The sequence below is a fragment of the Indicator indicator genome, chromosome 1, assembly GCF_027791375.1.
Source record: "Indicator indicator isolate 239-I01 chromosome 1, UM_Iind_1.1, whole genome shotgun sequence".
NCBI classification, from domain to species: domain Eukaryota; kingdom Metazoa; phylum Chordata; class Aves; order Piciformes; family Indicatoridae; genus Indicator; species Indicator indicator.
In genome coordinates this window covers 31,866,078-31,938,166 of record NC_072010.1, presented here as the reverse complement: position 1 = coordinate 31,938,166, position 72,089 = coordinate 31,866,078, and the positions used below count along the sequence as shown (strand labels likewise).

Genomic DNA, 72,089 nt, shown 5'->3' with positions numbered 1-72,089 from the left:
AGAAGTTTTAATCTCTCAGCTCTTTTATTAAACTTAGTGTCTTAGAAAATGTGACTCCATTTGGACAGTTGCAGGCATGAAGGCTCCAAGGAGACCTTACTGTGGCCTTCCAGTATCTTAAGGGGGCCTATAAGAAAAGTAGTGAGGGACTCTTAAGGATGTCGGGTAGTGATAAGACTAGGAGGAATGGAGCAAAGCTAGAAGTGGGTAGATTCAGATAGGATGTTAGGAAGTAATTCTTCATCATGAGGATGGTGAGACACTGGAACAGGTTGCCCAAGGAGGTGGTAGAAGCCCCATCCTTGGAGGTTTTTAAGGCCAGGTTGGATGTGGCTCTGAGCAACCTGATGGAGTGTGAGGTGTCTCTGCCCCTGCCCTTGGCAGGGGGGTTGGAACTGCATGATCCTTGAGGTCCCTTCCAATCCTAACAATTCTATGATTCTATGAAGAATGCATCATTTGTTCAAAAAATACTCATATCCACCCTGAATCCACCATTGTTTTGCTTGTAGCTCTGGGAAAACCAGGTCTTTTTTTTTTTTTTTTTCCAGATGTCTGCAGCCTTCTGTATTACCCTGTCACTTCCAGAAAATAGGATTTCTCACCTACAGATGGTGAGGAGGGAGGAGGATAGCCGTGAACATTAGGTTGAAATTACTTGTCAAGTTTGATCAATTCACAGAAAGACAAAAATCCCTTTTGAAAAGGCACTGTTGATTTTTGAAGATTAGTAGCGATGTCCCCGCAACTCCATTGTTTGAGTAAATTATACAAGAGTGCAGTTTATTACCTAAATGAAAGATACATTTGCATGTAGATGGTACATAAATTATTTCATTCTGCACTGGTTGGTGCAATAAACAACCCCTCTCTTATACACACACGGACACAAATACATGCACGCATGCACCTACCCAGCACTGATGACACAGGGGGTGGTTCTTTTCTTTGTGTTTTCCTTTTCCTTTTTATTGCCTTGTAAGTATTATTATTTGACAAAGCGCTAGGGAAAGAGTGCGTGAATCTATTAAAGATAACAAAGCTCCATTGTGACCCGGAACTCAGGAAAGTAGACAAATAAATCTTTCATAATATGGAATAGCTGGTCCCTAGCTCTTCAAGCAAAGAAAAGGAGTTGGTCTCTAAATGGAACACTAATATGATTCCTCCTGCTCTTGTAGTGACTTCTGTTTGCAGAAATTTCTTCTTACAGTTTAGTCATCTCATGATGCATTAATTACCATCTGTGTGGCTCTGTTTAATGGGAGCATTAAGAGACAATACCTGTTTTGTTCGCTCCCAGAGTAGTATTTATAGGAGACAAGTGTGTGTGTGTGCCAGAAAACACCTCCTGATCTGATGCATGCTTTATGGCCCACCGATGTAGGCTGCTAAGAGGCAGGCAGTTGGCTGTCTCTGGCAAGAAAAAAATATATGTTTCATAAACACTTCTAGCTTTCAGCTCTGATTTTCAGCTTGATTTCCTTCAGAGGTATGGTCTACGCAGACCTACATCATGCAATGCCCTTATTCATGTCTGAACCATGGAGCAATTTTTTCTGGGTGCACCAGAGCTAGGAGTGGTTCAGCCTCACCCCTAGAAGCCGCTGGATTTCAGTTCTGCTATGTTCATGCTGGTCACAGAGGAGAGAAAATCCTTCCCTCTGCCCCTTCTCTCTCCAGAGTGGTGGGATGTCTCATCCCCATAGAAAGTCCATGTATGTGCTATATGGGCAGCCAGAGAATTGGGTGTCCCATGAAAGCATGTGTCCAGGGATAACCTGGAGCTGACAACTAGGTTTCTGTAGGAGAGATGACCAAGCCAAAGACAGATTGCTCCCAGTGGTACCTGCAGCGGAGAAGAAGCTGCATAATGCGTACCCGCCCAGGGGACAGTATAGAGACTGGGAAAAGACTGTGAGGCTGCAGAAATGTTCCACTCTTGTGGAAAAGTCCAGCTAGAGCTCACAGTCCATCTCTTGCACAAGCTACAAATCTAAGCTTTGGGCTGAAATAAAAAAAGTGTGGACACGTCAGCCCCCAGCAGCTACTACCTTGGGAAAATCAAAGCTTTTCTGTGTAAAAGCAATATCCTGATCCTCCATCTTGGACTGCAAGGAAATCCATCTGAAATATTATGAAAGCCTTCTCTGACCCACTTTGTTTGCTGATCACGTGCAAGCAGCCTCAAGAAAAAACAACTCTCACTTCTAGTGGTTTTCTCCTTTGATGATTAACATTTCATATTCCTAAGATTAAGGAGCAAAAATCGAAGACCCAAGCAGCCTCATGTTTCTGAACTCTTTACAGGAGCAGAAAGAAATGAAATTAAATAAGCCCTTAAAATATTGCATTTTCAAAAAGAATCATCATCTTGTTGTACAAACTGTGTGCGCCAGGCCCTCATTAGCATCCAGGTCTATTTTTAGCCCCTGTAGCAGATGAAATTTGGCTGTATTAAAAGAACTACACACTGCCTTCTTCAAACATAATTTTTGTCCACAAAAATCACTGTGTCTGTTCCTGCTTTGGGTTTTAAGGTACAACAGTCTTCTCTGCAACCACCAGTATATTTGTTTATAGGGAAGCAGAAGAAAATCACCTGCCAGATCCCTCTTCTCCATAGTCAGCTCTTTTTTCTGAGCCTGCCCTGAAGAAAGTTGTTAATTCTGAAAGAGTTGAAGTCCTCCTCTTCAGAATTTGTTGAAACAGAGACTAGGATTGTGCTGGCCAGCCAGAGAAAAAAAGAGGACACAAGAAATTGAATTCTCTGTTTGCTGCTGAACTGGAGAGTGATGCTAATCCACAAACCAGGATGATTCTTTGGTAACCTTTTGTTATTGCCCGCTGGTAAATGAATACCCTGGGGAGTTTTAGCATATGGCAGGACTGCAAGCACAGGACAGCCTTTGCTTCTGCCTGTAGTGTATGGGGTAAGTTTCAATCTGATTTTTCTGAAGACCTGAGCCCCCAGCAAAAAGCAGAGGTTGATGTGAGCAATGTAAAGACTTTATTCCTTTCCTCCCAAAGCAGAAGATCTACATAGCTGAAATGAGTCACACCCTCAAAGTGTCCTACTTCAACCTTCTACAAGGGAAACTATTGGTGACCTGTGCAGAGGCAGGCGCTTATCTTTCAGATGTCTAAAACTGAAGAGAAAAACATCCATGCTTCATGTCCAAGGGGAGAAGCTGGTTCCTTTAGTCCCTTCAAGTCCACTTTCATTTGCGTGTACGGCAGGGAATTTCACATACCTTCACTCTGGATCAGATACAGTTTTCTTTCACTGTTTTGCTGAATTGTTTGACATGAGCTCAATGTCCCTTGCAGCTAGGTTTCAAAGGAATGAATGGTAATGAGGCAGTAATTTGTATGAGAGACAACAGGTCAGCTGAAGGTACCCTGCTCTGAGAAAAGGGTGGAGGTTGCTCCAGTAAACCATGAATATTCATCTTGCATGTCTGGTCAGTTTTGATCACTCAGCTCTTTTCAAGGCAATTTCTATCAAGCTTCATGAGTACCTGAAACAGGTTTTGGCAATAAGAAAGCAGGGAAAAGATTGATGTTAAAAGAAATCGACAGGCAATAAGATTAGAGATCCTGCCAAATTCTGATCTTGCAAATAAACCAACCTGAAATTAAAGAAATAATCTGTGAAGGTCCTTGACCACTTATGAGAGATCTCTAAAGTATATTCCTCATTAATCATCAAAAAACCACAAACAGAAATCAACCTCCAAAAGCCTGCAAGAAATGAGGAGCAGAAGTAAGTTGTTTCCATTTAGTGAAATGACAGAAAGATTAGAAAATATCCGTTCTCTATTTCCCCACAGTACCAGCTTTGGGCTAGACACAGGACCAAAGCTCTGATTCCCTCCTAGGTTTTCAAGCACCTGTCACCAAGCACAGGTGGTGGCTGAATAGAGCTCAAAAGGGCAACTTGGGACAGCCCATGCTAGAAGTCCTGGGATCTGTGTTTTGCCTTTGGTGGTGGTGAGACTTTTCAAAATGGTTGTGAGTGTAGAAGATTAAAGGTAGACAATAACAAATTCTAAGGCACATTTTAGTAGGCAGTGCACTTTGGCAATTATTCTTTTTTATCCTAATATTTCATTTCTACCCCCTCGTGATACACTACCTTCTTTATAAAAGTAGTCTTCCAATGCAAGCAGGTGACACAAGCTGAGAATGCCAAATATGATTTAATGATATTTTTCATGGCAGAAATTGTGAAATGTGTTACAGGTAGCAGTAGAAAGGTTTATTGGTGCTCTTTCATGTAATACATCATCTTAAGTGTTTCCAGAAAACTGTATACATTAGTTCAGATTAAGAAATTCTTTTTAAGGTATCACTGTGTGTTAAAGAACTTCATGCAATTTAATGTAAGTTGATGCCAAATAATTTTGGAGGACAGTGGAATGTGAGCACTAAAAAGTACAAGCATGTGACAAAAACTTTAAAAAATAGAAGAATATATAGAAGAATGAAAATATGGAAGAAAACATTGCTTAGGATTTGTCCTACTCCTGTGTTACTTTACTTAAATTCCAATCTGCCACATCTCACCTGGGTTCAGGCTGGTTATTTATGCTTTTCTTTAAGTCTGTGCTTAGTCCTTCCCTGTCCATTGAAATACTGAAGCATATGCAAAGATTTCCTGACTAAAGTCCTAGAAAAAAAATTGCTATGCATTGGTCCTTAAATGAAGCAGCTGCTCTAGGAGCTTTGCATTCGTGAGGATCTCAAGTGGTACATCCTTGTACTGCCCATGCAAAAAAGAAACGATTCTAGTTTCTCACAGGATTAATTTTCTTGAGACGTTAGCAGAGAGATACTGCTTGCATTTTAAAAGAAAAAAAATGGATATTTGAAGATACTGGCATTGATACTCACAGATGAACACACCTCAGCATCTTGGAGATTAAGCTAAGCATTTGAATTAAATTACATGAATTGTAATCAAATCATGGAGTAGTCATGTTCCAGGAACCCCTTTTCTCCACAGTCCTCTGCTGAGCTTTAGGAATGTCCATCTTGCCAGCCTAGCTCCAAGCTTATTGCACTCCTTGATGCTTCTTTCTGATTAACCGAAATTGGAAGCCAGTCACAAAACCTCATGCTGGTTTTCTGCCTCCTGTGCACTTTGCAATGCCTTGTATTAATTTGCCTTAGGGTTGAATGTGTCTATCCAGGGAAATGACACTGTGTTATAACATGTGGCATCTAACACAGGGCTGAAGAGATAGCTAGGATCCTCTAACCCTCTGGGAATATGAAGTCTTGTGCAATTATATTGACATAACATAGAGGTGGTTTGGGTTCACTTTTTAATCTGGAAAGTTTTCAGAAGCATAGAAGTGAGGACCCATAAGCACTGGAAGGGGTTGGGATTGCTACTTGTAGAGGAACAAGGATATTTTTGTGGCATATTTGGGCTGGAGGTGAGGCTTCTTGCCGGGGAAGGAGACTGCTCTGGATTGAAGTGGTGAAGGGACAGATAGCTCTTCTGCCTTGGGAGTGGTGACTCCATACTCCAAGAATGTGAGCTAGAGTTGCAGCCTGAAGGTTGTGGTTCAGGGGACTGAGGACCATTCTCAGGGTCATGCATCAGTGTGATTATAATCAAAATCTTTCCTAGATAAAGTGATCTGAATGTGATTGTCTCATCCCACTGAATGAGAAGAAAGCAGTAAGCTGTAGATATTTTAGTGACAATGAAAATGCTTCCCAGCATCACCACTGTTGTTTCTTCCTTTTCCTAGAGAACCTGAGACCAAGCATCCCTGTTGCTGAAGAGTCAGGAGGATCTCCCCATATCACAGCCTTGTGTGGGAGCTAAGGCCTCTAACTACAGAGTATTTTCTGACACACTCCCACTTGACAACAAGTAAGTCCCCGAGACAGTTCAGTTATCGCTTCTCTGATCAGACGACTGCCATGGAGTCTTTCAACATGCAATTATACCTTGAAAGGTCATTCTGTGAAAATGGTGTCATGAGGCTCCATGTTTATTGACTCCCTTCCTTGGGCAATTTGCTCAGTTTACTTGTAATAAATAAATGCTGTTCTTGGCTGCTGCCCAGCCCAACAGGTCTGAATGCTGAGCTGTGTTGGCTTTGTGCCATGGCATTGTCACCAAAACTAAAGACTGGTCCAGAAAAACCTCTTAACCTATAGCCTAGGAGTGTCTTGTATTTGTGACATTTGCATTTTGTCAGATTGCTGTAATTTTCCTTATTAACATCCTCCATTTCTTCTTGTTTCCAGCTGCTGCTGAGCTCCATCACTCCTTGTATCCAAGTTAGATTTTGGTGCTGTTTTGTTCCACTATCAATTTTCACAGGCAGTATGGTTTCTAACTTAGCTGTGATGGTTCAGACCTGTCTCTAGACCTCACCTTCTTGGCTGCTCAAGGCAACCAGGAGAGGAAAATGGGATTTCTTATGTTAGACAGTATGTCAGCCTTACAGATGGTTACAATCTGTAGAGTTAATTTAGCTCCAGAATGGGTAGCCGACCCATCATGGGCTGAGCAAGTGACTTAATCTGGTAAAGTGGTAGGAGTATTGTGGTTTCTGATACTTGTGCTGGCTCACCTGTAGCATGGCCACAGACCCTGCAGCAATGCAGTGTGAATGCAGCTGCTTTACAAATCTAAGGCTGGAAAGAATCCTTCTGATCATCTGGCTGAATGGTGAAGATAGGATTTCTGCAGCAAGCCTGCACCCGCATATTATCATTAGTTGTGGAAAAGAGCAGTACTGTAGCTACACAAAAGAAGCAATCATGCCAGTTACTGAGGGACTGAGAGCCTCAAGTGTGGCCCATAGCCACTGAGTCTGAATGGGAAGTACAACAACCACTGCACAGGGAAACTTAACGAGTCGTGGTAGGGCTTTTACTTAGGTTGCAACTTGAGAGAAGGCAAGTGTGTTTTGCAGAAAGAATCCTCTGTTTCTCTGTGGATGGAATGATCTCTGATGTTAAGTCTTTTATTCCAAGACTTAGTATTTGAATTTGTGCAGGTTCCTCCAGGTTTCCAGAAGAGGGAAGAAGAGCAACTAAGAGGCATGGATGAGGTGCAGTCCAGCACAGACAGTATAATTAAGTGCTTGCCTTCAGTACACTAAGGACATATTTCATGCAGACTTTTTTTTTCAGCATGACTTCTCATATGACCACTAGTCAACATATGTCAGTCTTGCACAACAGTTTATAGGGCCAGTGAGTTTACCACAACCCCCAACCTGGTTGTCAGCATCAGCTAGTACAGACATACACTGCTGGAGGGCCCAAGTTTAATCTCCACTGGTTCTCAACACAGACCAGTCACTGTAAAACAGTAACAATTTGCAGGCTGTCAGGAGTGTAGCCAGTCCTCCTCAGGCCTGGGGCTGTTCTTGCCTTCTGCTAATCCAGCAGAGGAACCGATTGGAGGCTTGCACAGAGGAGGCTGGATAAATCTCTTTGGCAGCTCTCACACGAGTCACACTATTTAGTGGGTATTTATGCTCATTCTTTGCAGTCCTGGTTAAGTATTTCTTTCTGAAAACTCTGGAAGTGACAGAGAAGAGGCTGTGCCATGTCGAAGTTCAACCCCTTCCACCTACTGGAAATCCTTTTCCAAGGACATACGTCACAAGCAACTGCTGCCCAGAGGCAACAGCAATATATTTCTGTTTCACTCAGGACTCCTCTAGCTAATTATTTTTAGTTCAGCACTTCTTTAAGCAGTCAGGGTAGCCCTGAGACTGTCGCTCTGCTGGATATCTTCGATATCTCAATAAGGAAAAAGTACAGGCATAATTTGAAACTCATTTTGAGTAATGATCCCTTTCATTATCAGCTGATATTTTAAAAGGTGTTACCAAGCTCTAAAAGGCCTCATTGCATTATTATTTTATGTTAGTATATTATTTGATTATTCATTTTTTATTGCGGTGGTTCCCAGAGACCTTTCTGTGGATCAGAACCCTAGTGTAGAAGGTGTGGTGGCATTAGGCCATGTTTGTAGCGTACTGTCATAGCCAGAAGCCAGAGAGGAACTTGTATCCAGAAATAAGAGCTACCTGACAGAGATAATAATGAGCCTAATGTTTCTGTGAAAGATTTAATTCTCAAAGCTGAGGGAGGGACTCGCATCAGGGTCCCCTAGCCCTACCTCTAACCCTTACTCTAGTCCTGACCCTGAAACTCTCTAGAACTGGAGGTATCCAATTCTGTGGTATAGTTATTGGCAGAGACCCAGACTGATCCCTGTGAGTGTATCTAGTGTTCCTGCTGTGAAAAGAAGGTCCCACCAAGAGGAAGGAGTCAGGCTCTTCTTGATGATGCCCAATGACAGGACAAAGGGCAGCGGGTGAAAGTTGAGGCATAGGAAGTTCTATGTAAACCTAAGGAAAATTTTTTTCACTGTGAGGGTGACAGAATGCTGGAACAGGCTGCCCAGGGGGGTTGTGAGTTCTCCTCTGGAGATATTAAAAACCCACTTGCATGTGTTCCTGTGTGATCTACTCCAGGTGATTCTGCTCTGGCAGGGGGGTTAGACTGGATTATCTTCGTGAGGGTAGGGAGGCTCTACAGAGGGACTTGGATAAATTGGATCAATGGGCCAACATTAATGGGATGAGCTTCAACAAGGCTGAATGCCAGGTCCTGCACATGGGTCACAACAACCCCAAGCAATGCTACAAGACCTGGGGGCAGTGTAGCTGGAGAGCTGTCTGGCAGAAAGGGACCTGGGGGTTCTAATTGACAAGCAACTGAATATGAGCAAGCAGTGTGCCCAGGTGGTCAAGAAAGCCAATGGCATCCTGGCCGGTATTAGAAATGGTGTGTCCAGCAGGAGTAGGGAGGTGATTGTCCCCTTGTACTCAGCTCTGGTGAGGCCACACCATGAGTATTGTGTCCAGTTTTGGGCACCTCAATAGAAGAGAGATGTGGAGGTGCTGGAGAGTGCAGAGGAGGGCAATGAAGCTGGGGAAGGGCCTGGAGAATAAATCTTATGAGGAATGACTGAAGGAGCTGGGGCTGTTCAGTTTGGAAAAGAGGAGGCTGAGGGGAGACCTCATTGCTCTCTACAACTACCTGAAAGGACATTGTGGAGAGGCTGGTGCTGGTCTCTTCTCACAGGTAATTAATGATAGAACAAGAGGGAATGACCTCAAGCTACGACTGGGTAGGTTTAGACTGGACGTTAGGAACAATTTTCACAGCAAGAGTGGTCAGGCATTGGAATGTGCTGCCCAGGGAGGTGGTTGAGTCACCAACCCTGGATGTGTTTAAAGGTCATTTGGATGTGGTGCTTGGGGATATGGTTTAGTGGTGAACTTTGTAGAGTAGGGTTATTGGTTGGACTTGGTGATCCTGAGCATCTCTTCCAACCTGATTGTTTCTGTGATTCTGTGATCTTGTGAGGTCCCTTCCAGGCCCTAGCATTCTGTGATTCTGTGGAAAGCAGAGGCAATGACATAGGGCTTGCCTGCATCCCTCCCATGCACTGGCTCTGGTGAGCCTCACAGACCCTCAGTGGAGCCTCACTGTTTCACACCCAAACAGATCCTAGCCTAAAAGTCAGTGTTAGTAGACTTTTAGAGAAGAGTCTTAAAGTCATCAAAGGCTTCAAGCCAGTTGCCTGACAGCTGTTTTCTTCAATAGTTGGAGCTGGGATTGTAACACAAAGAAAGTATCTGCATAGGTGGTGCTCATGACTCTGGATTCACCCTGAACAGGTAGGAGGTGTAGCTTCTCCCTATAGTCTGCTGGCCAGGCAGTCCAGTCTGAGAAGCAATATTCTTTCCATATTTGTTTTGTATGTGGCAGTGTTTGCTTTACTTTTTAAAGTGGTTTCCCTTAGTAGAGGAACGAACTCAAGCCAATAAGTCCTGACTGGCAAAGAAATGACTCTTGCTAGGCAGACATGCAGTCTACAGCGGTAAGGAAAATGTTTTTAAGATCACCTGAAAACTCTGCCTCAAATCCCGCGTTTGCATTTGAATAAGTTTATTTCTTTGTCTAAAATTGCTGAATTTTCTGCCTGCACCACATGGATGTTGAAGCAGTTCATCACTGTTGCTGTGAAAGTTCAAAGCCATTTATCTTCAATAAGGTTACTTGATGCAATTTCTAACAGCAAGAACCTCTCAGTCCTGGAGCTTTCTACAAGATTAAGTGATATATTCAGATAGGTAATGTCTCTGGAGGATATTCAGTACCTGGAAGATATGAAGCTCATTTTAGTTGAAGGACAGGAGGCTTTGCAATTGGTATTTCCTATTTATTTCCCACTATGGTTTGTTAGGCCCATTTTTTGGAGCCTGGCACCCATTTGTGAAATCTTTTCAATGCATGTTAGTCCTCATTCTTCTCTTGAAGATGATCACTGCCTGCTAATCCTTCACATGCATATTCTGGAGAGGTGGAGTCCAAAAGGGGATAAAAAAAACTTTGTGCAGAGAGAAAGAATGTATTATCGTAGTTCTAACCAAGGATATGAGATATAGGTTTAATCTGATGTTCTGCCAAAGACTTTTTTTGGGTGGTTTTCAGCAAACATTTTCCTGCCTTGGCAGGAACTATGCAAAAGAAAGACGACAAAACTTTCAGGTTCTATGGCTTGAAGGAACCACTAGTAGCTGCTGCTATCTGAGTAGCCACCAAAGCCAGAGAAGCTGTGGGACAGGACTGGGGTTGGGTGTCTGCAGTTACTATGCAGCATCAGGGCCATCAACACACAGATCCACAGAGCCAAAGTCTGATCCTCTCATCTACACTGCTCCTAAGACAAGGGTCTGAGCAGACGAGAGACCCTTTTGCTGGTTGGAAGGCGTTGATATGAAGAAACAGATCTCTTACAGACCCTCAGCTCCCCATTGGTTTAATGCTCTCAGAAAGTTCAATCATTCTCCTGACAACCCTGGTGTGACCTCTCTCTGACTGTTTTTTGTTGAATAATGTTTCTGTCCAGAGGTTGAGCTGTACCCTCAGTAGGATATGTACATCTTTGGAGCCTGCAGGCACTGCCCTGCAGTGAAACCCTCGTTTTCTGTAGGGTCATCTCTGCAGAAGATAAATCATTTTTGTATGTGAATGGTTCTGATGATGATACATGTGGCAATCTTTGTTTTCCGCCCTTCACTCAGACAGTGTGAGCGTGCAGAGTTAATTGGATGAAAAAAAAAAAAAGGATTAAAACCCATGCTTGTCTCATGCTGAACTCATGCTTGCTCAGAAGCAGCTCCTCCATGTGAGAAGATGCTTCTGATTCAGCAAGAGCAGAAGTGCATCTCTGAGTCTGTTCTGATGGACTCTTCTCTGATCAAAGTGTTTTTCAGATGTGTTATGGTTTATAAAAGCAGATAAATCCCCTATACTCCATCACTATCACCTGGGTTTCATCCCTCAGATGCCCAAAAGAGAGAATCATGCATCAGTGTCTGGCAATTTATTGTAAACCATTCATTTTGTTGTAACTCTTTTACTGCCCAGAGTTTACCACCCCACCTTTTATCAGTAGCTTACTGGCCTGTGTTCATAAAGGATGGTATGAAATGGAGGATGCAATATCAGAGTCCAGTGGGAAGAGGACTACTGCTCTACTTCTCAGCAAGCACTCTGGCACAGCAAGATCCTTTATCATCTTCAAAATGGTGAGACTTGGGATGCTTCAGCTGATTTATAAGGAGTCATGGATATATGATGTGAGCTTAATTCATAATGGGATTGAGCAGCAAGCACTAATGCTGTTTTACTGAAGATCTGACATTAACATTCACACTGTGTCTGATGGATAGTGCAGAAGAACCAAAGTAGGTTTTCTAGTGAGTCTGGTAGCAATCCATCTGGCTCAGCCTGATGAAATTGTTGTTGCAGTTTACTAATCTAGGCACAAGAAAATCCATCCATGAACAGAGATGTGTAAAAAGTGGAAAAAACCCACTAAAACCCCACCATTTTTTCTATGTAGGTATTTATATATATTTAGTAAGAACTACTCTCAGGTGGGTATCACAGTATATCAGAGGTTGGAAGGGACTTCAAGAGATCATCAGGTCCAACCCCCCTGACAGAGCAGGATCACTTAGGGTAGCCTGTACAGGAATGCATCCGGGTGGGTTTTGAAAGTCTCCAGAGAAGGAGACTCCACAACCCCTCTGGACAGCCTGTTCCAGTGCTCTGTCACCCTCACTGTAAAGAAGTTTCTCCTCATGTTGAGCTGAAATTTTCTATGTTCTAGTTTGAACCCATTGTTCCTTATCTTATCAGTGTGAACCATCGAAAAGAGCCTGGCCCCCTCCACTTGACACCCACCCCTCAGATATTTATAGACATTGATCAGATCCCCTCTCAGTCTTCTCTTCTCAAGAGAGAAGCCCTAGGGATCTCAGTCTCTCTTCATAGGGGAGATGCTCAAGTCCCCTAATCATCCTTGTGGCTCTCCGTCAGATTCTCTCCAGCAGGTCTCTGTCTCTCTTGAACTGGGGAGCCCAAAACTGGACACAGTATTCCAGGTGTGGTCTCACCAGGGCAGAGTAGAGAGGTAGAAGAACTGCCCTAGACCTGCAGGACACACCTTTCTTGATCCCATTGGCTCTCTTGGCCACAAGAGCACATTGTTGTTCCTGCAGAACTTGCTGTCCACCAGCACTCCAAGGTCTTTCTCTGTGGAGCTGCTTTCCAGCAGGGCAGCCCCTAACCTCTACTGGTGCCTGTTGTTATTTCTCCCCAGATGCAGGACCCTGCACTTGTCCTTATTAAACTTCATGAGGTTTGCCTGCACCCAGCTCTCCAGCCTGTCCAGGTCACGTTGGATGGCTGCACAGCCTGACAGGTGTCAGCCAACCCCCCCAGTTTTGTATCATCAGTGAACTTTCTGGAAAGAGAAAAGGAAAAGAGATCTTTGCAACAGCTGTGTGGTAATTTTGCAAGACCTCATTTTCTCCTGCACCAAATAAATGGTACTTCCTTACTTCAAAGGAATGTAAGGCTTTCGTTATGTTTTTGAAGCCATTTAGAACAACTTGGTATAAAATGCTGTAAAGATGCAAAATACTAGAGTGGGAAATGGATTTTAGAATCCCAAATTGCATCCCAAATTTTGGAAGACAAGCTACAGCTGCTTTCAAATATAAGTAGAGAGCTGTAAAAAGTGCTATGTTAAGAAAAGAGTAGTTCAGTAAACTGAATTTCATTGCTGAATATGCTTGCCAACATTTTAGGATTTATGTCCCACCATGCAGAATATTTACTTCACCTTTGCTTTATGGAAGTGAAGGGTTGCTCATAGGCTTTGAATTATGATGGAATTAGAATGTCTTCTGTGGTAGCATGTCCTTAAACATACCCTTAAATATTTGAGTTTTATGTTGAGATACTTATGAAGGCTGGATTTAGGCACCCATATCTCCTTTCTCCCCAAAACATGTTCTTTTCTGTACTGGGAGTCTTTCTGGACAGATTTTCATTAGTATTCCAATATATCTGGATTTCTGATATCCCTGACAGAGTTGAGGCACTGCAGCTGTGGAGAAACAGGGCAAGGAGTTGGTTGTCTGCAAAAAGCAGCAATAATAATTTAAGAAAAGGCATTGAAAGGTCAAGAGTGGGGGAATGAAAGAAGTGCCATGCAAGCCAAAGGGTGAAACACTGGCTGAGAGCTTGAGAGCAGGTTGAGAAGTGTAGTCCCCAGACAAGGGATGGCACTGGGAAAGAAATGGAAAGACTAAACTGTTGGTGTGGTTGTGAGAAAGCTCTGGGAGAAGTTCAGATGGGTTGTGAGGAGGTCACATGTCAAGGAGGTCACATTTGCACTGTGCCTCCTGCTCCATTGAAACCAAATAACCAGAATGCTGGAAAGAGATGAAGATGCCCATCCCAGAAAGCTCTTGCTGTCACACTCATCCTGCCAGAAATACACTGGTGCTTTGGCAAGGGGCATGCCCCAAAATACCAACAGTGCATTCTTCATTCCAGTTGATATTTCAAGGAAAAAAGGTGCCAGCTAGGAAGACGTAAATATCCTGGAACCCGTGAATATCCGAGGACTATCCCTCCCCCTGGACCTGATTATGATCAGGTGACAAAAGCAGCATTGCACTAGATCTTTACTGTGGTGTACAAAGACCTCAGGAATATTAAGCTGGAAGAACTGTTTTTATTGGGGCTTTATTGCTTTTGCTTTGTTTTAATTCATCAGCAGAATATTTCCTGGAAGAGCTGGAGAAGCCAGTTTCAGTTAACAAAAATGCCAATGATTTATTTATTGCCATCGTTCAGGGAAAGGGCAGCAGTCTCTGGTTCTGAATATTTAACATTGAAGCAAGCCACTCTGGAGCCTGCATGTTCCAGTGAAACACTGCAAGCCAGCAAGCTCCCCATGTCTTCCCAATCAGAGTTGGGATTGCTGCGAAGATAGGCCCTTGCACACTCCTACAGGGACTGAGTCTTCTTCAGACCTCAGCTTTGTGTGGTCATGAGCAGCCTGTTGAAGAGACCTTAGCTTCTGTCTGAGCGGTGACCTGTTACGAAAGCCCAGGTAAGGAGGCATGAGGTGCATCTGCAGCTCAGAGGGCATTACCTCTGTAGCATTCATCTCAGGAAAATTGTAATTTGTTTTCCTTCATGCATCATTTATAATAACTCCCAGGAGAGCAGCAGGTGGGAGAGGTGGGCATCAGTGCTTTTCTCTACCCAAACCTACCTACAGTGAGATGCCTTTTGAAACACTGAAAGGCTGTTATTAGCTTACTTCCCTCATTCCTTGGTTTTCTGAGGGACTTAAGCAATGATCCTCAGTCTATCTAGCTGCTAAATGACCCAACTGCCCAGATGTTTCTTGAAAAAAAGGTTCAAAAGCAGCTGGGCTGCAACCATAGACAGGTAGAAGGGAAAACAGGTAAAGACAATTTCCCATGCTTCTTGTGTGTCACACTGCAGAGCCCCCTTCCTCCAACACATCATCTGCTGTGGTTGGATTTCACTGCTATTATTGGCTATGGAGGAAATATGCCTGACTGTAGATGAGCCTGTCAGGAGATGGCCTGCACCTGCCTCTGACTCTCCCCAAGGAGTCATCCAAGAGAAATTCTTTGAAAAGCCTGTGCCTTCTTGTGACCATTGTCATCTGTAAAACATCCTCAGCAGAAGAAAAATTCCATCACCATCCTCCAAGCATATGGAAGAGGGAAAATTAAGGGTATTTTTAAAGGAGACCATTTCAAATCTCATAGCCAGTTTGCAAACATATTCTGGCTGCATTGTGAGAGACCAGGATCCCTGGGGCTGTTCACTCTTGAGAAGACTGAGGGGGGATCTCATCTATGCCTGAGGGGTGGGTGTCAAGTGGATGGGGCCAGGCTCATTTCGGTGGTTCACAGTAGTAAGACAAGGAACAATGGCTTCAAACTTGAACATGGAAGATTTCAGCTCAACATGAGGAGAAACTTCTTTATAGTGAGGGTGACAGAGCACTGGAACAGGCTGCCCAGGGGGGTTGTGGAATCCCCTTCTCTGGAGACTTTCAAAACCCACCTGGATGCATTCCTGTGTGGACTACCCTAAGTGATCCTGCTCTGGCAGGGGGGTTCGACCTGATGATCTCTTGAAGTCCCTTCCAACCTCTGATATACTGTGATACTGCGAAAATCAATATTTAGCAGCACACACTGTGGGTCTAAGTGCCACAGAATTCAATACTAAGATCGGTACACAACTTAGGACTGTCATGATACTTCATTTTCTGAAAATCTCTTTTTGAATGCTTAAGGAAATCGCAACTAGACAGTTGAATGTACTGATGACTGGCTATGGTTATATCCATCCTAGAGCCAAACCATCTAGCAAGCCTCCTGCTGCCCTTCATGATAAAAGACCGAGATTTAACCATGCTTACACTGACCACCCACTAGTTGTCATCCTCAGTTTAATGTAGGATGAGGCTTTTCAGGACCCAGCTCAGCAGAGACAGTGACTTTTTCTTCTGAAGCTGTAGCATTGTCTAGGTGGTGAAGGTTGCTTTCTCAGAAGCTGAAGGGAGATCTGAAACTGCAGTCTCCCTGAGGGTTGGTTGTAACCACGATGTAAGAGTTAAATCACTATTGCTAATATGGAAAACAGGGTATTCTTGTCTCTTACTGGAATACTTTACCTTTTATCAGGCATGGGGTTCTTCTTAATACCAGGCAATTAGTCAGCCAGTGAAGGAAAAAGACTTGCACAGCATGCTCAGATCAAAAGTTTCTGTGAATCACCCTGGATGCACTTTCCAGGAGAGAATGTTGTTTCCACTGTTGTTGGAGGGCGAGTAATAAATCGATTAGCCTCTTTAAAATTTCTCATAAAATTGTATTAACAAAACAGTAAATACATTACACAGAGACTGTAACCACAGGATGTTTACATAATGCCCACTGTGGACGAGTACTAAATACCATAAAAGACCTGAGACCCCCCCAAAAAGTCCACAAGTTTTGGCTCTCACAAGGCAGCTAGAGCACCATTTTTGTTCCCCCTCTTTCCCCTCACATTTCAGCTTCTGCACTGTGAACTTTGCTGGTGGTTATTGCAATTCCTATCGCTAGGCTTCCGTTGTCAGAAAAGAGCTGAGCCAGGGAAGTGTTCAGCACAAGGCAATCCCCATCTGAAATGACAGAGTCAACGCACTCCAGCACCGACCTGGGGGTCGCCTCCCACTTAAGGCGCCTCTGGTTCCTGTTGAGCTCGAGCCGGTAGGTGAAGTTGTCAGCTTGGGTTGGTGTGCCGATCAGCATCATCGTGGCGAAGAACTGGGGGTGGCCTTCATACTTCTCCTGCTTCCTGAGAACCAGCAAAAACTGGTGGCCAAGGCAGGAGTGCATGATGATCCAGTCTGTGGGTGCGGGTAGGTGCATGTCCGTAGCCAGGAAGACAATCTCTGCTCCCTGAAGTATGTTGATGCGGTGGGTCTGTCTCAGGTGGGACACCACCACTTCCAGGTGCCCTTCCCATGGGCAGGAAAAGAGTGGGCATGTGCAGGGAACAAGCTGGGGGTCATGTACTGTTTCATGGTGATGGCAGGGAGGAAGGATGCCTTGCTCTGTGGAAGTCTGGGCAGCTGCACAACGGGTCGGTGCATACTAAAAGAAGAGAGAAATTGCATGTAATAGCAGGTAAACCAGGAGCTCATGCAGGTGTGCAAGTTGCAAACTCCACAGACATCAGTCACCTAATTCCCCACCTAAAATAACATGAGTGGGAATGCCAGGAATGCAGCACACTGGAGATCAGGGCAATCCAGACCTGGATCTGCATAGCAAAAGGTGGTGGCAGTTACCTCCTTCTTCTTCAGAAGAAAGAAACCAGTTGAGCCATGGTAAGTCACTTCAAATGAAAGTGATGTATGTGCTTAAAGAGCAATTTCATTAGTTTAGCAGGGAAAATATGATTAAAAAGAAAAAAAAAAAACCTAACAAAGCAAGGACAGCATGGGGCATTTTATATAGTTAAGGCTCTTGCAGCTCAGAACAAGGAAATGAAATATGTATGGCTTTATTATTCTTTAATGAAACACACTGGCAAATACAAGCGTTCCTCCTGAAACAATGTGCTTTATAACACCCATAAGTTGTGAAATAAAAGTCACTTTTTATTGTATACGATGCGTTCTTGTGTGTGTGTATGTGTTTGTCAATGTATTTTTGCTTAATTGATGTGCTTACCTCCATAAATCTTAAAATTAGTCTCAAAGGTGGATGGATGGTGAATTTAGGGCATTTTTACACTAAAGTAAATTTGAATTGAAGTAGGGCAGCTGGTTAAAAAAGCAGCAGCTCTTGCAGAAGGATTCCACATGAGGACTAGGAAGCAAACCACTCTGCCTCTGTCAAGTAGATGTTTTTGAAGAGAAATGAGTCTTATTCAACCAAAAGTATATTTACATGCAATACTGTTCAGGAAGAGCAATGGCTCTCCACAATAACTCTGTGCACAGGCAAACCCTAAGGCACAGGCATGCTGGTCATGATTCATCCTATCCAATTTTAAGTACTTGCTTCAACCATTGAGATGGAAACCTGGTTATCTTGGGCTGCCCCTGCAGTTGATGAAGGCAGGCAGACCTTCCTAGTGGAAGATTCAGATCTTAGCTGGAGTAATTAATCTCCTAGAGGTGGCACTGGCTGCCACCAGAGTGACAAAGGCGGAGATGTAGTCTGGCTACCTGAACTTCAGATGCTCAAATGTAGAGCAACATTGTTTCTGAACTCATTTGGAGAGGCTTATAGGGAGTATAAGAACTAAGGCTACCTACATCTTTGTATACCTACATACATTTTGCTTTAACATATGTTTTAGGAAAATGCATGTAATTCCCCTAATACTGCCTGTCATGGATTGAGTTGAACCTGCTGCTGTTATTCATACTGTGCTGCAGTCACACCAGCTTCAAAAAAATGAAAGTGCTAGCTGGAGCAAAGCATTATGGGGCTTGAAGTTCAGATTGCAACATGGGAGGCTTCGTGCTCTGGTTGCTGCTTATGGGTTCTGGCTTCTTGGGTGTAGGCTCTCTTTTTCTGCAGGCATGGTGGCAGAACAAGTGGCAGTCAGGTAGCTGCTGGGTTTTATGCTGGGTTTGGCTTTTCTGTTTTATGCTGGGTTTTTCCTGTATTTCACTCTGCTTCTTCTGCAAATAGGTTAAGATGAGGTATTCATGCATTGTATTACAGATTATTAGATTAATTAGATTATTAGCTAATCTAATTAAGCATGGTGCTCATGATATCTCATGCTATATTAAACTCTTATCTCTTTATCTCAACCCTGAGTTGTGTGTGTTACTCTTCCCCTCACTTTTGTGTTGGGGGAGCAGGCAGGTTAGCCCTCACACTAGACCATTACACTGCCCCATATCTGCTCATTTTAATGTATGTACTCAAAATTACAGGAACAGTATAGTTCTAACAGTTGTTCTTCTCCATGCCACATTCATGGATTGGGCAGATTGGGCCTTTATTCAGCTGGGTTTTAAGCAGACATTTTTTGTAACCAGGCACAAGCATAATTCTGTATAGCAGGTGCCAGACAGGTTGTCCCATCTCTCTGTGGACACTGTAATGCCTTTCAATACAGCCTTGACATAAAAGTAAATGTTCTTACTATAACTAGTTTTTCTCACTAGATCTTGCACTATTGCTTTCCAGCATGTTTTGGAAGGCAGCCTTTGGAAGGTCACCTGTCCTGATCAGAACTTCCTTGCCAACCAGAATGAAAAGGTCCTGGATGTCTGTTCTCATTTTGTCAATAGCTGCTAAGGGATGTGATAGGCAGAGCAGGGTCGTGATTTGGGCTGCTGTGAAATTCATGATTCTTCCCAAAGCACTGGGTTTCAGAAGAAGCTGTTTCTTCTTCCTCTGACATTTAACATGAAGAATAATTGACTATTTAAGCCCTGTTATTGAACCTTGCAGATTATTCTTTGGAGAATTATTACTTCAATAGTACTGTGCTACTTCTCCTTTCCTCATTATTTTGTTTGTTTTGTTGTGGGAAATTCAAGAATATAAACTCTCCAAGAAGATAATGAATTGAGAACAGATAAATGGCTATCATTGTCTGGGAAATAAAGCAAGTCATTATAAACTAATCGAGGTTTGTGGCTTTAGCTACCTTCTTATCATGATGGGATTGCTGGTTCACACTTAATTCTACATTAATTTTTGCATCCCATTAGGATGAAAGTTATGGTTAATTTAAACTCTTTTTGGTGAAGGAGGATACTGCAATGGCAGATTGTAAAAGCCTTTTAAAAAATCCCTGAAATGCTAATTGCCTCATAAAATGAATTTTAATCTCCCAATCTAATACAGTGGGTGTGAGCAATTACTTTTTTCTCACCAAACTGTTAATGCAACATTAGTGATTATACTAATTAAAACTAATGAACTCATACTCACATGCTGATAAACCTCTCAACCACTTGACAAGTTCCAGCCTTCTATCACTTTTATTTAACTCCTCTAGGAAGATGAATCTTAAATTAACCTCTTGAATAACATTCAAAATCAGGTTTTGAAATGGGAAGCTTTATAGACTGTGTGTAATTCTTCTCCAAAGATTACGAAAGTCAGAGAAACCACTTCCAGTGAGGATGTAATTGAATTTATAAATTCATTCTCCTAATTTGATAAGGATTGAGAGCAATGGTAGATCATCCATCTAAACTGTATCTAAGGTAAGAAAAGGTAAGTATCTCAAAAAATCACTTTATGACAAACATATTTCTATGTCTGAGGAACTGGAAAAATAAATTACAACAAGCAAACTATTTGGTGTATCTTTCTTCTTTCCTTCATTTGTAACTCTGTGTGTGCTAATAATTGAGAATTCTCTTTCACATCTCACATTTTCAAAACATTTCCATGAATCACTTAAAAATATTTTTGATCTGACTTTGTTCAGTTCAAGTTTACTGAAAATTCTGGGAATCCAGCACAAACCATGTGATCTATTTTTATTCTCTCTCTAGGTGAGAATCATCTTTAAAGTCTGGATTTTTTAAAATTACTGGTCATTTATTTTTTCTTAAATTCTAAATTTTGCAATATTATGAAAGAATAGTTTTTAAATTCCCCCTCTCTGTGAGAAAATGTCTCACTGAAAGCTACCTTTTGACTTTAACTTTTGAGGTGTGAGTGTAAGTATTGGTACTCCTGTGCACTTCTTGGTCTTTCATGTGGCTGTGAATAGAACTTCTAAATTTAAAATGCAAAATGGGAATAAAATGCTCACCTTGAGTGTATTTAAATACTTGGATAAATATTTATGAACATTTTTTTTCCCCATGTTTAATCTGCTCTGGTATTTACTTTCCATCATTTATTGTCTGTTTATCTAATAAAATTAGATTTATTATATTGTTGAGTCAGTCCAGTGTTATTCTCAATTATCCTTTAGCCTGTTGGCCATTTTCAGTTAAATTGAACTGTATGGTAGAAGTCTCAAAGGCTTTAATGTTCAACTGGTTTTGTGAGAAGAGGAACCAGGGTAGAATATGACCCTTCGGTGTCTCCAGAGAGGATCAGCTTGCCACGTGGGCAGATTGGAGGGAATATAAACACCACCAGTTTGATCCCAAATGTATTATACACACCAGAGAACCCACATGAGACAGAATCCTTATGAATAGGAGAAAAGGCTTCAGCCAGAGTGCTCCTCATTAGATGTGAGATAATCCCACTGCAAGACACCAAACCGCAGGAAACCAGGTTCTGCAGCTCTCAGAAATATTTCTTTTTAATGATGTAGCTTATTACAGTGTAAGTCTTTTGAAGAACAAGTCATTTGGCAAAGAGCAATTTATAAACACATGGTGCTTTTCTTATGAATAGAAAAAAAAAAAAAAAAGGAATAGAAAAGAAAAGGTTACATTTGGACACAGGGATTCTGAATCCTGCTCCAGGCTTTCTACAGACTTTCTGCTGAAAATGCAACAAACCTGTCTAGGTGTGATTAATCTGTTCTAACTTTCACACCTGAAGAGTAGGTGGCTAACTCTGAAGAACATCAGCTGCTTTCACAGCCTTTGCAGGGCCCCAAGTGCAATTCACTTCATCCCATGAGATGGGTTGAAGGATGATCTCTCCAGACACTGCTCTCTATACAAATCCAATGCCAAAGCCATCCTTGATTCAGACCCACAGAACTAGTTTCTAGACAAGGAGCAGAAGGGCGCCTCTATGTCAGTTAGGAAACATTTGTATCACTATGGGCTTCTTCTGCTGCTCTGGAGACACCATGGTAGGTAGAGAGACAAATGGATATCTGTTCACATGAGGATGTAAATCCATGACTCCCTACCACCATTACACCTCCAATCACCAGAGAATTGGCAGAAAAAACCAGGGAAAGGTCGAAGGGTAGATCCAAGATGTAGAGATCTCTATGATCTCCAAGAAGTACAAGCATATCTCTTATTCTGCAGCACCAAGCTGAGGCACCAGTCCAGGAGAGGGCTTTGGAATTGCTCCTCATGCTTTAAGGGATCCTTGTATTTTAAACATCAAAGACTTTAGATAAGTTATGGTAAAAATAGCTGAAACAAAGGCAGCATGCACACTGTATCTGTCCCTCCTTCTTGAGGACCTGGTTCTGTGGAGTGGAGGCACACATTACACTACAGACCTTCAAACCCTGCTTCTCTGCTGCTCATTGGCATAGCTTCAAATGGGGCAGCAAAGGTGGCTTCTGCCCTGAGCAACTAAATGCTTTGCAATTAAAGTCTTAACTTGCAAATGGAGAATTTGCTCACCACAAACTCTCTCCCACGCTGTGGGATAGGACCCAGGCCCTGATGACCTGCAATAACAGAAGGATGAGCAACACCACCACATTGTAGAATGATAAAAGAGTGAAGGTTAAATGCCACCGTTTGGCACTTTGCAGTTTCCCCCAGTTTTATACTGGAAGTCTGGATGCTTCATTCATACTTTTACTTGCAGTAATGCATCCAACATGCAAAAAAAACAATCAGCCTTTACATGCCTGTGAACACTGCCAGTGTGTGCTGAGAACCATCCAAGGGGTGGGGACAAGGACTCCTTCACTGCCCAGTCAATAAGAGTTTCTGACAGCAGAGCAGGTGCTGTGAATTATCACCCTTTTCCAGACACTTCACACCTGTGCATTTTCTGCAGTGATCACATACAACTTTGCAGGCATTCATTAATTTGCTCTTGGGCTGGGCTATTTGCTTGGGGAACTCAGTGGTCTAGTCTGAAGGCCATCACAGTGGGGCTTCTGTGGAGTGTCATGCAGAGTACAGCAGAGATGAAAAAAAGCTGCTGGGCAAGTCAGCCAACCCAAACCAGCAGACAGTGGTCCCTCTCTACCCCTGTCCAGCTTCAGCACACCTTGAGATGTTGCAACTTAACCATCCTTCCATGAAGGAGTCCATATCTGCTTCTTCTGTGAATCCAAACTCTTTCCTCCTCAGCCACAGCTTTCTTGGCTGGATGTACAGGTTTGGTAGGAACCATGTGTGCTCACATCAGTTGTGACCTCTGGAGGGAGGCAGTGGTTGAGAGGCTATGTGCTCCCAGCCTGTGGTACAAATTCACCACCTGTGCTAATGCAGTCTCCTCCTATGCCTGACCCCTCTCTGAGAACCGAGAACCAGTTTCCTATTGTGTACAACTTTGTAAAGCTTGCATTGCTTGGGATAACACCTGGTTCAAGCTGACTATAAAATATATATGGAATTAATATAAACAGTTCTATAACACACATAGAATCACAGAATTGTACAATTGTTAGGGTTCCAACCCCCTCTGCCATAGAAAGGGACACCTCACACTACATCAGGTTGCTCAGAGCCACATCCAGCCTGGCCTTAAAAACCTCCAGGGATGGGGCTTCTACCACCTGCCTGGGCAACCTGTTCCAGTGTCTCACCACCCTCATGGTGAAGACCTTCTTCCTGACATCCAATCTGAATCTACCCATTTCTATTTTTTTTCCATTCCTCCCAGTCTTATCATTACCTGACACCCTAAAAAGTCCCTCACCACACATGCATATATTTATATATAGTCTCATAACACAGGCCTATTTCAAACATTTATGAGGATAATACAGTGGGGGGAAATGCAGTTTTGTTCAGGTTAGACCTTTCTGGAACTTTTTTTTACTTAAAAGAATGGTGGGACCTGGGAGGAAGGTGATGAGCTGCTTTTTGCTGTCTTTGTGAAAACAGTCCCAAAAGAGTCCCAGACTGCATTCTTTCGTTAAAAAAAAAAAAAAAAAGAAAGAAAGAAACAAAAAAGCCTCTGGGAAGAGTTCGTTTTGTGATATAGTTTATCTTCTATGAGGCATATTGCTGTGGCTGTCTCTGTGCATCACAGGCATCTGTCAGGTGATACCTGTGATGTTGAGCTAAAGTACAATGGCAGTACTATTTCCCAGTTTAGGCAAGAAGTTTAGGCATGGAGTGATGGAATATCCAAGTGTATTCACCATATTTTATTTCCCAGCTTATATCATGCAACCTGTTTTTTTTTCCCAGTAGAATTGCCTCCTAAAGTACTTGATGTTTTCAAAATCCAGCATCCATTAACCTCAGATGCAATTACAAGTAATTAAACTAACTGCAAGTCAGGTGTCAGACTTTAGGCTGAGCAACTTGGGAGGAGAGTGACTAACTAGCAGCCATCCATGAACAGCTAGCTGTAAATGACTCTCCAGGATCATGAAAGGTTTCCAGGCAGAGGCATGAATGAAGTCCAGCTCTCCAGGGCAAATGCAATCTTACCTCCAGACACAAGACCTCCTTGATAATGTGCCATCACTTATCTCCTCCACCACCCTATGTGTGACAAGGGACAAAAAGGGATGCAATCAACTGTAGGTAGGTGAGCAGTTGGGAAACATGCCATGGAAACTTGGTGGATTTTTGGCTTTCATGTAAAGATTTCTGTGGACAAGGAAGGACCCAGGCCTGCAGCTGTGCAATGCTTTGAGTGAGAGCTCCATAGCAACTTCCAGGGCTTCTGCTGAAACAAAATTGGCATTTTCTTTGCCAGTGAAATGTGCCATTTATTCCGTTTTCTCACTGTCTTCCTCCTCTTCCTTGGCTTCTCAGGGTTTGATTGCTTCTTCTCATCTGTATGGAAACTGCCTCCAATAATTTTCTGATTCTCAGCTTCTTTCTGCCTCATAAAAGCTTTGCCACCCACTAACATCCACCTCCACATTACTTACACCCACTGCACAGGGACAGATGCTTAAAAGAACTATAAAGGTGACACGAAAAAACTAGCAAGTCTTTTAATCCTGCTTTTCATTTAATTTTTCTTCTGCTGGTTTTCAGTATGCGAATGAGACTTTGTAAATCTCTCAGATGAAACAAAAGAGATGGAGAATAAAACCCCAACAAGCCCTCAACCTCTTTTGTCAAAGGCTGTACTTCCGTATCTGAAATTACGAAGTCTAAGCCAGGGTTGATGTCGGGGATTTATTTAAAATTTTAATTACACAAAATTCTATTCATTATGAATGCATTGGTTGAATTCCTTAAGTACTGAACGTTAGTTGCACCTTTGGCAGTGGAAGGATTTGTTGTCCCCACTGTCAAATGGCAGCAAGAGGACAACTTCAAGCTCAGTTTGCTAATCTCACTTTGCAACATAATCAGGCATGACATGGTGACACGGCACACGGGATGTGTTAATGGCTGCTTCATGCTAATTACACAGCTCTGAGTTATGCAAAAAAAAAAAAAATGCTGCTTCAGTACATGTCCACACTTGTCTGTATTAGAGGACCCTGAATTTCAGACGAGGCCACATGTTTTTATTTTGGAAACAAAGAGATTTGTTTTTTTGTGGTAGATGTAGCAAAAACGTGTTCCATCATTTTGAATGTATCCCAGATGGAAAGACAGACATCGTTCTCAAATGAAAACCTCTTGCTTGCCTTTCAAAAATAAGGGCGTTTTTTTTCAGCATAAACTGTCATGCAGACTTTAGGTGCAAGCAAAAATACCAAGAAACTTGACAAATTCAATATATCAAAAAGAATTTAATTATACTGAAATATAAACAAGACCCATACTAAAGTTTTTCTTTCTCATGGGTGCTTTCTGAGAGACATCCAGGAGCAAATATCGGCAGTGTTGTGGTGGGTTGAAATTACTCCCCAATTGATTTGGAGGAACTACCCCCAAAACCAAATTGCCAGACCAGCTCAGTTTGGGATGGAAACGAATGAAGTTACATGTACAAGCAAACTGCAATCTAGAACTATGAAATGCAATGAACATATGCTAAATATACAATATATGTAAAAAATATATATCTTTGCAATTTATAAACAACACAGAAACTCCTCAGAACCCCCTGGATGGCTCCAGGGGACATGTTCACCTCTTCCCCCACTCCCTCCCTCTTTTCCCATTACCTTACACAGCAGACAAAACAGTGATACCCCAGCAAGGCCATGGGGGAGAGAGGAAAGTTACAAGCAGAAGCGACACGAGAAGAAGAGAGAGAAGAAAAAGTACTCTTTATGCCTCTGCTCTATGTTCCCATTAGCAATCCAATGAATTGTATATATATATATATAATCATTATTATATTTATATATATGAAAATATATATATATACATAATCATTATTTTTCTTTTGCATCCAGTGGTAATTTATTTTACTTTCCGTCTTTGCAGTCAGGATCTAGGCCAAAGTTCCCCCTTCAAACTGGAACAAGTGTTTAACAAGGTCATGACCTCCAGGTGTCCTGCTTTAATATCAAGTTTGATGGACCATTCCCAGCCCAGGTGGGAGTACACTAAAACTTCCAATGTTTCATGTTGAAGGGAAATGCACTGCTGTTTACCTGTGGCATTTTTCAGCTGATGCCTAGGAAATTTTCCACAGAGCGAGTAGAAAGTGGTAGGATGTAAATAATACTACCATTAGATGCAAAAGAAAAGCACTGATAAGGTCTAAATAATCCCCTTGGTCTGATAACTAACATCAAGTTAGTTGTATAAACTAACTTTTTCTCTTTCTAGGCTTCCTTGCTCTAGCAGATACTATCTGGTGGTTTTGCTTGGCTGTTGCTGACCTTGGCTGTGTTCTTGTTGTGACTAAGCAACTAACAAGCTGCTCTCTGCTTTTCTCCTTTTTCTTTTACCCTTGTCTGAAAGGGGAGAGGGGGAAGCTGTTGATAGCTCCCTGGTTTTGTCCAGGGGGCGTTCTTCTGTTGTTTGTAAATTGTAAATATGTATAAATATTTTGTTCATATTCATTGCATTTCATATTTCTAGATTGTAGTTTTGCTTGTAAATATAGCTTCATTTGCTTTCATCTGAGCTGGTCTGGAAATTTGATTTTGGGGGTAATTTCAACCCCCCGCATGACCCTCAGCCAAATCTGCAGATGAATCATGGACACCTAAACAAATGGTCCTGATTTAGCTGCTGTTTGATGGACCTTACCTGAGACAGTTTTCTCTACTTTCTTGAGGGTTAATATACATTGAGTAGATACAATCAAAATCATTCATATGGACAATTCCCATGGAGCATTTGGCACAGTAATTTGCTAGCCAAAATAAATGCAAAGCACGGAAACCATGTGGATGAAATTAAAGTGTCTGCAGCTGTGGAGGTCTAGTAGGTGCATCACCTTCTTTGGGGTAATTGTCCAATGCCTGCTCCAAGTGCTTAACAAAGGTTGAATCTTATGTTTTAGATCTTTAACAACAGGAAAAAAAAAAAGTCATCTCAGCTTTGAGTCAACTCAGTATGAGACCAGGACTGTAGGAACAAATAGGATGAGGCATGCTCATAGTGCCCAGAGCATCCTTGCTCAGTACAGGTTTACCCTAGGCTCATGCTCACTACCATTATCCATGATCCATGTTGCCTTTCTACTCTCTGTTACTTAGATTTGGAACCTCTGACAGAAACAGTGACTTCCTGGAAATTCTGAAGGGCTTTTAAAATGAAGGGGAAAAAATATAAGAAGAAAATAAACTCTTCCTGTTCCTCAAGGAAAAGCCCATGAGGGAGCTCTTGCCAGTACCATTTAAACCCTCTGTAGAGGCACCCGAGAGAGGTGCTGAACTGAAGCTGTTTTGGTGGAACAGGACCCAATGTCTCCACTGTGACTCTGAAGAGTGGAGACAGACTCTGCTGTTGTCATAAGGAATTTACTTGAAATGTGGATGGCTATTGGGAATGAATCCAGATCCTGAGCTACAGGTACTGTCAGAGGTGGAAAGGGTGGGCAGCTGCAGGTCAGAGATACCATTTTCCTCCTTTTCTGATAGTTTAATCTGGCCATTTACCTCTGGTTCAGTTCTGAGAGATTCTGAACCTTCTCTTGGCAGACTGGTGGGCCTCACAGAAGGGTTAAAGCCATTATGGATTTGGAAGGAGCCAGGCTGGAAGGTGGGATGTGCCTCTGGGACCTGATTTGCAAATCTTTTTCTCTTTGCTGCATTTTAGGACCAGGCACAATGCAGCAAAAGCAAATTGTAGTGCAAAGTATTTGAGGTTGCACTGCAAATGCTGATGCACTGGAGCATGGAGATGTTTACCCTCTCCTCTTTGGACTAGACGAATATTTTATACCTTGTTCTAAGCAAGGTTGATGCCTTTCCACCACATAAGCCAAATAACAGAAACCAAAGCTATCAGCTCTTGCTCCAGAAGGGCAGGATGTAAACACTTCTTATCATCTTGCTCACAAGTCAATGATGTTTGTGGCTCTGGGTGATGTAGCGAGTGACCCATATATGTAAAGAGAGATAATCCAAAATGTAGAATTATCTGAAGTTTCACCTCATCCTTTATCCACTTTGTCTTTTGGATAAAGCCTGTTAACACAGTGCAAAATCATTATAGGCTTTAATTAAAAGCAAAGTGATAGTTCCGTGCTTCATCTGGTCTCTCTGATAGGGGAGGCAGAATTCACCAGAGCCCTATATCTGACCTGCTGATTTGGTGTATTACATTCACACTGGAAAAGAAATTAATAAGGAAACGAATTAAAAAAAAAAAAAGAGAGAGAAAGAGAGAAAAAGAAACAGAAGAAATGCTTGCCTACTGTGCTCATAAACTTACCACTTCAGACTGGCTCTAATAACTCATCGTCCAATATTCATTTGCAAGTTACTACAGTAACAGCATGTCTCCAAGAGGAGGAGATTTGCTGGTGTCATCTGAGATAATTAGACTAAATTTACCCTGAGACAATAGAAGTGCTACCCTTCCATCAGGGAACCTCCAGCTATCACAGTTATTTGACATTTAAGTCTACTAACTGCTCTTTCAGAAATGCACCCCGGAGTGCTGAAGGACAGCACAAACATTACTGGCTTGTTGGAAGGAGAGAAGGGATGAGATGATGGTTGTTAGTCAAGCCTGCAATCTCTTTTTGTAGGACCAATGTCTCCATCCCCATCCACACACACCTTCTAGATAAGAATTGATCTATGGTCTATGGCATGTGGTTCTTGCAACTGTCAAAGGGTAATGTGCAGTTAAGCCTATGCCAGACAGGTCACGGCTGAGTTTATATCCTGGGCTGGGGGCCAGGAGTAGGTGGAGCAGGGAGGCAGCACACGGCACACAACGTTGACAATGCTGGCTCCCTGTCCTGAATCATAGGCTGTCCTTGTGCCTACATTACTGAACAGTGTGTGAGCTGTAAGACACTCCTCATTTTTGGTTAAGACCTACTCCTAAGACATGTGTCTGGGGAAATGCAAGACTGGTTCAGAATCACACCTGACTCCCTCCTGCTCAGTCATTGCTGGCACCAGTGGGTGATGGGCATCTCAAACTCATCTACAATGGCATGATGTGGTGGAGGTTATGCTCAGGTTTCAGGAGCATTAGGAAGAAAAAAGAGGAAAATAAATTGTGCCAGGCTCAGAGTAACTCTCTTTTTCCTTACACACCCCTTCCTCTTCTTCAGTAGTGACCTAGCCCTAAGCTTTCACCTCACCCCTGCTCTGGGTAGCTGAAATTTGAGTGTGACATTGAACAAAAAAATTCTACCTGTTATGAAACAATCCAAAATTCATCATTATTCAACTGTCAGCTGAAAGTGTGTGTTGAGTTTGTGCAGTCAGTCTTAAGAAGAGGGGAAAAAGTTGAGCAATCCAGAAAATCAATGTGAGTCATTAGCCATAGGCATGAAAAACAAACTGAAAATCCAGAGAAATTATTTTAGTTTGTGCAATGTACACTGAGGCTTCATTGATATATTCTTTGCAGTAAGGAAAGGGACATTTGTGTGAGAACATTTGGCCTGTGTCACAAATAGTTCTTTTAATTTTGTGCAAATCATAGCCTGTTCCTTCTTTTTCCTCCCCCTCAAATTCTCAAAGAATAGTTCTTCCAGAAGTTTTCTTCACATGGGGAAGGTGCAGGTGGAAAGAAAGAACAGAAAGGGAGGCTCAGTTTAGCCAGAGAAGACAATGTTCCACCTAGCACAAGCAAATTATCTCTATTAATAGAGTGAAAGTTTGAAGGCTTTTGTTGAAGAAAAAAAAAAAAAAAACAAAACATAAACCCAACAACCTGCTAAGTTAACATTCATGCTTAGGGAACGGTGTTGTCTTGACAGTTTCTGAGTTTGCAAAGCTCTGCCTGCCGAAGGAACAGAGCACAGAGAACAATGGTGTTAAATTTTTTTTTTTCCAATTTGTCCTGTCAAAATGCATCAGATATGAGGCACTGGAGAGAAGGGCAGAGGGGCCACATTTCTTATTCATAGCCATGCTTGCACTTTAATATTCCCCCTCACACCCTTGCTTGTCTTGTGGGAAGGTTTTATGTTTTAACTTCAGCCAGGTCCTTCTCATGCAGGCAGCTAACACATGCTCTTATAAACTTGTCTGGCTGTACATTACTCCATACCTTGCACACCATAAAAGTGAATAATTGCACAACTGTTCTGATACATTTATGGGTTTTGAGAATTTTGGAGTGGAGTTGATTTTTTTTCCCCTTTCTCTATTTTCAGCTTTCTACAGAGAGCTTTTTATAAAGCTTTCTGTGTGACATGTTATTGAACAAGATGACAGACTAATCACTTCATCATGACAATTGCATTTCAGATTTTTCTTTCCCAGGACAAACCTCTCTCCTTCTACCCAAAAGGCTGCCAGGACTTGAGGGAAGAAGTGTGATGGCTGAAGGATAGAACACTGAGGGAAGATCTGCTCCTTGTTTCTCATGTTGCACTGGTGCCTGCTTGCTCCCTGGGCCACTGTATACATGTGTGAGAGAGAGAGCACGATCCCAATGCTCAGGCAGCTGAGCTCCCAGCTGCAGCCCCTGCTTCCTGTTGGGGTGTGACCCTGGGGTGAACAGCAGTGGCTTTGCTGCAAGGAACTATGAAGCCCCGTGACAACCTGAGTCAACATGGGTGGGCTTCTAGCTATCCATTTCTCATTTCATGTAGGACTAGGAGAGCTTGGGACAGAGCTCTGGGACCAGAGCTGACAAGTGGGAATGGCTGCATGGTGTTTTGTGCCATTTGTCAGGACAAAGGCAGGAATCCCATATGTAGTTACTGGAAGAGAGGCACCCACACTCCCAGGAGGAGCCATTCAAGTGTTTCTGAGACTTTGCCAGCAGCTACTTGCTCAATGAAGGCTGCCAGGCACCCTCATACCCCTGTCAACATAGCTTCCATCTGTCTTTAAAACCCTTCATTTCCCTTCTTTCCACCCTTTGAACACTCAGAGATGGATTAACCTGCAATTTCCAAATCCACAGCAAGTCCACTCTAACTCAGAATAACAACTTTTAGACCCACAGGGCTTGCAAAGACTTCAAGGATAATGATAGAATTACTTTGCAGAAGAAACACCTGTGACAAACAATAGGGTAAATTCTGGGTGGGATTTGTCTTGTCTAAATGTCTGTGTCTAGAAGATAGACAGGTTCAAATCTGAGCTGCTCACCTGAAGCTCCCTTAATGATGGAGATAAGATGTACTCCACAGAACAATTCATCATCTCTATTTTGAACATGCCCATCTTCAGAGAAAGATGAAATTACCGTGCAGCACCTGCAGGAGATGCTTGGTTCTCTTCCTTGGCCAGAAGTGTAGTTGGGGTGGCTGGCCCAGGACTGGACACCAGACCTGGAATTTTCACCACGTTCTGTTCAGTAGGAGAGTCATTACTTTGGCTAAGAAAAGATGTCAGGAAACAACCACTGTGAGTGTTTAATGGGTGATTATGAGCTGCCTATTTGCCTAATACAGAAAATCCCTTGAGCTGACACATTTTCTTCCCAGCTAAGGGCTGGTCATCCTCATTTCCAGGCCTCTAGATTTAACAGTGAAATAAAACTAATTTACAGCTCTTGCCATTAAGAGGACAAATTTTCATCTCTGTCCTTCGGGTGAGAGGCACTATAACAAATGAATGATTGCTGACCCATGATACCTATTAGAGATTGCAGTTGGGTCATCTCATTTGTTGTTTTAACACAAGAAATTAAGAGCCTTAGCAGGGCTGTCACAAGAACAGAATTGCTAATGAGATGAACACTGCCTTTATCTGAAACTCTTTCTAGAATTACATGAGGAAAAAGCTCAGTGATGACAGGACCTTGAGCTGTGTGCCCAGTAGGACTTTCTGCTTGTACTGGCTTCTTCCTCTCATTGCTTCCTGGAAGTGCTGTCTGGCTGCCACATGTTGGATTTCATACAGCCAAAGAAGCAATTAGCTATGTACTTGTTTGGTCCTTTTCCCTCCATCACTTCCCACAGCTAATTGTCCACCAAGGTCATTTTGAATCAAACAAGGGTAAGTGAGCAGGACAGTTCACTCCCAACAGCAGCTGCTGCAGCACACTTCTGATGCTGAACCAGATGAAAAAGCTGGCCTCCTTCAATAGCATCCTCTGTGCTGGGAAACAAATAGCTTTCAAGTTTTAAAGTAAATACTGATGAACATCATGGATAATCTGACTCTGAGCTGTGTGAAGGCAAAATTAGACTCTACCAATCCTACAGAATCTCAATATGTCCGTATCTGTTTTCTGCTCAGACACTCCTGTCTCTAGACTAGGATCTGTGCTTTATGCACATGTAGCTCTGTGCCTCTCCTGGTCTGAGCCTGTGCTCTAGTTGCACCCTGAAGCCTCAAATCTGCCAGTTGTCACTGATCAAGCAGTGTTGCTCCCCCCTGCAACCTACCCCAGCTTGCCAGGCTTTTCCCATTGTGCAGCACAGCTCCCTGGCATTGTCTCATGTATTGAAGGAAATAAAATTGCAACAGCTGTCACTTGATCAACCATGAGCTGTCCATTAGTTGTTCCTTTTTCTGGTCTCACGTAACATGGAAAATTGTCCTGTTACTCTCAGCTCACAGAAGTGTGTTTAGTGTACCCCCAGACAGAGAAAGTATTCAGAGCAGTATCCTACCCTTGCTTTGTGGAGTTGGGTTATGTCTTTCCTCTCCATACTGGGGTTTCAGCTTAGCACTGGACGGAAGGAAATCAGAGCTCTAACTCTTTCTTCTATGGTGGAGCAGCAGAGCTGACTGCACTCTTTTCATGGGCCTAAGGAAGCACAAATAGGAGGCTCTGCAAGACTGTGGTGTGAAGCTACATATATGGCAAGACTTGCTTCAGATTTAGACCACAGCCCACAAGTTAAATGATCAATGAAGGATTTAATATCTTGACAGTCTTGTCTCATGGCTCAGTTAGGGCAGAGTTCAGGAAAGGGCAGAGATGATTTTAGGAGAGCCTAAATTCATAAAAGCACTAATCTGAAGAAAGGCATGGAGACAACAAGCAGACAGCGTTGGAGAAAACAAGGGGACAATCTTGGAGGCAACATGGGAAAAAGCCAGTGCAGGGCAGACAGATCAGGAAGAAACTGCTTTCAGGATCTCAACTAGTCAGCCCTCTCTTTTCCATGCAAATACATGTATTGACACTAGTTATCTGGCTGAGGAACTCTATACCACCAGGTTCCTCCTGTGAAAGACTCCAAAGCAAGCACCCCTGTTCCACCATGTTCGCAGCCTTTAAAGGACAACGATATACAGATCTTACATGCAAGGCCTAAATTGCTAAATAAAGGAGGCCTAGGGACAGATCTCTGGTCTCAAGCTCAGGTGACACAATCTGTCTTACAGACATACATTTCTGGAAGGGAGACGACAGGGCAGCCTGGACTCACACAAAGGAAAAAGTGATGCAAGCGGTCCAGGTCCAAATCTCAAACCCAGACCTCATTCCTAATTTATCAGCCTAGGCTACTCTTACACAGGTCAATAAAACAAGCCAGGAGCCACTCCCTGGCCCTGCTGACAAGTGATACATCTCACGTTCATGTGGTTCAACTCATGTGTCACACAGGGTGGCCTCTGCATTGTGTCTGGTCAGTCCCTGGTCTCTCCAAGCCCATCAAAGAGAGTGCTTCTTGGCAAGGGATGGACCAAGGGAGAGTGCTGCCCCTGTGGTGGGTTGAAATCACCCCCCAACATAAAATTGACAGACCAGCTCAAATGAAAGCAAATGAAGCTGTATTTGCAAGCAAAACTGCAATCTAAATATGGAATGCAATGAATATGTACAAAATATACAATATTTACATATATATACAATTTATATAAGCAACACAAGAACACCCCTGGACAAAACCAGGGGACTACCAGCATCTTCCCCCTCCCTGCTCCCTTCCACACTGTACATGGGACAAGAGAAGAAAGGAGAAAAGCAGAGAGCGCTGTTTGTTAGTACTTAGCCACAACAAGCAATGCATCCAAGGGCAACAAAGCCAGCAGAAGCCACAAGCTAGTATCTGCTAGAGCAAAGGAAGGAAAAAGAGAGAATGTTTGTTTATACATACTAACTTTGTTAGATATCTGTCCAATGGCACTATTTAGATCTTATCATTATTTTCCTTTTTACATCCAATAGTGATTTATTTACATTCTATCACTTTCTGTTCAAGATCTGTGGAAAATTTTCTAGGGACAGCCTAAGACTGCCACAGCCCCTCACACAGCATGGATGATTGCAGGTAAGTGCTGTGGCTGTGCCCTGCTGCAGCTTGGTGGAATCAGACGTACTCAAGTTTCCCACACTCGCAGGTGGCTCAGCTTGTGCAGGCGAGAGACAGAAATTCACATCTGGGGAGTTCATGTGTTCCTTCCCAGGCCCTTGAAGGTTAATGTTTTCATAGAGACTATCAGCCTTCGGGGACATCTTTTGGCATCTTTCCTAAGGACTCGGTCATTTGGAAGGGAAAATAATCAGCACTTTCCTGTGCAGGGCTTTTTCTTTTGGCATCTTATGTCAAGATGCAGTTCCATGTCAGGTAAGTGTTTGTTTTCAGAAGGCACTGTGTAAAAAACATCTCTTCTTTCAAGTGCACATTGTGACAGCAGCTCTTTTGGAACGATTTCAACTCTTCAGATATGCAACAGCTCTTCCAAGATGAGAAGAGGGCATTCAGGTTTTACCTTCCTTGTCAGCTGAAGAGTCACACTGCTCTGCAAACTGCCCTTGAAATCAATGTTCTTGCTGTATTAGAAATACTTAGTGCATAAATTGTAGGGTATGGAGGCAATGTGTGTGTGTTACAAGGTATGATACATGTGCCCTGAACCTGCTGTACAAGCTCATTTCAAAAGCTAGCACAGAATCCTCACTCTCCCACCTACTTGGTTCAGAGCTTTAAGGCAGGGTGTGCTTGAAAGATAACCCCATCCAAACTTCAGTCAGCCAGAAATGAAGCTGAGCTTTCTCACACATTATATTGGTTTTATGCTGATGTACCCTACCCTGTAGGTTTGAGGATAAAATGAGCTTTGCCATCCAATTTGTGCACTTTCACCTGAATCTGAGGATGTTACTGAGTGGGCAGTGGTTGAAGAACAAAAAAAAAATTGGAATGGAAGTGCCATACTCACATATCAGCAGGTGCCTCCACAGGGCTTGATCATGTACACACTGCCAAAGGATTAAATGGGCACCTTCACAGCATCACAGAATCACAGAATGTTATGGCCTCGAAGGGACCTCAAAAGATCATCTAGTCCAACCCTCCTGACAGAGCAGGATCACCTATACCAGATCACAGAGGAACTGGCTAATACTGGCTGACCATCTCTCCATCATCCTTTAAAAGTCCTGGAGAACAGGAGAGGTGCCTGATGACTGGAAGAAAGCAAATGTCACTCCAGTCTTCAAAAAAGGCAAGAAGGAGGACCCAGGCAACTACAGACCAGTCAGCTTCACCTCCATCCCTGGAAAGATGATGGAGCAGCTCATCCTGGAGGTCATCTCTAACCACATGGAAGACAAGAAGGTTATCAGGAGTAGTCAACATGGATTTACCAAGGGGAGATCCTATCTGACTAATCTGATAGCCTTCTATGAAGTTATGACCAAGTGGCTTTTGATACAGTCTCCTGTAACATCCTCATAGAAAAGCTCAGGAGATGTGGCATAGGTGGTTGGTCAGTGAGGTGGATTGAAAACTGTCTCCACAACAGAGTTCAGAGGGTCATCATCAGTGGCACAAAGTCAACTGTGGCAAGTGGTGTCCCCCAGGGATTGGTGCTAGGTCCAGTTTTGTTCAATATCTTTACCAACAACCTGGATGAGGGCATTGAGAGTACCCTCAGCAAGTTCACTGATGATACAAAACTGGGGGGTTGGCTGACACCTGTCAGGCTGTACAGCCATCCAACGTGACCTGGACAGGCTGGAGAGCTGGGTGCAGGCAAACCTCATGAAGTTTAATAAGGACAAGTGCAGGGTCCTACATCTGGGGAGAAATAACAGCAGGCACCAGTACAGGTTAGGGGCTGCCCTGCTGGAAAGCAGCTCCACAGAGAAAGACCTTGGAGTGCTGGTGGACAGCAAGTTCTCCATGGAACAACAATGTGCTCTTGTGGCCAAGAGAGACAATGGGATCCTGGGATGTACCAGGAAGAGTGTGTCCAGCAGGTCAAGGGAAGTTCTTCTACCTCTCTACTCTGCCCTGGTGAGACCACACCTGGAATACTGTGTCCAGTTTTGGGCTCCCCAGTTCAAGAGAGACAGAGACCTGCTGGAGAGAATCCAATGGAGAGCCACGAGGATGATTAGGGGACTTGAGCATCTCCCCTATGAAGAGAGATTGAGATCCCTGGGGCTGTTTAGTCTTGAGAAGAGAAGACTGAGAGGGGATCTGATCAATGTCTATAAATATCTGAGGGGTGGGTGTCAAGTGGAGGGGGCCAGGCTCTTTTCAGTGGTTCACAGTGATAAGATAAGGAACAATGGGTTCAAACTAGAACATAGAAAATTTCAGCTCAACATGAGGAGAAACTTCTTTACAGTGAGGGTGATGGAGCACTGGAACAGGCTCCCCCAAGGGGGTTGTGGAGTCTCCTTCTCTGGAGCCTTTCAAAACCCACCTGGATGCGTTTCTATGCGGACTAGCCTAAGTGATGCTGCTCTGGCAGGGGGGTTGGACCTGATGATCTCTTGAGGTCCCTTCCAACCTCTGATATACTGTGACAACTCATCCAGCTTGGTCTTGAATATCTCCAGAGAGAAAGACTCCACAACCCTCCTGGGCAGCCTGTTCCAGTGTTCCGTTACCCTCACAGTGAAATAATTCTTCCTCCTGTTTCCATGGAACTTCCTATGCCTCAGCTTCCACCCATTTCCCCTTGTCCTGTCATTGGGCATCTTACCTTGGAATAGTGAGACAGTGAGGAAAAGAATGGGAACTGTCTGTGCAAGTTTTCATGTGCCTGGGCATTTGAAAGCCAAGGAGACCACAGTAATAATGCACCTCAGAAGTGTTTTTATTTCCAGAACCACCATGGAGAGCCACATCTATGTGTGTAACTATGAAGGGCATATCTTCCACGTTCACAAACCCAAGTCTATAAAAAGACAAGCTCGTTTACCAGGGAAAAAATCTTTCTCTGTGAAAAACCTAAAGGCTTTCTAGATGTGCCAAATTGATTTCTTTGTTTTCAAGCACGAATATCAATTAAGCTAAGGTTATGTGCTAGCTTAAAAGTAGGGTGAGATTTATGTGAACACTCACTTTCAGTTACAGGGAATTAATTTTAAGTGTATAGGGCAGGCATAGGGTGCATTACTTTCCTTCTATATAATTTGTTTCCTGGTGCTGGCACTCTGTAGCAAGGGTATCTCAAGTAAATTTGGCTTCCCATTATACACCCAAATCCCATCAGCACAACTACAGACACCCGGCTAAGGGTCACATTCAGCTGAACAAGGCATGCAGGTGACATCGTTTCAGTGGAGGCACCTCAAGCTTTTGTAGACATCACTGGGAGCCATGGGTCCAGAAGGAAGAGCAGCTGCTGAGTGGCCAGAATGGGTCTCATTGACAGTGGAGTGGGATTTACCATTTGTTCTCCTCGTTATTTCTGCTACTATTATTTCTCCAGCACTGAGCATAACAGGTATCTTGAAAAAGGACTGTACAGAAAGGGTGAGCTGCAATAAACCCAGATTCTCTGATGAACAAAGCCAGCACAGCTCCACTGCAGGCATTGCACCTCCTCTACAGAGCTGCACTGCTAGGAGCAGGAAGACATGGGGATAGCAGAGGCTTTCACAGTCTTCATGCTGTCGTGAGGGAAGACAAATTTAGGATATAGTCCTAGTTTCTGTGGAGTGTGTTTTACAGGAGACAGTAGCTAAAAGAAACCAGGCTTCAGTTTACTGTTTCCACAAAATACATAGATATGGAGTTCTACTTCTTCTAGCTCAAAATACTTGGTTTGTTTTGGTTTTGTGGTTTGTTGTTGTTGTCTTTTTTTTTTTTTTGGTATGATTTGTGTCTGTGTTTTTCTTGCGTATTTCTTTTTTTATTATTTTTTTCTTTTTTCCTGTCTGATAACCTCACTTCAACAGAAAGAGCAGAGAAAGATCACTGCCTGGATACCTTCTACAACTAGGGCACTCCTGTGGGAAGTAGGAGATGGAACTCCCTCACTATGGGGGAGAGACTTCTCGCTTGCTCTGCAAGCAGTAGATGAAATGGAGCCTGAAAGCTACTGCCAGGGAATGTCTCCTCTTGCCTTCCCTGCTGTCACTCTATGTTGGGTACACTCACAAATTAAATACAGGATCTAGTCTCTCAGGGAGTATAGGACTACTTGATTTTGCAGAGGTACAAGTGGGAGATGCTGAGCTGAGCAAGACGGTGTCCTAAGTTATCCCTTTGGGAGTGAGAAGACACACTGGGCTCATTAGCACATTTTTAGTGTCAGCTTTGTTGTACAGGGAGTCTCACAGCCTCTAAGGGATCAGATGAGTCTTTTAGCATTAGAGACCAAACATCATCTAATTGTGTTTTAGGAGCTGGATCTTGCCCTGAGCCACGACCGGTCATGTTCATGGCCAGGTAAAGGAACTCTCATGATTGACCATTACACTGCCTAAGGCACTATCAGTTATGGGAACTTACTCCTCTGTACTGGGAGACCCCTGAAAACCTTGCACAGTCTGTTGGCTGTTCAAGAGTTACTCTGCTCTGTGACACCACACTCGAGTTTGCACCAGATGGATCTTGTATAGCTAGCTGAGAAAAAGGGAATGAAGATATTGGGAAAATGCATTCAGAAGGAGGGGCCAGGTCTCTGCTCTGCCACTGGTAGCTAAACCTGGAAGTGCCTGCAGCTGCAGAAAAGGATGAGAATCACAGAATGGAAGAATGAAGTTAGGCACAGTCAGATTAGGGTTTCAGTCTGAAATGCTTGCATGAGAGTTTCCCCTGGGCAGGGACACCTCACACTAGATCAGGCTGGCCAGAGCCTCATCCAGCCTGGCCTTAAACACCTCCAGGGATGGGGCCTCAACCACGTCCCTGGACAACCCATTCCAGGCTCTCACCATTCTCATGGGGAAGAACTTCTTCCTCACATCCAGTCTGAATCTCCCCACTTCCAGCTTTATTCCATTCCCCCTAGACCTATCACTACCTGAGAGCCTAAAAAGTCCCTCCCCAGCTTTCTTGTAGGCCCCCTTCAGATACTGGAAGGCCACAAGAAGGTCACCTCGGAGCCTTCTCTTCTCCAGACTGAACAGCCCCAACTCTTTCAGTCTGTGCTCATAGGAGAGGTGCTCCAGCCCTCTGATCATCCTGGTGGCCCTTCTCTGGACACCTTCCAGCATGTCCACATCCCTCTTGTAATAGGGGCTCCAGAACTGGATGCTGTACTCCAGGTGGGGTCTCCCCAGAGCTGAGTAGAGGGGGAGAATCACCTCCCTTGACATGCTGGCCACACTTCTCCTGATGCAGGCCAGGATCTGGTTGGCTTTCTGGGCTGCAAGTGCACACTGACAGCTCATGTTGAGTTTCTCGTCCACCAGCACCCCCAAGTCCCTCTCCTCAGGGCTGCTTTCCAGCCAGTCCCTGCCCAGCCTGTATTTGTGCTTGGGGTTGCCTCGACCCAGATGCAGGACACCGCACTTGGTCTTGTTGAACCTCATGAGGTTGGCTTGTGCCCACCTCTCCAGCCTGTCCAGGTCCCTCTGGATGCCATCCCTTCCCTCCAGCGTGTCTGCTGCACCACACAGCTTGGTGTCATCAGCAAACTTGCTGAGGGTGCACTCAATGCCACTGTCCATGGCACCAACAAAGATGTTAAACAAGACTGGTCCCAGGACTGAGCCCTGAGGGACTCCACTTGTCACTGGCCTCCACTGGGACATGGAGCCATTGACAGCCACTCTTTGGGTGCAGCCATCAAGCCAGTTCTTTATCCATCTCGTGGTCCACCCATCAAACCCATGTGTCAACAGTTTGGAGACCAGGATATGGTGTGGGACAGTGTTGAAGGCTTTATTCAGGTCCAGGTAAATGACATCAGTTGCTCTCCCCTCATCTATAAATGTTGTGACATTGTCATAGAAGGCCACCAGGTTTGTCAGGCAGGATTTGCTCTTGGTAAACCCATACTGACTGTACCCAAAATCCTAGATGGCAACACAGAGAGTTGGAAACTGGAAACTCAGCAGCACTGAGGACCTGTCAAAAGTGCAGTAGAAACCAACCTTTCTCCATCTGCCTTGCTATCAAGGACTCTTCAGGTATCTTATCAGTGATACTGAGCATACTAATGCTTAGCCTGGTAGCACATTAAATTCCAGCTATCTCTTGTCTGTGTCAACCGATAAATAACTATGTTACACTTCCAGGCTGTGCATATCCTGTTTACAAAATCTCTTTGTGCATAGCAAAAGGTGCCTGAACAAAGTGACCTAGAAATGAGGGTTAGATTTCCTCTCTCCAGCATAGAAAGCCAGCATGACCAATAGAAGAAAATCCATTTCCTTTGTTCTTCTTCACCCTTTTAATCTTTATTGTGCCTACAGCTAATGAAAAATACTTTCACTGTGATTTGTTAGTGTTGGGAGTTACGACAAAGGCACAGGAGTAAAAAAGGAAACCAGAGTTGTATTTCGATTTGTACACAAGTGAAAAGTGCTGCATGTAGTATGTCATTCTGTTGGCTCTTCTTAAGGACAAAATGTCAGGTTTTAGTAAGAGGCATAGAACAGAATACCTTTGAAGATATAGAACATTTAGATAGGTGGCAGTCTGCTGGTCTAGATTATCTACTATCTCAGAAAGAGAAATATGGATAAAGTTTTATGCTCTGTGTTTCAAAGTTTGGAGGTCACTGAAAGGTTTCAAAACTAACTCAAAGTGTGACTCATTTTGCCTAACCTCACAGGTTAACAGGCATATTCATATGATCTGATCAATACAGACTCTTCTAACAGTCAAAGTAAACAGCATAGTCCTGTGGGATCACGTCCTGCTCTGCTTCTGCATTTATTTTAGACATGCTCATTTCCCTCTACTGAGTAAAATGGGATTCTTCACTTAGTCATTGGTTATATTTGCCACCAGGAAAGAGCAGTGTGCAAGAGGAGAGGACTCACTAAGGGTGTGGAATGAAATCAAAACAAGGAGCTCTAGGCCTGGCTGGAATGGAGTCAGTTTTCTCCACAGCAGCCTGTATGGTGCTGGAGTTCATATTTATCACCAGAACAGCATTGATAGCATGCAGATGTTGTAGTTGCTGGTGAGAACTGCTTGCACACCACTGAGGTCTCTGTTTCTCACCCTGAGAATTTCGGAGGGGATTACAAGTGAGACAGATGACTCCAGCTGATCCAAGATGTATTTTATAGCATCATGCTCAGCAATAAATTGGGGGCAGTAGTGTTTCCAAAGTGGTCTTAGCTTGGAGATGAGCTGGACACCAATCTGCTGACGCATGGGGGAAAGTCACTTCATTTGTATAATCTGCTCCATTTTTTTCTCTTTCTTAAACTTACTAAACCGTCTTTATCTTGTGTGGTTTTCTCACTACTGCTTCTCCAATTCTTTTCCCATATCCTGCTGGTGGTGAGTAAGCGAGTGGATGGTGGGTGCCTAGTTGCTGGACAGGGTTAATCCACCACAAAGGGCAAAAGTGCAAGAAATGTTAGTGAGGACTGATAGTAAGGGAAACCAGAAGATGGGTGTTTGTATGAAACCCAAATTATCTAGACCACTGAGAGCATTGCTGAAATGTGAAGGAAATGAGAATGGCACTTCCAGGCCTCTGATGCCACAGAACAGTCAAGGAGTTACAGCCATAAAGTAGCCATTTTACTGGAAGTTTGTAACATCTGGTTGCACCTGACATGAAAAAAAAACCCTTCCCATTTTGTGTATGGTCTCAGCAATGTTACTATTGCCATCCTTAACATCCTGTTTGAACAATGCCAGCTGCAGGAGCACCCATGCTTAAGAAAGAGCATTTTGGCAAACAAAGATGAAACATGACCCAAAGCCAGGACCAAAAAAAAAGCAGGAATTGAAAAATTTCGAAATACTGAGAGTGACACATTTGGAAGCAAACTTGTGTTTGTGCCATTTATGGAAAAGATAGTCCAGAGCACTGAGCCATCTCTGCCCTTAATCCAACAGTGGGGAAATACCTTGCAATGCTGAGATAAGGTAGAAGGCACAAATAGCAACATGAGACGGTCTATGGCACCCACCACCACACCATAGAGAAAATGCAGGCTGTGCAATCAGACCAAATGACAGCCAGCAAACCTGCACTAAAAACACCTACAGTGAGAAACGTTTGTCCATGCAGTTTGAAATGCTGATGCACACCACACAATAGTGGTCTGCAGTGGAGGAACCACATGGAGAGCAAGCCTGTGGAGCACCAGCTGCCGGAATTGCCGAAGTGATTGACATCAGAAATGAGAGATCAGGACAACACATTGATGTGAAGACAAGATTGGCATGCTAGCTTTGTCAGAAACAGGCTGATGTGGCAGTTTAGGCTGGGTGCCTCCTAAACTGAAGGCACAGAGTTACACCTCCAGTGTCCAGAGTGTCCAGCCCAGTGGGTGGACACAGGAAACAGTGTATTTCTACCTACAAATCCTGCACCCTTATCAATCTGGTTGCAAAGCCATCGTCTTTCTCTTTCTTCCCTCTTTGCTCCCATGGGAGATGCTTTCTTGTTGGGTAGTGGTGGGAGAGTATCTCAGGCCTCTTTGGCCTGTTTAGTCTAGTGCCAGGATAAGAAGTGGGGTGGGGGCAGTTTCAGGTCTGGCCAGCCTGACACCAGCCTAGCACTGCAGGGGGAGAAAAGAGCCTTGGGGGTTTTGAGTGCACCCCAGGTGGGGAAAGGGAAGTGTTGGGCTTTTTGGTGTGGTGTAAATGATCTCTATATGCTCTGGATATGCTCACCACTAATGCTTTGTAGCTTTTGTGGTATGTTAATTGCTTTTCCATTTAAACTTTCCATGGCTATCCAATCCATTTGTGTGAGCATCATTCTTTTGCCCCTTTTGGAGAAATAGAGCATCTGTCCCACTTTAAACTAGGATAGCTGATCTGGTACTGAAGACTGGACACATGGTTTCAGCCCCTGCAGATGAAGGTTAAGGTGTGCTGTGGTAGCCTGCTCATATTTCAGATGTGATGGTAAAGGCAGGGGCTGAGAAGCTGCTGTAGGGATAGGGTAATACCATCTTGATAAAATTAGTTCATTCATGACCTCTGATGGAGAAACACAGTGGAGGAAAGTAATAATCTATACCTCATGGCCAAACAAGAGCTCCCATATGAAAGCTCAGCAGTGTTTCTCTCCACCCAGGTTTGTCCTAGGCAAATGCAGAAGAAGAGAAGTGATTTTCTCTTTAACTTTTCCTTACACCTCCTTGGTGTGAGGCCATCCTAAACACAGCATGGATATGGCCCAATCACAGACACATTCAGCATCATTCCATGCGTCTCTAGTCTGATGGCCTTCATCCTACAGCTCTGCTCTTCATTTCCCTCTGTTTCTGATCAAACTCTGGTGGCATACAGCTCCAAAACCAGCATGAACTTCACAGCCCATCCCAACCCTCCAATCTGCAACTGTGATTTTCCTTGTGCTGATGGTCAGATTGTGGTCCACTGGCCAGCACTGCAGCAAGAGGTCTTTAGGGCTTCCTCCCTGTCGCAGTTATTATTATTTCACAAGAGCTCCTGGTGGTTCAGGAACATTCTGGTGTTTTCTGACTTTAAGCTCAATTTCCTTATGACTCTGTTAACTTCTCCTTGTCTGGTTGTGTATGATATGAAATGCTTATTAGGAGGCTTGGCAGTCAGATGTATTGTGTCAACACTTCACCCCCCATGGCAGGGGCTTGGAACTGGGTGATCCTTGTGGTCACTTCCAACCCTGACTGATTCTATGATTCTGATTCTATGATTCAGCAACTTGCTGCCCAAGGCACTGGGTTTCTTGTGGTACTGCACTAAAGTGAAGCTGAGTGATAGAGCAGAGGTGGTAAGCCCAGCCTGACCTGATGCAACCACAGCAACCAGGTTTGGAAGCCTCTTTTTTGTGGAGATGTGGCAGCCTATTGCTTACAGATAATTGCAAATAAAGAAGGAATGACTGAAGCTGGTTGCCCTCCTCTGCTTTTGGAAGTGATGAAGGACACTGCATTAACAAATCTTCTAGCTGCCATGATAACATTTCTGAGCATAGAGCCAGCACTGGCACCCTCAGTGTCTGCTTTCCCTACCTACTCTGAGACAAATTGACCCTGCCTAAGAAAGAAAGGGCTTTCCTAATCACATTTGGATCAGCTTAGATGGCAGAGAGGGTAACAAAATTACAGCTTTTAAACCATTATCTTTCCTTCATGAACATCTGCGTTGATACAAGCCTGCAGAGAGTTAAGGAAAGCTGAGCCATGTCTGATCTCATTATAGCTTTAAGAAACAAAACATGTGATGAAGAGCTGGTCTGTGGCTGAAATAAAACCATCAGTCTTTTTGTAAGAGGCGAGAAATGGCTCTGCTCAAGCCCAGAGTGGGTCTATTCATATTTTTGATTTAAAGAATAACATGATCCTCAAATAAAAATCCACAAATCTTTTCCTAGACCCCCTATGCAAACTACTACAGACACATATACCTAGTCAGGTTCTGTGCCTATAATTTCATATTATCTCTGTCATGCCATAGTGTTTCAATCCTGTTGTCTGCATCCTGTTTAATGCAATAATTTATTGGAATATTTTACATAACCAGAGTCAGTGTATTGTATGGAGAAGCCAGGGAGCGTGTCTGATCTCCTTGCTATGACAGCAATAGCAGAAGTGATATGGTTATTGTCCTCAGAGAGAAACATGAACTCTGCAGAAAAACTGGACTGGATGAAACAGGGGTTAGGACTGGATTTTGTTTAATGCAAAGCAGACACCTGTATTACAGATTGTTACAGTGGTCAGGAGTTTCACTGTGTAACATCTTTTTCTTAAAAGCACTAAATAAGAACTAATCACATATTTCTTAGCATAAATTAGAAAAAAATAGGACTTCCTGTTCATTTATTCAAACCATAATTTACTGTGGGGAAAAAAATCCTCCTTTTATTCATATATTTACATGTATAAATAAGCTAAGAAGGTCAAAAATCAAACTAAAAATATTCTGAGTTTGTTTACATCAGACAGATGGGCCCAAAACACAAAGCCAGCATGAGCGTGTTCAGTGCAGAATCTCTAAAACCCCTGAAAGGAGGTTCCAGTGAGATGGGGGGGGGGTCAGTCTCTTCTTCCTAGAATCAGGTGGCAGAATGAGAGGAAATGGCCTGAAATTGTGCCAGGGGTAGTTTAGATTGGATATTAGGAAAATTTTCTTTACTGAAAGAGTGGTCAGGCATTGGAATAGGTTGCCCAGGGAAGTGGTGGAGATACTGTCCCTGGAAGCATTCAAGAAATGCGTGGAGATGGCACTTCTGGGCATGGTTAGTGGTGGTCTTAGGTGTGCAGTTGGACTCGGTGATTTTGAAGGTCTTTTCCAACTGAAACAGTTCTGTGATTATTTGATTCTGTATGGTCATATCCAGCAAAAGAAGACCAAGTAATGAATGCATTGGAGTCCTGACCGTCCACATTACCTGATTAGCAGCTCACTCCCTTGCTCTGTTTGCACCACCCCAGCTACATTTCCTCAACATAAAATTGCTGACCCTAACCCTGGTGGAAAAGTCATTGACATTTAGCTTCTGGCTGGAGATTGTTTCCCATCCCTCTGTGATTTAGCAGTATAGCCATAAGCTACCAGTCTTCAACTCTGATACTGTACTTTCGCTGTGCAAACATCACTTCAGCAAATGCATTTCATAGAATCATAGAATCAGCCAGGTTGGAAGAGACCTCCAAGATCATCCAGTCCAACCTATCACCCAGCCCTATCCAACCAACTAGACCACGGCACTAAGTGCCTCATCCAGTCTTCTCTTGAACATCTCCAGGGACGGTGACTCCACCACCTCCCTGGGCAGCACATTCCAATGGGCAATCACTCTCTCTGTGAAGAACTTCCTCCTAATATCCAGCCTATACCTCCCCTGGCACAACTTGAGACTGTGTCCCCTCATTCCGCTGCTGGTTACCTAGGAGAAGGGATCAACCCCCACCTGGCTACAACCTCCCTTCAGGTAGTTGTAGATAGCAATGAGGTCACCCCTGAGCCTCCTCTTCTCCAGGCTAAACATCCCCAGCTCCCTCAGCCTCTCCTCATAGGGCTGATGTGTATAAATGCACATGTGCATGCAGGCGTGCACATACTTCTTCCTCGTTGCTCCAGTTTGGCAGAAACTTGAGCCTAGTTTTGAAATGCTGTAGCTCAAATAAAATTCTCTAAACGAGTCTGCAATGCAGATCACTTCAGTAATCTGGTTCACAGCAGAGCCCTGAAAATGGTAAAATTGGTAATAGACTGCTGTAAGAGCTCAAAAACTTGTAAAGACAGCCTCGCCACTGAAGTCTATTATGAAGCTACCCTCTCCATCTACAGACATTTAATTGCTATCTGGCTTTTGGCCTCATTAAATTCCAGATAATTAATCCCCAAGCACTAGAATTTCACTCTGCCCCAAGCTTCTTCAACAGGTTTTCTTAGCAGTGGCCCTGAAATGATCATTACCTTCTCTCAGTGCTGAACATGCTGTGCCAAGCGGTTTAATGCATGTCCATTAATAGTGGACCACTTTACTATATTAAAGAGAAGAAAAAGACAGGAGAAAAGTACTTGCCCTGCACTATCATCAGTTTTGCAATAAATCTGAGTGATCAGAAAAATGCAGATTCAACCACTCACAGGACCATTACCTTGTTTCTCTCCAGGGAGCTGGCAACCAGGTTGAGCTTCAGAGCTGCTGTCACCAGAATGTTATCCTGTGCCTCCCTGGCCTCAGTGTCATTGCCTGCCCCACAGGGAAATGACTGTACTTATCCAAAGGGAAGTGACTGAAATCTAATCCCCTGTTTTTCATGTTTAAACCACCACCCACTTCCACTCTTCTCCAATTCTGGTTCAAAGGTGGATAAAATCTAAAGGAAACAAGCATGGTGCACTCCAGTTGTGAAACAGGGACATAAAACTTAGCTGCAATTTAATCCTAAGTAAATTCTATCACATATTTAATTAAATCAAAACTTCCCTCTTCTTCTTAAATCATCAGCAGAAAGCATTTGCTGTAGGTCTCTCCTTCATGACCATCATCATCAGAGGCATAGCTGGAAGTCTGCATCCCATGGGTGTTGCTCAAGCACTGTCCCCTGGGACAAGCAGAAGGCATCTTATATGAAATTTGCACCTTTAACCCTGGAAACTCAACAGCATCTTTCTTTTTTTTTTATGATTTGGATAACAAGTTTAATGAAATCTTGGGATGATGCAGCACAAACACAGTATCACAGTATCACAGTATATCAGAGGTTGGAAGGGACCTCAAGAGATCATCAGGTCCAACCCCCCTGCCAGAGCAGCATCACTTAGGGTGGTCCGCACAGAAAGCGGAGAAGGAGACTCCACAACCCCCCTGGGGAGCCTGTTCCAGTGCTCCAACACCTTCATTGTAAAGAAGTTTCTCCTCATGTTGAGATGAAATCTTCTATGTTCTAGTTTGAACCCATTGTTCCTTATCACAGTGAACCACTGAAAAGAGCCTGGGCCCCTCCACTTGACACTCACTACTCACATATTTATAGACATTGATCAGATCCCCTCTCAAGTCTTCTCTTCTCAAGACTAAACAGCCCCAGGGCTCTCAGTCTCTCTTCATAGGGGAGATGCTCAAGTCCCCTAATCATCCTTGTGGCTCTCCGTTGGATTCTCTCCAGCAGGTTTCTGTCTCTCTTGAACTGGGGAGCCCAAAACTGGACACAGTATTCCAGATGTGATCTCATCAGAGCAGAGTAGGGAGGTAGAAGAACTTCTTTAGACCTGCTTGAAAGTAACTTTCTCAATTTATTTCCTGCAAGGGCTGGTGCAACAGCTGACCTGTCCTCACAAAGCTCCCTGGGTCATGTACTTTCAGATGAGATCGGTAATAGTGTCTGTCCTTCAACAGGTACCTTTTTTTTCTGGACTATAAATGCTATCAGCTTACATTCACCTTTTTTTTTTTTTTTTTTTAGTACTGTATTTCTGTTTGTTGTATGTGACAAGTGCCTGAACTGATTATCTCCAAACCCAACGTAGTTAATGACTTTCTGTAACTTCAAAATCAAAGGTATTTTGATCAACTTTAAAAAAAAAAACAAACCACCAACCACCCTTGTTTCTGCTGATGAGAGTTGTGAACCTGTAAGTTCTGAGCCCCTGAGACTTCCCCTGACTTCAGAAGAGGTTTCATCTCTCATTCCACAGAATTGCTGAGAATGCCTTCTTAATGAAAAGAGAGGAGGCTGGGACTTCTTGCTTTCTGCATTGCAGACCTTGCTTTAACCTCAGAAAAGGCCTTGGGTTTTCCAGCTCTAAAACGCTGGTGACAATATTTATAAGCAGACTGGGAGTTTCTGCTTGAAGAACATTTTATGAAAGCCTGGCTATTTGCCAAAGACAAGCATGATATTTTCCAGACCAATGAGCCATGTACTCTCTACCGCAGAGAAAAAAAAAAAAGAAAAAAGAAAGAAAAAAAAAAAAGATAAAAAACCCCAAACAAGTAAAAGAAGATCCAGTCCCCTGAAACATGAGTTTCAATATTTAATTAGAACAGAAGTGGGGCATTAAGGCATTATAACACTGCCAGGCTGGTACCCCAAAGGCTGAGGGAGGAGAAAGCTCACAGCTGATATCCCTGATGTGGAATGGCTAGGTCTGTTTTAGGAGCCCGCAGGAGCAGATACTATGCAGGGAGAGAGCTCTTTGACTTCTCCTGTATGGAGAAACCTTCTGGATGGGTCAGGATGTGACTGATGGAAAAGCAAAGGAGCGACCTGGAAAATAGGCAGGGGGAGGATGCTGCAGCTATGGTGGAAAGCAGTGCAGAGAGCTGAACTCTGCTGTGGGTAAGAGGTGTGTGCAGACATGGCTGGCATTTAGAGTGCTGGAGCACCAGTCAGTGGTTTCGTGAGCTGGGGTGACTTTCACCAAGCCTCAGAGGGCAAAATGTGCTGATCCAGCAGCCGAGATGAGCTATAAGTGCACCTACAAAAGCTGGTAGAGAGAGGAGCACCAGAAAAAGCCACCACAGAGGGAATGGGCTGATGTGATGAGCATCAAGGGAATGTAAGGCCAGAGAAAAACTAACCTGAGGAAGAAGAGCCTCATTGATTCAACACAAACCTCTATGTCAATCAACTGTAATTGATTTTTCTGGGGTGATTTCTTTGCCTCCACTCCAACGCCAAGCAAAGTTACTGTGTTTTCTACAACACACATGTTGTTTCTGTGGGGATATTAAAGTTCTCCCTAGCAGGAAGGATGGGATGCTTAATTGCCAAGCTTTTGTGAGGGGTCTCAAGTTGCTGCTATTTTGTTAACATTCAGGAAAAAGAGAACACTGAGCAAAATCTTTCCAGCTTCTCCAAAGCCTTCCAAAGTAATCAATTATAGTCTTTTTTTCCCCTGCTGACACTATCATTTCTAAAAATATCATATTTTGCCTATTGACATGTGATCTCTATTGATGAAAGTCATAGAGTCCAAACTAGAGGTCTTTCTAAAAGACATCAGTGAGCTGAAGTTATGACCTTTAGCTCCTGAGAAAGGATCTTGGCTTTGGATTTATGCAGCTGGCATGGTTAGGTTACCATAAGAGCCTCTTCTAGCTTTAAATGATGTAAATTTATGTCTGGCAGGAAAGAAAATGTCAGTGTACCGTTACCAAAGCTTCACTTTTTGTTGTGTCAGTGAAGTTTCAAAATAAGATCACTCCTTCTGCCTGCCCCTGCCTAGCTTTGTGGGCTCCCTCCAGATGCTCATCCTCAGTGATGGACGAGCATGCTGTGAGTATACATTGATGAGCAGTGGAAGATCCTCAGCCATGTGACTCACATTTCACTTAGGCTCAAGAAGTTGTAAGCAGGATGCCCTGCAGTTCCTGGGGCTGGTGGCTAAAAGGCAGCTCAACAATCCCAGGAGATGGTGTTATAACCCTCATTTGAGAGCCCAAAGCTGCATTTCCCAGGAGAACTGTATCCATAATCACAGAATGGTACAGACTGAAGAGCTCTCTAAAGATCATCTAGGCTGGAAAAGACCTTTAAGATCATCGAGTCCAACACTTTCTAACTCTACCAAGCCTGATGACCAATCCCTGTTATAAGAGGGATATGGACATGCTGGAATGTGTCCAGAGAAGGGCCACCAGGATGATCAGAGGGCTGGAGCACCTCTCCTATGAGGACAGACTGAAAGAGTTGGGGCTGTTCAGTCTGGAGAAGAGAAGGCTCCGAGGTGACCTTCTTGTTGCCTTCCAGTATCTGAAGGGGGCCTACAAGAAAGCTGGGGAGGGACTTTTTCAGCTCTCAGGTAGTGATAGGACTAGGGGGAATGGAATAAAGCTGGAAGTGGGGAGATTCACATCCTCAGGACGTGAGGAAGAAGTTCTTCCCTATGAGAGTGGTGAGAGCCTGGAATGGGTTGTCCAGGGAGGTGGTTGAGGCCCCATCCCTGGAGGTGTTTAAGGCCAGGCTGGATGTGGCTCTGGCCAGCCTGATGTAGTGTGAGGTGTCCCTGCCCATGGCAGGGGGGTTGGAACTAGATGATCCTTGTGGTCCCTTCCAACCCTGACTGATTCTATGATTCTATGATGCTATACCATATCCCTCAGCATTACATCTCTGAATCTGTTAAACAACTCCAAGGAAGAACAACAAGGGAATAACTTCACATAACTATGTGGTACTTCAGTTCCCTCAGCAGCCCAGAACGAGAGCATAGGCAATTCCCCACCAGTATAAGCTACAGCAGGCAGCAGCCGATAAGAGCCTCCCCAAGGAAGCCAGGCCCAAGAAATCCGAGCGGCAGGGACTCATCCGTAAGCATGATTCAGAAATGGAAGAGACATTTGACTTGTGCAGTTCCCATCTTGTCCAGGGAGCTACAGCTACTTGAAGGACCACACTGCTTCTAGGTCCTGACAGACACCAATTCACTTCCCAATTAACATGTGGTAGTGTGTTTATATTGCTTAACCCACATCTGATCCACAGAAATATGTTGTTCATGGTAACAATCTCCTCTCCTTTGATCATGGCAGGCCGGGGTTTTTATGAAAGTCTTTGATACCTGCTGTGTCTACAGAAAGGTTGATTTATGGTTCTCCTAATGAGTGTTGTTCTATTGCATATCGACTTTCTGCATGGTTAATAGTTGAACTTAAAAATGATGTGAAGGTCATAACTCTGTTAAGTCTATAGGAACAGCAAAACATCCCAACATAATAAAGCAAATAATTGTCGCTGACCTGCAGCTGGTGCATCCTCTCTCTGAGAATCTGCTTAAGCATCATAGCTAACACATTCTCTGAAATAATTTTTCTCAGAGGTGAGCTCGTAAGCAAGATAATTAAATACCAAATTGGTTCTTGTGGCTGCATTTACTAGCCATGAAAAACTGACGCATCCCTGATATTTCCCATATGTAAATATGTTTTAAATAAGACGTTGGCAGTTAATTACCCTACTGTAAAATTAAGGCAAATAAATGTATTTTGGATGCTCTAAGGCAGCTGTATTATGGTAATTAAATAACATAAATGGATTATGCTTAGATAAAAATTCTGGAAGATCAGGAGCATCACATCATGGTGTGGCATTTATTGCTTCCCCAGGCATAGCTTGTGGATTAGAGGAGGTGCATAGGATGTGTTCCCATTAGCAATAAGGACAGCACAGATCAGTAAGGAGAGGGTCGATCTGCAGCACAGGATTACAGGATGCTAGAGGTTGGAAGGGACCTGGGAAGATCATTGCGTCCAACCCCCCTGCCAGAGCAGGATCGTGGGATCTAGCACAGGTTGCACAGGAATGCATCCAGATGAGACTCCACAACCTCTCTGGGGAACCTGTTGCAGTGCTCTGTGACCCTTACAGTGAAGAAGGTCATCCTCACGTTGAAGTGGAACCTCCTGTGTAGTTCATTACCCCTTGTCCTATCACAGGGTGCAATGGAGAAGAGCCTGTCTCCTCCCTCTTGACACCCAGCCCTCAGATATTTATAAACATTTATTAAATTCCCTCTCAGCCTTCTCTTCTCCAGACTAAAAAGCCCCAGATCTCTCAACTTATCCTCACAGTGCTCCAGTCCCTTAATCATCCTGGTAGCTCTCTGTTGGACTCTCTTGAGCAGATCCCTGTCCCTCTTGAACTGGGGAGCCCCAAACTGAATGAAATATTCCAGGTGTGGCCTCACCAGGGCAAAGTAAAGGAGGAGGAGAACCTCCCTCAATCTGCTGGACACTCCTCTTAGTGCAAGCTGCTATATTTTGAGGATGACTGGTCCACACGTCCCTATTTCCTCACCCCCTGGCCATGAAGTTTGGGGTGGCTGTCATGCTGCACACACACCACAAGCCACTTCCCAGTGGGGCAGCACCCATGCATGAGCTGCAGGGCACAGCTGCCAGTTGGAGACTTTGCGAGTCCCTGCCTCACGCCATTGTTGTCCAGAGAAGGATTTACCTGACCAAGCATGCATTTATTTTCTTCTTCTTCAGCTTTGGGACTGGATTTGAGAGGTAAGACCACCAGAAAGGCAGGTTTCCTGCTCTTGTTCCTGTTTTTGCTTTGCAACTAGAGCAATCATCCTGGAATGATGGGATTTGGGCCTTTTTGGATATTTGGCTGTGGCACTGTATTGTACTCAGCTAGTCACATAGCTTGGTCAGCATGTGAGTGGCCTTAGCCTTACCTCACACACTGGAAGTGAAGATAATACACACACAGAATATACATATTTGGAACTGTCACAGATTCAGTACTCACTTCCTATGGTGATGAGTATCTGGAAAATCAAGTTGACTACAAAGTACACTTACATCTACTACTGCCCTCCATGGCCCTCCATTCTTGTTTTACCCCATCCTAAGGCAGTGAACAATACCCTCTTGAATTTTCTGGCAGATAAGAAATTCCTGAAGTTCACTGAGCTGACAAGTTGTTTTTTCTTATTTGCTGCATGACATTAGGGCATTTTCTACAAGAATTAACCCCACTCTGGAACTAAAGCTCAGAGGCTGAATGTCTGTGCTGCAGGCACTGCAGTTTCTGTCTGCTTCAGTGCTGGGACCTCATCATGCTTGGGACTGAATGAGGCACAGTGTAATTGCTGTTGGGTATGGGGAACCACCAAAAAAAAAGAAAAACCACACAGTGATGAAGAGCATTTTTGTTTTTCAGTGAAGATAAGGCTGGTGAATACTCCCATATATTTATTCTTTTTATCTGATCACTGGTATGGTGAAGCCTAGATGTTTTTTCACTGATAGAACAAGGGGCGATGGATACAAACTACACCACAGGAAGTTCCACCTCAATATGAGAAGGAGATTCTTTACTGTAAGGGTCACAGAGCACTGGAACAGGCTCCCCAGAGAGATTGTGGAGTTTCCTTCTCTGGAGACTTTCAAGACCCATCTGGATGCATTCCTGTGTGACCTGCACTAGATTATGTGGTTGTATGGTCCTGCTCTGGCACGCAGGGATTGGACTCGATTGATCTCTGGGGGTCCCTTCCAACCCCTAACATCCTGTGATCCGGTGAGCTCCCAAGCATTTTGCCTTTGCCAGGGAAAAGCACAGAGAGGTTGCTGCACTGACACATGCAGCTTCCTACCTTCAGCTTTGACCAAGGTGGCTGAATTTAACTCTGGTAAGTTGCTGAAAGGAAAGTGTGACACCTTGACTGTCTGTGTTAGGGAAAGAGTAAAAGAGTTGGCACAAATCTGCAGCAAAACCCCAATGCACAATGACAGCGTAGGTTAGGAGGCTGCATGTGCCTTGTGGTGTCTACCTCAAAGCAGAGTTTTCTGTCTGACTGTGCCTTCTCCCATGGTCTCAGGTGAAGCAGCCATGCTTTGATTCCCTCCTGAAGGCAGGCAGAGGAGGCGTGCTGCGTAATGCTGAGGCGGCATGATTGCTTCTCTCCCTCTCAGCAGTGGCTGCATATTAACTGTGGATTAATGAGCCCTCGAAGTATTACTTAATGCTCCTAAAATGCTTTATATTTTCTACTTACAGAATAATCATCATTAAGGGATTAAAGTAAAAAAAAAAAAAAATTACAAATTTAGGTGGCTGCAATTAAGTTCCAGAATCCTCATTTTGGGTCTTACATATTTATAGCCCAACTGTGAGACTGGAAGAGTGTATCCCCCAGCCTCATTGACACCAAAAGGATCAGTGGTTTTACAGGAGTCATGTATGGCAACAGGACCAGTTTTGTGGATGAGTCCCTCACATTCATAAAACAGCTTAACCTGCAGCAGGAGATTTGACTGTTTTGGCCTCCATCCCAAAACACCTTACTGATATTGGAGACCATCATCCTCCACCTCATTTACAGACAGAGAAACCAAAGGCCTATGCAGAATCAATGCCTGCAGAGCACCCTAGCTAGCTGATGCCCTCTGTGGCTCTGGGAGAAGGATTGGCCAGTGCAGCATGTGGATGTGCCCATCAGATTTGGGGGCAGATAAACCACAACACCCTGGCAAGATGCTGCAGTGAACAGATCCTGTCTCCTGCGAGGCTGATTAGCTCAGACACAGCACCCGCCTAATGCAGATGTTTATCCATTAGGCTCAGCCTGGCTCATGTCCAGCCTCTGCTGCATCTCCACTCTGTCTTTTCTTGTACCCCAGCTCCTGGGGGGAGCAGGGCAGGAGATGGGCAGCCTGCTGGTCCTGTTGGTGACCACAAAGTCTGTGTTTGTACACAGAGGGGAAAAGGAGTTTTGGATACAGAGGTAAGCACAGCAAAGTCTCCGTCACCTTTGACTGAGGCTTGCACTCAGAGCATCGGGTCAGTCATCACTGAGTGCTCTCCAGGGAGCTCAGCATGATTTTGATGATGAATTCAGGAACAGGTACTCACTGGATTGGTCTTGGGGAAGTCTGGTGATACTCAGCAAGAGGTAAGACTGTTCCTCCCCAGAGAAACAAATTATCCTCAAAACTGGATTTAAGACTGTAGGGCACTTTGACTGCTGAGGGCTGGACTAGGTTTTTGCTCTTCTTCCAACACTCTGCTATTTGCAAACATCAGGTGGCACTTACTGGAGTGTCTAAGCTGTAATTACAGGTCAGCCAGGACTGGAGATGGCTGCAGCCTCCTGCGTGACTAGCCTGCAGAGAGCATCAGGGTCCTTTTTTTCATGAAAAACAGCTCAGAAATTACTCGATCTGCAAGTTTCTTCTATGATGTAAAAGTGAAGAAGCAAAAGTTACTATTTGAAAAAATGGTGAAAGGCAGCTTCCAGCATCAATTAATTTTCCCTATGAGTGAGTAAAGAAAAGCTCTTCCCTTCCCCAACATCTGATTCATCAGATTGAGTTCTCTTCCTATTGGCTGTTGTAATTGGCCTCTGGCAAATTAAAGTTGCTTTAGTTAAAGCAAAGAATAGGAAAAACAGACACTGCCTGTGTTTGTCTGTTGTTTTCTAATCATTGGCTCATTATTAAAAAAAATCATTAAAAGCTTAAAAATTATTAGTAAATACCTCACCGGTAAGTTCATGTTCAGCTGCAACACTAAAACACTAAAAAAAAAAAAAATCCTTGTGAAGTTTCTGGAGATGAAGCTGGTTTCAGATCTGTTTTTTAATAGTGCCTTCACCTTTTACCAACAGCCTGAAAGAAAATTCAGTCTTTATAATCAGTTATTTACAAACCAGTGGTTATGTTTGCACAACCTTGCAGGACCTTCACATTTTCTAGTCTCTTTTTTGAAATATTTTCTATAGCAGAAGAAAGCCAGTAAAAGTTCTGTTTTATTTTGAAAGCTGAAGTATTTCCCATATGATTTAGGCCCTTGAGATCCCAGGCAGGAATTGCAATCGGGCAAAAGATTTCATTTTGACCTTGAGGGGGAGATCAGATGAAGTGATGGTGGTGAATTATACAAGCATTTGTGTCGGTGTGCTTGCCACACTTTAAATTTTGACCTGGGCATAGCCTTGAATTGTCTGCAAGTACACACCCCCCTGTTTGTAAGGAACATGCTTCTGCTGCTTTGTTGCCTTCTTTGAATTTGCATTCTGCCAAGGTTGGTATGTGGCTGTGGAAAATATGTCTTTTCCCTCACTTCCCAAAAGCACAGATAATAAGAGTTCCAAACCTCAGTATGTGTCTTGAGGCAAATATTTATATCTGATACTGCTTGACTCATCAGGGGTAAAAAGGTCACCAAAAAATATTTGCCAGAATGATGGCAGAGAGGAAACTAAATGAGCCAGAGAAGCCCCTGACCACATCACTATTTTGTAGGAATGTGAGGACAGAAAATGAAATATGAACATCTCCTTCAAGTCAACAAACCTTGAACACCAGCAAAATGTTTTTCAAGGACCAATGCCTCAGGCTCCTGTCAGATATCCTCAGGTGAAGCTTCCTACTGTGGTCATTTTATGATCCTACTGTCTTCAGGCCACTGCCAGGAGTCATCTTCCCACAGCCAAGGCAGCAAAGGGCAGCACATCCCTGCATTCCAGCTGCCTCTTCAGTCTGACACACTAATGAAAATTCTTTAGTTAACTTGTGAAATGGATTTGGGGTGGCACAAACCAAGCTCCTCCTCTGCTGCCCCTGCAGCAGGGCAGTGACAGCTTCTAAGGGACCAACAAAGTTATGTGGGATGACAATGTTTTCAACCACCCCAATAAAATACAGTTCACACACAGACTTCCATACTGCAGACTACAAACTGGTCTAAAAAGGCTGGGTAAATCAGCATTTCCTCACCTCTGCTGATGATGTCTCACCCTAAGTCACCATAATCATGTAGCACCTCTGGCTTTCACATGCCAAAGATAAACAGAAACAGACTCCATCAAGCCTGGAAGTGAACCCAGAATGCAGGCAGAGAAGAGAAACTACCCCATCTAAGTAGCCTCTCTGCTTTGTGCCAGTTTGCACAGATAATTAACACAGCTCGTGTGCCAAAGAGCAGGTCTGAAGCATTAGGGGTCCTGCCATAGGGGGAAAGTAATCATGAAGCAGTTAATTGAATAAACTCAGGGCAAGTTTGTTCTGCTAGCAGCCATCCCGTAAGGAGAGCAAGATTTGTCCAAGTGGATTATTTGCTCCACGTTACTTGCTCCACATTATCTGCTCCACTCAGTGCTCTTTAGGAACCTGTTTACCTTTGTGCTATGGTGCAAAGTGTTTTCTAGTAGATGTTGAATAATCTATCCTCTCCTCCTCAGAGTTTATTGCTTGTAATTACCAACAAGGATGTTTATCCCAATGCGTATTTTGAAGTGCATCTTGCTTTCTTTTGCCATTCCTCATCTGCCACAATGACCTCCTTTCCAATCTAGACTGGTTTCATTAGATAGTAATATCCATGGGCTTTGAACTAGCATAAGGATTTGCATTTCAGACAAGTTCAAATTAACAGGTACTTGTGTAACTTGTATAGCTCCATACTTCTTCACTGCTGTCAGTCTACTGTGCTGATCCTTGGGTTCCTGAGCGTCCCACATGTCTGTCTGTCTGCCTTCCCTCTTTGCAGATATGTTCTTCAGCTATGACTTTGGCCTGGTCATTGTTGATGCTCTTGATACCCTTGTACTGCTTCACTTGTCCTTGCACACCAAGCTCTGTGTTTATATGACTGCAGAATCAGAGCAATTCATGTAAGAAAGGGCCTTTGGACATCACATTGTGGCCCAAAGGCCAGTCAACTGAAGAGATAGGTCAGGTTGTTCAGCACCCCATTGAGTTTTTAAAATCTCCAAGGATGAAGATAGCAGAGTCTCTCTTGGCAGCCTGAGCTAGTACCTTACCACTCCCATGAGAAAGACTTTTTGCCTCGTATCTAGTCAAAATATCCATTGTTTCAGCTTATGTCTGGTCCTTCCTATTCTTCTAGTGTGCCTCTCCAGGACCAGTCCGATTGTATTCTCTGTACAGTCCCGGTAGGGAGTTGTAGGGATCGGTTCCCTTTTCTTCTCCAGGCTGAGCAAGCATAGCCCTCTGCCACTTCTCCAGCCTCTGCTCCATCCCTCTGACCAGTTTGATGCTCCTCACTGGGCTTGCCCCTCTGTGTCAATGCTTTTCTTGTGATGGGGAGCCCCAGATGGGACTTGATACTCTGAACGTAGTCTCCCAAGTGCCGAAGGGTGGGTAGTGATCCTGCACCTGGACCTGCTGGTTACACTCCTAAGACAACTCAGGATGAGATTGTCCTCTGCCTTACTTGATGGCACACTATCAGCTTGTCCAACAAGACCCCCCAGGCCTTTTCTGCAAAGCTTCTTACTATCCACCCAGCCTCCAGCTTGCACTGTTGCATGGGGTTATTCTGTTCCTGACACATGACCCTGCATTTACCTTTGTCTCTCTATCTTGTCTGGCAGTGGTGACAGAATCCAAGGTCTTTTTGCTCACTTGGCCTGAAATTCTCTGCTGATGATTACTCCAAAAATTGTGTCCTACTTTTTTCTTGACAAGAAGTTCCTCCTAGCAGAAATAAATAGAATGCTCTCATCCTGCAGCTATGTTCCCAGACTGGTTTTTCTATATCTGAAATCTCCCTCAAAACTTGCTTTTGGGGAATGGAATGAATGTCTTACCTGCAGCGAATATAATACTGTGTCCAAAGTTTCTGGATTTATCTTATGGAGACAACTATCCTGATTGGGTTTTATTTTGCTTAAGGCAAAGCAACTGTAGGGTATCAGTGACCTTTATTACATCTGTCTTCAGCTAGATGAAAATGACTTATCCATCCCAAGCTAGTCTTCTGGCTCTCCTGGTCACCAGTGGCAAGAAAGACAGTCTTCCTTCGAGGACAATTCGTCTCACTGACCCCAGATCAGAGATACTGCATCTCAGCTACATCCTCAGTTTTCATGTAGCACAAGTAAAGAACTCACAGTACTGCCCTACAAGCAAAGCCTGACTCCACTGCTCTGTAAGGTGCCTTTTCATTTTATGAGGGTCCAACCAGCAAAGACAACACAACCCTGTATGCAACCAGGCATTCTCATCTGAGCAGACGTTGCAATGCAGCAATGAGACATTTAGGTTAAATTCCCTATTAAAGAGGAAGATGTCTGTAATCTGCCCTGTTCTTTTCAAAAGAGATGGGTAAGTTTACTGGACCCAAGCATGTTCTTCATAAGGTCCTTTTTTTTTTTTTTTGGATCAAGCTTGGTAGAATAAGTTTGCCTGAATAATAGTTTGATCCTGCAAAAGATATATATTTTTGAATCTGTGCACATGCTTGACACTGAACAGGAGTGGTCTTTCTGACAACCCCACTTGCCACCACCCTGCTATTTCCACTTCAGCATCTTATTCCTGCAAAGCCTGAAGGTGACCTTAACCATCCCCTTACCCCAGCTGCCCTATGTAATCCTTGTGTGGTGCTTATTTACTCCATTTTCACACTTATTACCTTGCTATTTTCCACATGGCAGTCCCTAAGAGTGGAAGAACATTTTCATCCTCTGCTGATGTGTTTTTTCTGCTCTGTAGCTTCCGCCTCCTTGCTCATCTGTAGTGTTTGTTCTCTGCACAAGAGTACATTACTGATTTAATCTTTTTCTGTCTCATTTATGCTCCATTTCTCTGTTTCTCTTTCCATTTCAGCTGGCACTTGATGTGAGAGAGTGTGTGATCTTGTGTTTAAGATATTCACAAGGACTTGTGTCTCTTCTCCACTGCATACTTCCCAGGAGTTGATGGGCAATTCGCCAACCAGTTTGAAGCTTAATATTTTCATATGTAAAATACTCCTAACATTCCTAAAGCTGTGCAGAAGACTAGAACCAAAAGGTTAGAACTAAAAGCACTACATCTGATATGGAAATAACTGATTAAGTCCTTTTCAAAGTTGCTTCATGTATTTCTACTTTTTTTTTTTTTTTTTAAAGTACACTGAAATTAACATGAAAAGTAAAAGAGGCCTCTGCCATTCTCCTCCAATGATGCTTTCATGTTGTTGCTGAGACTAAAAAGATAAGCTAAAGATAAATGTTATATAAGATGGTCAAAAATGCCTCTGAATAAATAAAAGTGTGCATGTGTCTGGCAATTCATCAGCAGTGCCAGGATGCTCTTCTCTCTTTGGAGGATAATGCTGTGGAAAGCTAAGAAGGAACATTGCAGGTGGCTATTAGCAGCAGGTCACCCAGAACAATTTTCAGGAGATGTCTGTGCACCACTGAAATTTTGCCATTCAGCATGGATCTCAATAATCCCTAGGGTAAGAGCTTCATGGGAGACTCCTAAAACCATCTGAGGCCACAGCTCTGCCCAGCTGCTTGGTCCTGCAGCACGGACGTAAAAGGGACATGTACCTACTTTAGCAGCAAACGAATCAGCTCGGCAAGCTTAAATCTCTGCTGAAATTGGATTGGCTTTGTCATACTGAAGTAGAGGCAAGATACTCTCTTTTGCCATCACTGGTGAAGATGGTTCACTGTGCTGAGTGGAGAACAGGAATTTTGGCACCTCCAGCTGGACCTGTCTGCTCAAGTCCCACTCCAAAGCATGACGGCAATAAAGTTTTTCAGGCAGATAAGGCACTCAGCTTCCTCAGCAGCCTCATCTGTGAGTGGTGAGAGCAATGTTTTGCTGCCTTTTGTAGTTCTCCTCATCTTGATAGCTATTGTTTTAAAGTGGGAGTTCATCTGTCAATAGGGAAATCGGCAGCACCAAACAAGCTGAGGATTGAATGACTGTGATTTCTGCCGAAAGGGCTTAGAGGAACATAAGAGACCCAAAGTTGCAATGAAATTAGTGATGATTTCCTTTCAGTGCGAGTAAAAAAAGCCCAAAATTAGGTTATTGAACCACAGACTGGGAGAATTTCTTCCTTTAAGACTTTAAATAGAATGGGCAGAATGAGAAAGAACAATAGTGCAGAAGAAAGGTACTTAACAAAATCAGACAAGCTATGTAAAGAAAGAAAAATAGCCCAGTCTGATAAGGTGTTTGATGTCTCGAGATCCCAGCTTTTCATTTCCAAATACAGCATGCACATACAGAGCTTCTCTGGGAAGTTGCAGCCATATTAGCTACAGCAGTTTCTTTGGGGCAGTATTTCTCCTGAGGGAACTATCTGGGCCAGTATGCCTAACCCAAAGGGCTTCACTGAAAAATTCTTGATATTCTGAGCCCTGTCAAAGTGGGTGGGTTATAAAGCAATATGTGTCTGATGGCCTCTCCTCACCCTGCTGTCAAATACACTGCTGAGGGGAGAGGCATTCCTATAAATACTAAATATTAAGATAAGAGCCCCATCTTCCATTGATAACACCTGACTCAAAATATCCTGCAACCAGACTGGGTTTATTATTAAAATTCACCCACAAAATCAAACATGGGTAGGAAAGGACTCAATGCATACCCACTCTATCCCATCTCCAGAGCTGTACCAAGACAGACAGGGACAGTTGACAGTAGTAATTAAATTTCAGCAGTGTGCTTGGGGCTGCAGTTGGGGAGAAGGAAGCCAGAGCATATTAGCATAGAAGTTTCTGAAACAGTGGCTCTTCCCCTCTTTCTCCCTCCACTGAGGAAATGCTGTAATTGTTATTCTGGGAGACCATGATTGAAGCTCAGAGCTGCCCTGCTTTGCAGTGTGCTTGGAGCAAATCCCAAGCTGTCCTGCAGCCCTGTGGGTTGTGTAGGTATGTTAGTCTGTGAGCTCAGAGTTATTTGGTTATGGGGGAGTGGAGATCCTGGGAGCAAGCAGTAGCATCAGTGAATGGAGAGCCTCTTGGCAGAGCTGCCAGAGAATGCTCTGAAGAACAGCATTATGGTCTCTTCTCCAGGCAGCTGTGGGTTGCATGGACAAAGGCTTCTGGGGTGTTTGTAGTAAGCTTGGTTTCCAGTTTTGCGCACTGAAATCCCTTCAAACAGAGGTAGAGCTGAAGGAGGGGCAGCAACGCAGTGCTGCTTGCTGCTGTTCACATCCCTACAAAAGGATTTGACAGTCTGAGATGCCCAGTGCTTACATAGCCCTGGCCCACAGCTCAGATGTGACCCGGGCACCTTGCTAGGAGCCTGGGTTTGCAGGCAGCAGGAGTTTTGCAGCCTCTCTCACTATGGTTTCCATGATTCTGCTGGGCAATAGGGCCAAATGCCACCTGGGCTCCCCAAATCACAGCCCTGCACAAGAGAATTAAGTGTGTCTGGGCTGAGACAGTAGCAGAGGATGTCTGGGAGTTGTTAGCAGCAGGTTTCAGAGTCCCTCCCCTGCACCAAACAAATAAATAAATCTGAGGGGGGTGTGATGCACCGTAGCACTTTAATCCTGCTGGGGATAAAGTGGATTACAATGCTATTTGGCTGGCCACTGCACACAGAGTCAGACTGTTTATAACAGGATTCATATCCCTTCCCTAACTCAGAGCAGATTTGCTTGTTGCTTTAAAAAATAGCTAGAAGACAGCTTGGCCCCATAAACCATGCTTCAATCCTTTTTGAATATAAGACTGAACTATTTATGCCCTCTTTTAAATACGATTCTTTTTGTAATTCAGTGAATTCCTTGAAGTCCTGCAGAGATAGAGATGTGTTTCATACAAGAACGTTGTAAATGCCCTTTTCTACTCTCTACAAGAACACTTTTCTCACTCTACAAAGAGTTAAAGTTGAGTGTAAAAAAGCTAGTAACTCCTTGAAGAGGGAAGATCTGTTTTGCCCAGCTGTGCACAGTACCTCACAAGGCATCAGTGCCTGACTGGGCAGTGATTGCTCTGCAGTTCCCTGCTGTACATGGCTGGATTTTGGGTCAGGGACCAATGCCAGCTGAAGAGAGAGGCCATATAGTCCACCTTTGCCTTCTCCCTGGGATGCAATTAGCAGTGCTGGGGAGAACTACTATTTATCAGAGGGAAATGTAGAGGAATTCACTGAGCCTCATTTCCACAGGAGCAGCAAACCTTGCTTGTTTCTTCTACAAACACAGAGCATCTTAAAACTTTTCTCACATGCTGCAGATAGCAGCATAAGCAGTGTGTGGTAGTTTAAGGCTGTGCCTAGAAAATTTTCCACAGATCTTGAACAGAAAGTGGTGGAAGTAAAAAGGAAAATAATGATAAGATCTAAATAATCCAATTGGACAGATATATAACATAAGGTTAGTTATGTAAACTAACTCTTTCTCTTTTTGCTTCCTTCACTCAGATACTAGGTCCGGCTTCTGCTGATTTTGCTGACCTTGGCTGCATCACTTTGTTGTGGCTGAGTAATAACAAACCACTCTTGGCTCTTCCTTTCTCTTGTCCCTTGTACAGGAGGGAAGCGAGCAGGGAGGGGGAAGCTGTTGGTAGCCCCCTGGTTTTGTCTAGGGGAGTTCTCGTGTTGTTTATAAATTGTAAATACCTGTAAATATTGTATGTCTGCACATATTCATTGCATTTCATATTTTAGATTGTAGTTTTGCTTATAAATACAGCTTCATTTGCTTCCCAACTGAGCTGCCCTGGCAATTTTATGTTGGTGGGTGATTTCAACCCACCACACAGTGCTTCTCTAATTGATATGGCCTTGGAGGGAGCAGCCACTTGGCTGAGGAGCTCTGCTCCCTGGCTTTGCCTTTCCAAGGGGAGAAGTCAGGTCAACGGTATGCTTGAAGGGAGACAGGTTACAAGGAAATGCATATAATAGGATCAGGAATGAAGGTGACCTATGGAAGTGTGGTAAATATGTGGTTTTCTCTGCTTGGCAAGTGAATTTTGATCCCATCATAGCACTACCTAGTAAGGTGTTGCTGCCATGCCTGAGAATGCTCGTAAGGGGACAAAGAGCAGAAAATGGCAAGAAGGACAAAGAGGCTCTGAAACAACACACACCTCCCCTTGCCTCTCTTCATCCCCTTGCCCCTCTTTATTCCCTTGCCAAATGGGCAAAATGGAGTGAGATAGTTGCAAAATTGTCCTCCCGTGTTCAGAGCTGCCTGTGTCAGGCTGTTGTGCACAGGAAAAATAGCAGCAGATCAATAGAGGTGTCTGAGCTGACACTCTTACTGTCCTCTCCTTTAAGATAAACTGAATCACTCATCAGTCTTCCCAGTTAATCAGCTCTTCTGTAGGAAGAAAAAACATGGATTTCTTTCTGAGCTTGTTTCTCTGCCAACCTTTGGACCTCTCATAAAGGAAGAGGTAAGTGATGGGCTCTGGTCATGGTCAGAGGTCCACTGCAGCGACAGCATGCTGACATTACTGCAGGCCCCTCTTGGTCTAGCTATGGGTCTGTGACACCAGAAGCTGGTGCAGCATTTCCCTGGAGGGTACCAGGGCTTCCCTGACCTCTGCCACTCACCAAGTGCTTTACCTGTTGCTAAATCTGTAATACCCATACATGATTACTCAGCATGCATCCTCAAGGTGGGCTGGATCCCATCACCATGGATAGAAGGAGAGAGAATGGAGGTCTTCTGAAATTTGACTTTAATGGAGTTATGCACATTGGCACTGATTGAGGACCTGACCTTTGTGAGGGATGTCAACGTGCATAATCACACCAGGGTATGATGCCTGTCATTTGTCATTTGCACCAGTCAGTCCTCTGTGTGCTGTGAAAGTACAGAACAAAATAATCCCTTTGCAAAGGGATTTGCAAAGTTTTGGAGTAAGCACAAACGTTTAAGCCTTGCATGGAAGGGAAAGAAATGACATTTCTCCTAGCCCTTGTTTCCTAACAGGCTTGTATTCCTCGACCGTGAACCTTAATACAGTTTCCACTCCACTTGTCAACTGTTAAGATAGATCTGGGGGCTGTCGACAAAATGTTGCAGCTGAAATGACCCATCTAGAAACAAAAGACTATGAACCATCTAAGTAGTTATCATACTGTAAGCTGCCACAGAGGAATATGTTTGTCCCTCTCACTTTCAGTGGTTCCTCAGGTGTCATTTGGCTTGCAGGTCAATTTGGAGGACATTTCCCTGTTCCAGCTTGAAAGGTCCTGTGTGCCAGGTTGCTGGAGAGGGACACCACAGCTTCCCTGCGCATCCCTGGGGGTGAAACAGGCGTCCCAGGAAGCAAGTTCATCTGGCTTGTTTCTGACACAGTTGTTTGGACAAGTGGTGGTGATTACCTCCCAACTGCCAACCAAAAATATATGGGGTCAGGTGTCTCACTCAGAGACAACTGGTGTTGATGTACAGGCTCCTACTGCTTGCTGGTGCTGGTGGGTGGGCACCACTGGTGCCATGCTGAACACAAAGGGGTCCAACCCCCCCAGTCTTTTCTGGCACAAAGCTTTGGTACATTCCCATGTGGGAAACACCTGCAGTTGAGTTCTCACTGCAGCCCTGTTGTGTGAGCAGTTCCCACCCAGATCAAGATGATTCTCACTGGGCTTCACTGACACATCATACCCTTTTCTGGAGGCTCCCATTTGTTTCCAAGAGAGTCTTTCATCCAGTATCCGCTTTCAAGAGCTTTCAAGACTGTTCTGAGGTTGCTCATCTCTCTACTGGGCTTTGGGTCTGAGCAAATCTGCAACTTGAGAGGGTTTGAATTGCTAAATTCAAGTCTAGTCCTAGATATCAGCATAGAAATCAGTGGACATCCCTCTGTGGGCTTATGGGACCTCATCAGACAGTGCTGCTGACACTGAAATTGCATTGTGACCTTCAATAACCTTTTTTTCTACTCTTCTTTTTTTAAAAATAACAATTAAAATTATAGATGAAAGTAACAGCAGACAATCACATAAAAGGGGTCAAGCACAGAAACACTCATTTAGAAAATCTTCCCATGTCTTTAAAAATGTGGCTATTTCTTTTATCTATTTGGATGGCCAGATCCTTTTCAATGACAGGGCTGTAGGCTTTTCAAGTAACTTGTGTCTGTGGAGGAGCACAATGCCAGGAGATGTGAGCCCACACATGAGCAGACCATCCCCTGGGAGACTCTGCCCCAGCCAGCTGGGAGTGCTCGCTGGGCTGAATGGAATAGAAGATTTCCCCACAGCCTTGCAGGGAAATCCTCCCAGAGATGGAGTCCTGCTAGAAACGATCTCTCCCTGCCTGAGAAAAGCCTGAGACTGGAAATATAACTCCAGGAAATCTGCTTTTTTTTAGGGGGAGGATGCTGTTTTGAACAGGAATTTACCCCATCCATGGCTTTCCCAGGGATCCACAGCTTGAGAAAGATACCTCCCACAACCCCTCCAAGTTCCTCACAGAAACCTCAGCAGAGCCAACAATAAGTTGTCCTGAATTAAATTTATTTCTGAGGTTGTGTCAGGCTAGAGGAGCAGCATTGCAAGTCAGGTCTGCAAGGACTTCCACAAAAATAGGAGTCACTTTGTTAAAGTTGGTCGTTCGCTACTGTGATAAAATAATTAAATCCTCTCAGTTGCTTTCTCCCCCTGCTGCTCCTTCTATACATACAAACATCAGGGCTCTGGCATAGATGGAGCTGTTGACACTTTGTCAGTGAAAATCCAGAACCGTGCAAGTAGGAGAAATGTTTTCTGGGGGCTATAAATAGTTTTGCATTAAGGCAAATGTATTCTCTTACCCAAAATAGATTCACCTTGCAAAGGGCTTAAGGACAGTTTCACTGCCAAAGGAACACCTTCAGACTCCTCTCAGGAGACAGAAACAGCCCTTTCTCCCCTCAAAAAAACCCAAACAAGACCAGCAGCAGGGGACCCTCTCTGCTTCTATCCCACTCTCTTTGCTCCTCACTGCCTGGCAGTATCCTGCTGTGCCTGGATGTCAGCCTGGGAGACCACCCAGTATCCTTCCACTGAAAAACATTAATTCATCTAACTAACTTTTCCAGTCCTTTTTTTTTTTTTTTTTCATTTTTTTGCAGATGCTTGCAACATGCACGCTCATTATATGGATGAAAGGGATGAGGAAACTTTGCAGAAGGGGAGCAGTGACTTCCCACCATCGCTTGGAGCAGCGGGTTGCTTCTCCTTCACTCCAAAGGGAATCATCCAGCCAGACAATGCAAACATACTCTCTCTGCCAGAGCTGCAATGTGTTAACAGCACTCTACCCTTGCTGCCAGAGTATCATTTCACTCCCTGCGGAGAAATGCCAGCGGTAGTGAAGGGGGAAGACAAGAAGATGTCAGAAAAGAAAAAATATTTTTAACTCACCTTTAGGCTGTGTGTCGGGTTGACAACGCAGACAAGTTGCCCAGCAGCTGAGAAAACCCTCTTTGCCTTGTAGTGCTGAAAACGCAGGTGAATGAGATCTAACACAGCCCCAAAGCACTGGGTGAAGAAAAGCATCACAACTTTTGGCGTTGCTGCGGCTGCTGCTGCTGCTGCTGCTGCTGCTACTGCTGCTACTGCTGCTACTGCTGCTGCTGGTGGGCAGGGGAAGCAGCGAGGGAGCCCCTCAGTCCTTGAGCCCGGGGAGGGAGTGCAGTCGACGAGAGCTACGCTCCGGCACGGCTTAGCATGCCTTCATATTCATCATCAAAATAAGACGGGAAGAGGCTTGCAGCAGCAGGGCGGCCAATGGAAAGGACAGAAATGTTATCCTTGAGGTCCGGAGACAGCCAATAACGAATGCCTCCCCTCCAGAAACTCCCTGATGAATTGAGCCTGGTGGAGAATGTATTATTGAACATTACCATACATCAGCACATTGCATTTATCTTGTGATTACAGCCAGTCATACGTAAGGCTATGGAGATATGCAGGCAAAAATTGATTGCTTAACGTTTCTGTTTATTAATTGCCTTAATTTAACAAAGGAGCTCTCAGACAGCAAAGCTAAATGGAAGGCTCAGGGAAGAAGCCACCAGTGAAACTGTTTGAAAGTATCAAAAATAGATTGAGTAGACTATGTTTCACTGAGGCAGGAAAATCAGATATGCCAAGTGAGTTACAGTTCCTTGCAGGGGTTAAGCAGAAGTAGAGCTCACTATATAAATAGATTCACGTCTGTGCATTTACAGGCTTTGGTTTGGATTTTCACCACTCTGAAGTTTTCTGAATTTTACATTCTGCTACTCCATGAGAGTCACAGCAGATAAATAACATTTCTCCCAAATAACATTTCCACCACCATCACAAAAAAAAAAAAAAAAAAAAAAAAAGAGAGAGGTCATGTCTCAGGTCTGGTGTAACTTGGAATAACTCCATTTAAAGTCAGCAATGTTTTCCTGATTTACGCTTGCCAGTGGATCAGGTCTGTTGGACACAAAACATTGAAATTACTGGCTACTGGAATCATGAGGGCATAAAAAGACACAGAGCATTCTTCTAAAAATAATGAAATACATGATGCATGAGAGCACACAGAGAAAAACTTGCACTGAGGGGAAAGTGGCTTCTGAATCAACAGAATAATTAAACATGCAGAAGGGTTTTGCTTGTCATTCATCTGCATATTGGTGGGCAGGAAATTCCAAATTAGCCATTAGATTGTCCTAGGCATTAACAAGTATTTAGGGAAGTGCAAGGAAAATAACATGCTTTTGTGTATTATGACCACTGCCTATCTCTGTTGGTGGGCAGGGATCCTTTTCGAGCCATTGAGTCTCATTAAACTTGAGTCCCCATAACCAGGTTTTCTGGGAGGTGACTGCAGCAGAGCAGCTGAGGGAATTGGAAAGCACATTCATTTCATGGGACAGTCCTGTGTGATATGTTGCTCTGCTTGTTAATAAATCAAAGAGGGTTAATTTAATTAGCTCTCTGCCAGAACTTCCTATCAGGGTGCTATTTAGGCTTGCTAGCTAAGTACTCAGATAGCTTATTTAGCCTTGGTAATCCTTTTTTCCTTCAAAGCAGAACAGATACAAGAAGCTTTTCTTTCTTTTAATTTTTCCTTCGGTTCTTTTTTCCTTCCTTGTTTCTTTTTAAATGTGAACCCTGTGCTGGGGGCTGAGGCTTGTGCTCTGGATGGAGCAGCCTGGAGGTTTCAGCCTGGGACTGGATTGTCACAACTGGCTCTTCCTCAATCAATAGTGCAATACTGGTTCTGCCAGACTGCAGAGAGCCTGTGTGTTAAAACAAAACAAAACAAAACAAAACAAAACAAAACAAAACAAAACAAAACAAAACAACTAAACAAAACAAAACCCCACCACAAACCAAAAAGGGCCTGAGCAGATAAATAAGTGGGAAATTTTGAATGCTGAAACAGTTAACCACACGACTGCTCCAAAAAACATTAAAGATGGGAGAAATACAAATCTCTTAGTCCTTCACATTTACTTGCAAATTAGAACAGGAGATAATTTTTGCAGTGCTGAGAGACAGTTTGAGAATATTTTCAGACAGACTTGAGGACGAGTGAATTGATTTGCTTAAATGTATCCTTTTCTTCGTTCCCAAAGTAACTGTGAGCATCCAGCTATTTATTATTTATTTCTGCCTGATTTGTAGTCGGTAGCTGCACAAACACTTTATACCAGCAAATTTCAGTCTGCAAGTTATCAGGGCAAGTGTTCTGCCATCAAAGCCTTAAATGAAGAAAAGGTCCTTGCTATTTACGTTGATTATCACCACCTAAATCCCCTGATATTATTTCTGTTTGACTGATTGGCTCAACTGAATGCTTAGACTTGAGGGGCATGACCACATCTAGTGGGGTAGGGGAGGTGTCCCTGATCTCACAGGTGCACAGGGACATCTTCAACCTAATTTTACATCCTGGCTACTGGTATACAAAACAGGCTGTCATACTTGCAAAAAAAACCCAAAACCTTTGAGGATGGGTGAGGGACCTTTGCAGTGCCCAAATCCCCATTTGCATCTGTGCCTGTCTTCCTTTCTATATGTGACATTCTGAGAAGCATCTCCCCACAAGCAAGACTTGTAGAAAAGGGTGAAAACAAGTGGTCAGTGCATCTCAAAGTAATTCCTGCTCAGTGCATAAAATCACATTGTAGTTTAAGCCCAGCCAGCAGCTAAGGACCACGCAGCCACTTATTCACTAGCTCACTCCTCTCCCCTCCCAGCAGGATGCAAAATCAAAAAAAAAGAAACAAAATTCATGGAGTGAGATGAAACTAGTTAAATAATTAAACTAATAATTAAACTAATAATAATAACAACAACTGTAATGCAGAGGAGAGAGAGAGAAATAAAACCCAAGAAAGATATGTGATGTATAATGCAATTGCTCACCACCTGCTGACTGATGCCCAAGTAGTGATCTGCCCTCATGTTTAACTCTCCCAGTCTACATATTGGGCATCATGTTCTATGGTATGGAATATCCCTTTGGCTAGTATGGGCCAGCTGTCCTGACCATGCTCCCTCCCAGCTTCTTGTACACCTGCTTCCTGGCAGAGCACGGGAAACTGAGAAATCCTTGACTTAGGATAAGCACTACTTAGCAACAACTAAAGCATCAATGTATTATCAAGATTGTCCTCTCACTGAATTCAAAACACAGCACTCTACCAGCTACTGGGAAGACAATTAACTCTACCCCAGCTCAAACAAGAACACATCTTCATGGTGACACGTCTGGAACATGTTTTATGTTGTTCATATTCTGAGACCCATGTGCTGCACTCACTTGTATTTCAATGTGCAACTCAGCACTGGCTTGACAAAGGACCCTGAATCTGCCAAGCTGTCATGGCTGTCCATGTATGCAGCTTCACTTGAAAGCAGAAGCTCAGCAGCATGGCCTGGTGTGTGAGCACAAATCCAGACATTTCTTCTGCTTTCACACAGAAGGGCTCTTGGTTGGACTGGATGATCTTCAGAGGACCCTTCCAACCTCTGCCACTCTGTGATTCAGTGATCAACAAACTCCACAGAGTTTGTGGTGGTCTTATTCAGGCTTGGGGATGCAAGTTTTGCCACCCTACTGTGAGAGGCCTCTCTCTGAACATGCAAATTACCTGGGAAAGTGATTACATCAAGAATTGAGGAATGTCTCAACAAAGATATGGTCATCATGAATGCCCCTCCTGATGTGTCAGCTCTGCCCACAGAGATGGCACACCTGGCAGTCACTTATGCATTGTAATGTGACTAGGGTGTGGGCCAGGTGGAGCTATGATGAACAGTATAAAAGTCCTGAGCTATATCAGGTTCCTGGGGGAACATCACCATGGACATCTTGGTCTGGAAGCAGCAGCCCAGGAACAACTTTCCCTGCTCCCCACCACCAAAGAAGGACCATGGGGTGGTAACTATTTCTCTTTCTCTCTTTCCTCATTCTCTCTCTCTCCCTTTCCTTTCTTTACCATGGGGTGGTAACTATCTCTTGCTCTCTTTTTCTCCATTTTCTCTCTCCCTCTCTCTCCCTTTTATTTCTTTCTCTGTCCTGTTTATTCTCTCTCTCTTGTTTGCGCCTTAATTTCACTCAAGGGAATGTTGGAAAAAGAACTCTGTCTCCTTCCCAACCTTCAGATTGAGACACCTACCTAGTCTCAAATCATGGAGTGGACCCTCAGCTGTGTTATTTAGTTGTATGGATGCAGCCAGAGAGAGGAGGAATGAATCCACATCCACGTGCAAGGGGCACTTGATAAATCCCATTTAACTCCTGGCTGCAAATTTCTGATGACTAGTAATTATTTTCAAGATAGTTAATTCTGTAACATGCAAGTGTGACATGGCAAAAGGCCATAGGTTAAATCTTCATTAGGATCCAG

At 43.7% G+C, this 72,089-nt stretch overlaps 1 protein-coding gene across 1 annotated transcript; it reads right to left on the bottom strand.

The window, feature by feature from the left end:
- Positions 1-16,520: 16,520 nt before the first annotated feature.
- On the bottom strand, positions 16,521-67,749 carry SIAH3 (siah E3 ubiquitin protein ligase family member 3). Its single transcript, XM_054389588.1, has 2 exons — positions 67,615-67,749; positions 16,521-17,114 (listed from the first exon to the last, which is right to left on the bottom strand). The coding sequence occupies exons 1-2, from the start codon at positions 67,747-67,749 to the stop codon at positions 16,521-16,523; spliced, it is 729 nt and encodes a 242-aa protein (XP_054245563.1).
- Between the last annotated feature and the right edge of the window lie 4,340 nt (positions 67,750-72,089).

Excerpts from the sequence above, each read along its gene's own strand:
- SIAH3 (XM_054389588.1), bottom strand. The coding sequence starts at position 67,749 with ATGCTTTTCTTCACCCAGTGCTTTGGGGCTGTGTTAGATCTCATTCAC. Across the intron at positions 17,115-67,614 it reads ACCCGACACACAGCCTAAAG|TATGCACCGACCCGTTGTGC; the intron begins GTGAGTTAAAAA and ends CTCTTCTTTTAG.